Source organism: Lathyrus oleraceus, chromosome 7 (assembly GCF_024323335.1).
Source record: "Lathyrus oleraceus cultivar Zhongwan6 chromosome 7, CAAS_Psat_ZW6_1.0, whole genome shotgun sequence".
NCBI lineage: Eukaryota > Viridiplantae > Streptophyta > Magnoliopsida > Fabales > Fabaceae > Lathyrus > Lathyrus oleraceus.
In genome coordinates, this window is record NC_066585.1 from 312,051,480 (window position 1) to 312,123,568 (window position 72,089).

At 37.1% G+C, this 72,089-nt stretch overlaps 2 protein-coding genes across 2 annotated transcripts; one reads left to right on the forward strand and one right to left on the reverse strand.

Annotated features, from left to right (window-relative positions):
- The first annotated feature begins 24,025 nt into the window (after positions 1–24,025).
- Positions 24,026–25,870, forward strand: LOC127106399 (uncharacterized). Its single transcript, XM_051043694.1, has 4 exons — positions 24,026–24,230; positions 24,305–24,413; positions 24,512–24,576; positions 25,581–25,870. The coding sequence occupies exons 1-4, from the start codon at positions 24,102–24,104 to the stop codon at positions 25,692–25,694; spliced, it is 417 nt and encodes a 138-aa protein (XP_050899651.1). The 5' UTR covers positions 24,026–24,101; the 3' UTR covers positions 25,695–25,870.
- Positions 25,871–44,256: 18,386 nt separating this feature from the next.
- LOC127105631 (uncharacterized) lies at positions 44,257–48,977 on the reverse strand. Its single transcript, XM_051042821.1, has 4 exons — positions 48,620–48,977; positions 46,609–47,589; positions 45,436–45,483; positions 44,257–45,132 (listed from the first exon to the last, which is right to left on the reverse strand). The coding sequence occupies exons 1-4, from the start codon at positions 48,803–48,805 to the stop codon at positions 44,713–44,715; spliced, it is 1,635 nt and encodes a 544-aa protein (XP_050898778.1). The 5' UTR covers positions 48,806–48,977; the 3' UTR covers positions 44,257–44,712.
- Positions 48,978–72,089: the final 23,112 nt, after the last annotated feature.

Here is a 72,089-nt window from a genome sequence, read left to right on the forward strand (position 1 = left end):
ATCGGTATCTTGACACCGGGAACAAGGCACAACTCGGCAGCAGACTTGCCGAATAAATCTTTCCCTCTGAGGGTCTTCAATTCCTTCCTCAGCTCAAGGAATTGGTCATTCATAGCGTCCATCTTCTCATTAACATCCGGGCCCTCAGACGGCTCGGAATGATAGATGGTGTCGTCTACCCTCGGCACGGTATGCACGACAGGAGGAGCAGCAACAGGGATCAGGCTAGATGCCGGCATGTGAGCAAAGGTTGGAGCAGGAAGATCAGGCATGAAACCTGGAGGAATTCCCCAAGGGAACCCGGCTGGCATAGCATTGGGCACATAATGAGCACTGACTGGCACTGTCGAAGCTACAATCTCTGAGACAATTGTCCTCTGGACAGGAGTTGCAGGCGGTTGAGCAGGTTGATTCTGAGCGGCAAGAAGTTGCTCCATCAAAGCGCCAAGTCTGGCGACCTCTTCCTTCAGTTCACGGTTCTCTTGTTCTAGCTGATCCATAACTCTTGCAGAATTGGCTCGAGTATAGTACCGGTGAGTCAGCTTGTCTTCAAAATAAATGAAGAACACAGAGTCAGAACAAGAAGACCAGAATCAAGGTACCTGCTTATGCAAAATGATGCATGAAATGCTCGTGCATATGCTTTGTTTTATTTTCAAGGAACCCTTAGGGTATTTACTTGCAATTTTGAATTTTTAAAGCATTTATTATCATTATGGAAAATATCTCATTCAATATAATCGAGACAAAGAAGTACAGCATTTTTGATCATATTACAAAGAGAAAAGGAAAACAACATCCTATGGATCCCTAATAGCTCGGGATGCTGGAAGACGAGAAACACACAGCTTCTTGATCTCTCTCTCATAGGCTGCTTCCATATCTGCTTTCTCCTTCGCAAGTCGATCATACTTCCTCTTCCAGAATTTGGAAGACTGAGGAAGCAAGGAAGTCCACGTGTCGTTGGGATCATCGATCACCCGATGCTCGAGAAATTCAATCAGAGCGTCCTTCTCCTTAAGCTGTTGCAGCAATTCTTCTCTTTCACGGATCCAAGCACGTGAAAGGTCTTCTTCTCTCAACTCCTCTACACGTTGGGTAGGGAGGGTTGAAGGCCCAGCCACATCCAACGGTGTAGGTCTCGGATGATCATATGGCATAAGGTATACAGAAGCTCTCTGTCTAACCCAAGAGGTATAGGGCTCCAAAGCAATGCAATTCTTCAGACCCAATTCATTCCTACTCTTCTTGCAGATCTTGCGCCAAGCGCGGACAAATCTGGCTTTCAGGCCTTGGGGATCTTTACCCTCCTGAAAGAATACACCTTCTAACAGAATGTTATGAGGTTTATCCTTTAGGGGGAACCCAAGCTGACGACGTGCTAGAATAGGATTGTAGCTTATCCCACCACATGTACCAAGAAGAGGCACATTAGGGAATTCACCATAATAGTCAATGATCTGCACAGTATCATACACACGATCATACCAAGAGATATCATCATTAGTGAGAGACATGAGTCTCTGAGACCACCGTAGACATCCCTTGTTCTCCTTGAAGGCAAGAGTCTGCGGCAAGTGCGAAATAAACCACTTGTACAGCAAAGGCAGACAGCAGACGATAACTCCTCCACCCTTTTCATTCCTCAGATGCAAAGAGAAATAGGCATCACCCAACAAAGTCGGAACGAGGTTAAGGACTGAGAAGATCCTAATGGCGTTCATGTCCACGAATTTGTCGAAGTTGGGAAACAACACCAATCCATAGATGAGTAGCACAAATAAAGCCTCAAAGGCATCCTCACTCATGGCCTTCCCATAAACAGTAGCTTGAGCGATGAGGAACTCGGACGAAAGACCCTAAATTCCACCTTTGGTAGTCAGGTTAGCTTTAATCAAAGCTTCATCTATGTGCAACAAGTCCGCAATCTCTCGAGCGGTCGGAATACTCTCTAGGCCACTGAACGGCACCTGATCCAGAATCGGGATCCCAATAAGGTGGGAATACTCCTCCAAAGTAGGTAGCAACTGGAAGTCCGGAAATGAGAAGCAGTGATACAGAGGATCGTAAAACTGAGCTAGAGTACTCATCAGTCCCTCATCAACCTGAGTAGTCAACAGAGGCAGAAGCTTCCCATAGCGAGCTTTGAAACCCAAGGGATCTAGTACATAAGATGCCAGATTCCTTAACTCTTTTACATCAGGCTGTCTAAAGTTGTATTTCTTTGTATGCCTTTTTGGTCTTTCCATGTCTGAAAATTTTGCAAATAAACCCTTTAAGTTCCTTGAAAATTTTCTCATTTTTCTGATGACATGAAATGCAGATGAATGCATGAATGCATGAATGCAACAATCACACTCAAGGATCAAGCAAAGCACACCAAACAAAGGTCATGGGAAAGCTCATTGTATCCCTAATATCAATCATCCATTTTGGTGGATTTAGGTTTTCACCTTATCGACACCCAAGTTCCATTGATATTAACGGTACATGAACCGACTCTAACATCCTTAATATCAATCATCCATTTTGGCGGATTATGGTTTACACCTTATCGACGCCCAAGTTCCATTGATATTAACGATGTCTGAACGACTCAACCACGAATCACGGGTTTGTTGAGAGTCACGAGCATGGAGTCCTGGTTAAGAACCACCCAAAGGAAATGTACTAGGGTTTAAACCTGCCAGACATGTTCTACCAGAGGTTCCCATAATCATCGTCCCATCTCTCGGATATTATCGGAGAAACGAATACTCGTATTCCAAAAATATTCTCAAGAGAGATGTAGTATCGCGTAACAATCGCATCAGAACTTACATCTGAATGACTTCCGCACTACGTCCTAAAAAATAGGCCAAGATGGGCTTGGTAAACTACGGTTCTTGGCTTCTAAGGCACATGATTGAAAGAATAATGCCTAACCACAAATAACTTGTGTGACATTATTAATCCAACATGACCTCCACCAAGTGAATGGACTCGCAAGTCAACTGGCTAAGGAATACTCCACACCAGTCAACAAGACTACGTCATTCTTCTATCCTAGAGTGCACTCGAGTTCGGGTATAGAACTCATCTCACAGAGATCACCAAAGCAAACAGCAATTGTATATCAAGCAATTCAAACATTACAATCAATACAGTTATCCCAAATTGTACAAAAATATGTCAAATAACACATAAACAAGTATCATACAACAAGGGTGAAAAGTAGGCAATACCACCAGGGTTGCTTTCCATTTTCCCCAGCAGAGTCGCCACTTTTCTGTAGCGGTGTATTCGTCGCTATATGATTTATTGATTAAACCATAAGCAAAGCATACAATGAATCGAGTCGCCACCGCACTTTTATTTATCCAAAGGATTGGTTAAAAAGCGAACAAAAACCTAAGAAGTTTTACACGTAGAAAACTAATGAAAAGATCAGAGAATCTGGGTAAGGGGTAAATTACGCAATGGGAAGGTGTTAGGCACCCATCACGTCCTAGGTACTCCTAGGGAGCCCTTTTCACACTTGTTGTATAAAAAATGTTTATTTGTTTATGACACATTGTGCAAACATGAATGAGAAGATGAGAAAAGAATGTACAAGTTAGTTATTTTTGTGTTTGAACGGATGAACCCGTTGCCTACGTACCTTCCATCAAAGGTAAGGATCAAAACGCCGTAGTTCGGCTAAAAGATTTCCAAAAATTAGTGAGTTCATTTTAAAACACAAGCATTAAGGCTTTTCATTACCAATGGGAGAAAACTCAACCTGAATCAACAATCCACCATGCGAGGACGACTTCAACATACTAGTGAGGGGTTAACCCTATAATAAGTATGGAAGACTTACAATCAACTCACTAAGGATAAGGTAAGATTTACATCAACCACCATGGTAATTAAAACCTAAGGCTAATGCATGAAAACATGTTAACAATGGGCAAAGCCACAAAACATTTGAATGGGTGAAGTTAATTGATTATGAGTATTCACAAAATATGGTCAAGGTATGATTAGGATTGATTCAAAGAAGTGTTATGAAATGTGAAGTTTGAAAAGTCAAGGACTTAAGGTCCAGGTTTCTAATTTGAAATGAGATGAGAATGTTTGCACAACAGGTATTTACAAGTTTTTAAAAGTCAACAAGTGAAAAGGGATTTTGAAACAAAAAGGGTTGGATGGAGGAGTGTAAAACTTCCTAGAAGTTCACCTCTTGAAATCATATAGAAGATGATTCAAGTGTGTCCTTTGGAATAAGGCAACAAAACAAGCAAGCAAAATAAAAGCTAGGTGATACCGGATGCCATCAATGGACTTATACCAATCTCACAAACAAAAGAGGATATCGGATACCAATAAATGGATTTACACCAATCTCCTAAAACACAACAATGATACCGGAAGCCAATAAATGGTCTTACTCCAATCTCACAAAAGCAAAACAAAACACGGATGTCAGATGCCAATAACTGGTCTTACTCTAATCTCCCAAAAGAAAACAAAACATGGGTGTCAGGTGCCAATCTATCTGGACTTATACCAACCTCCAAAAGATGATCATAGGAAGTACAAGTGCCAACAACATGGACTTATAATTGTATCCTCACATAGCAAACACAAATGAAAAGATGGATATCAGATGCCAATCTATCTGGGCTTACTCTGATCTCCAACAGATGATCATGGGAGTACAAATGCCAACAACATGGTCTTACAATTGCATCCTCACATACAACAAACAAACAAGCACTAGGCAATGGACACGAGTAGCCAAATGAAATGGTCTTACACTCCATCCCTTCCAAATCATAGGAACAATGGCCAATGAATGGACTTACAGTTGTCCTCAATGGGCAAACTCAAACAAGTCACAAAGATATGAAATGATGATCATGCAATAATGAACAATCAATGATGATAAATGCACAAAGGTATGCAAGCAAACATGTACATATGAAGCAATCAATCAAACAAACATTTAGCACCCACTATAACCAAACAATTAGGCTCAATCAAAGGGTTAGACTTAAAAGTCAACTGGAATAGGGTAAAGGGTGCTCTTAACCTTGACATTGAGAGCCAAGGTGAAGCAGATGAAAGGATATGAGGGGTGTGCCTCATCACTCTTATCCCTGGTCAGGGAGAGCATTGAATATCAGAAGGTGTGGGAGTTCAGAAAGCTGGAACTCTCTCCACAAGTTAATGACTCGATAGATCTTGGGCTTTTACTCACTATGCATCAACACATGTGGTGTGAGCAAGGTGAGTGACTCACAGAATAATAGGAGATAGGCTACATATCTCTTTTGTCTACCAATTGCCTTATTAAAAGGACTTCACCTGCTTGGGGACAAAAATAAACAATCACAAACATTGCCTCTTAAGGAGGACTTCAGACAGGTGCCTGGCTAAATAACAAGCCATGTCTTCCAGACTACATGGAGACAAGAGATTCTACCTCAATTCTAATGCTATCAAGCAAAGCAATAGCAAGTTCACAAAGGAACTAAAGCAACTATGGTACCTGAAATCGATCAAATATAATCAGTATCCAAGTCACAAAGTCAAAACAGACAAGATAAGAACCAATAGTCAACACAATCAATCACATGTGCAAAGCACAAACTCAAATCAAATGAGTTAGCATCCTACAAAACAAACCAAGTTAGTTCATCACAATCAAGTAAACCAAACTCAATCAACTTGAATTAACCTCCTTAAAGCATTTGCTTCTTTAACCTGAAAACAAACTCAAAGGTGAGAAGTAAACCCTTAGGCCAAAGCCTAGGGTCAAAGGAGGAGAAAAAACTTAAAACAGAACATTAAAGTTAATCAAAATCAATATTAATCAAATAAGAACAAATTCCAGTTGGTCCCATATCAAAACTATACACCAATTCCATTTCATAAGCGAAACATGTCAAACTAGGCAAGTTGGGAACTCAATGATGTAAACAGAATGAACACAAGCATATCAATACCAAAATGGCTCAATAAATTCCATGAAAAATCATGCTTAAACAGAACACATTCAATGAGCAGCATACCAAATTTCATGGCATTTGGATAAAGGGAAGTAAGTCAATTAAAATCAACAAATCAAAGCATGTTCAAGCAAGCTCATACAAGACCACAAATCAAGCATCAACTTCATGCAATCATAAAACAGTGACCAAACATGATAAATGAATGAGATCAAAGCCATGGCAAACTTCAAGATGTATATAATGCACATGCCAAATTTCAAATCCATCCAATAATGCATGAGAATTTCACAAAACATATAAAATCATGACTCACAAAATGTCAACAATTGGTCAAACAGAGGGAAAATTCTCAAACAAATAGAAAATGCATTCAAAAATTTCAGGAAAAATCACAAGCAAACTAGACATCCATAAGTATCCACATACAAAAATCCAAGTCAATTCAAGTTCAATAAGCATAGAAAATAAAATCGAGAACATGAACAAGACATGGTGTGACATACATTATCACACCTCCAAAGATTACATCATATCGCACAATCCAGGAACTCAAAAATCACAAACCATATACCAAAATAATCAGGAATGAGTCTAGATCATGCATGTAAAATTTCAAGAATTTCTAATGAGGCATCATCATTCCATGAAAGAAATAGTAAGCAAGGTGCAAAAAATGGTACATGAAAGTAAACCCTAGGCATTTATTTTTTCTACCCGTGCACAAAAATATTAAAAATCACCAAAAAAACAAGGACATGATGATGAACATTCCACAAAAAATTTCACATGATTTGGATTAATAATGAGTGAGTTATGATTTTTTTGGTGTGGAAGAAAATAAGAAAAAGCATGAATAACCATGGATAAACATGTGAGCAATTGGAAGAAAATAATGCAAGGCAAATGGACTTTTGCTGGAACGGGGAATCGATCCCCAGCGCAATTCAAATTGAGCGCGTTTTGTACCAAACGCCTCGTTTCATTAAAAGGCGTGGCGCCTTCTGATTGGTTCATGGCGCGGGAAACACAAATTCAAAAGCAAAGGCAAGGCAACTGGATCTATGAGCATTCTGGAAACGAATTTAAGACATTCATCATCACATTCATCACGTTCATACTGGTCAAGAACATTTGGTCACAGAAATGGACAAGATGCATATCACTCGAATCCTCATTCAACCTAGATCATGAATCTAACATTGATTTCCATTAATTTTAACCATAGCAAAATATTCGATAGAAATAAGTTTCACAATCAAACATTCAGATCGACATATCTAGCTCAAAACCTAATGGATTTGCACGATTCAACTTGCAGTAAGCTCAGCAACGAACGATCTATCAGAGCCATGCTTTGATGAATTTCAAGCCCCTTTCTCTTGAGATCTTGATTCCAAGTGATGTCACAACTCATATGAACTTCTGATGAATGATCATGGTGCCCAAATTCTTCAAGAATGGCCACCATCCATTGCTCAATGACTGATTTTGACTGTTTTGACCTAATTTGCTTCAGCTGCAAGTAACAAGGTTAGATGACAATATTTTTGTACTTTTGGGTTAATAAACAAATGAAAAGCAATGATATACAAATGCTAAACATGCTTGGTGATCAAGAACCACACTCACAAGATACCCACTCACTAGGAGGGAAGCAAAGGTGCACAAAGATCCTTGAGGCAATGATATGATATGATATGATGCCATGAGGGATCTTAGGGACAAAATTGGGGTCTTACAACGGGGAATGTTGGAAATGGTATTGGCGGAAGGTACAATGTGAATCAAGGAATTCGGATTAACGGGCGCCCCGTTACTTAGGATTATCAGTATGATCAATTCTCTTTGCACGACGAAGCCCACGAGACCACTCGCCGTATGGATGAGCTTGCTGAGAAGCTCAAATCTTTGGAGTCTCAAAATTCCTTAGGTTTTGATGTCACAAATCTTGGTCTGGTTCAGGGAGTAAGGATTCCTCACAAGTTCAAACCCCCTACTTTTGAGAAATACAATGGGGCTTCTTGCCCACGCACTCATCTCCAATCTTATCTGGGAAGGTTGGAAGCTCACACGGAAGATGAAAAGCTATGGATGTACTATTTTGAAGACAGTCTGACTGGAGTGTCTCGTGAATGGTATTCTCATTTGTCTCGTACTACCATCAAGAGCTGGAAAGACTTGGCAGAGGCTTTCGCCAAGCAATATCAATACAACTTGGACATGGCTCCAAATTGGACCTTGTTGCAAGGAATGTCTCAGACTGCCAAGGAAACCTTTAGAGAATATGCTGAGCGTTGGAGACAGATTGCTGCGTCCGTCCAACCCCATATGTCTGAAAGGGAGATGGCGGACATGTTCATGAACACTCTTCAAGGCAATTATATTGAGAGGTTGGCTGCTTGCCCGTCAATCAGCTTTGCAGAGATAGTAATTGCGGGAGAAAGAATCGAGAGCCTGTTGAACATGGGCCGAATTCAAGACAATAATGCTTCTAGCTCATCAGGTCCCAAGAAACCGTTTGCTGGTAACGGTCAGCGAAGAAGAGAAGGCGAGACAAGCGTTGTGTATCCCGGTAGAGGCAGGGGCAGAGGACGCCCTAATTATTATCAAGATCAAGTGGCCGCAGTCACTATTCCAACACCTGCTCCTCAACAGCAACAACAACCGCAATATCATCCGCAACAGCAACCCAGGTACAACAATCAACAACAAGGAGGTAATCCGGGTCAGCAGAGACACTATCAACAACGTCTAAGGCAGACGGACCGGGTCATTGAGCCAATCCCAATGCCTTATTCCGTATTACTTCCCAGGATGATTGACCTGAATTTGGTTACGTTAAGAACTCTGGTCCCGCCAATCGATCCCAATAATTTACCTAGAGGTTATGATATCAACGCCAGATGTGCTTTTCACTCCAAGGCACCTGGCCATACTACAGATAATTGCAAGGCTCTCCAGCTAAAGGTACAAGATTTGAGAGATGCCCAGGCTATCAATTTTTCTCCGGTGCCTAATGTTATCCAAAACCCGATGCCAACCCACGACAGGCAGAGGATTAATGCTGTTGATAGTGGGGAAACTTTGAATTTGGTTTCTGATGTGACTAAAGTGAAGACTTCGCTATCGGTGGTCAAAAACCGACTCTTGAAAGGACAGATTTTCCCGGGCTGTGGGGAAGAGTGCAGAAATTGTCGAGCTGCCGAGAACGAATGTGACAGTTTGAGAAGGGGTATTCAGCAACTGATAGATGAAGGTTGTCTTCAGTTCGATCAGACCCGTCCAGTGAAGAATGATGTGTCGATAGTGACGATTTATTTCACTCCTGAAGAAATATATGTTCCCGAGAGACCCGCTCCGACAACAATATATTTCCCAGAAAGTCCAGCACCAGTTACAATTTACTCTGACAGCCCTCAACCAACTTTGTTTAGTCCGGTCACCATCACGGTGCTAGGACCTGTTCCGTACGAGAAAGACAGTACTATCCCGTGGCACTATGGGGCTGATATCTACTTCCAGGGGCGGAAAGTTAACGATGAAGACATTGACATTGGTAGCCCCGCTGTAGACAATGTTGGAGGAGTTGGTGGCTTCACTCGTAGTAGACGCCTATTTGCACCATCAACATTGTGCACGAATACTGAACCTGAGGCAGCCGCCAAGGCTAAAGGAAAACAGGTAGCCACCGAAGAGGTTACTACTGAGGAAGCTCCTCCTAAGACCGCATTCGAGAAGGAAGTAGATGAGTTTATGAGGATTATCAAGAAAAGTGACTACAAGGTAGTCGACCAGCTAAATCAGACACCCTCAAAGATCTCCATTCTCTCATTGTTGATGTGCTCTGAGGCGCACAGAGAAGCCTTGTTGAAAGTACTGAATATGGTCTATGTTCCACCAGAGATAACTGTTAACCAGCTGGAGTCGGTAGTTTCAAATGTAAACGCTAGCCATGGGTTAGGTTTCACCGACTATGACCTGACATCTGAGGGCAGGAATCACAACAAGGCTTTACATATCACAATAGAATGCAAAGGGGTGGTGCTTTCCCATGTTTTGGTTGATACAGGCTCTTCTCTGAATGTTCTTCCAAAGAAAGCCTTAATGAAGTTGGATTGCGATGACATCGTCCTGAGACCAAGTAATTTAGTTATGAGGGCTTTTAATGGCTCTAAGAGATCTGTCTTTGGCGAAGTTGAGTTGCCAGTTAAGATTGGACCGCAGGTGTTCAAGAGCACCTTTTATGTGATGGATATCCAGCCTGCCTATAGTTGTCTACTAGGTCGGCCCTGGATTCATGTTGTCGGTGATGTTACTTCTACTCTCCACCAGAAGCTCAAATATGAACTAGAAGGTCAGGTCGTCACTGTCTGTGGTGAAGAGGATATTTTTGTTAGCCACTTGTCTACATTTAAGTATGTGGAGATGGATGGCGAGATGCATGAGATGCTGTGTCAGGGCTTCAAAGCCATAAACATCAGTGAGGTCGCGCCCGAAGCTATCTTTTCACCTAAGTCTGGGAAGGTCAGGACTTCTATCTCTTCATACAAGCAAGCTGTTGAAGTGGTTAAAGCCGGTAATGCCCAAGGCTGGGGCAAATTTGTGGAGCCAATCATCAAAGAAGACAAGTTTGGATTGGGGTATACTCTGGGGTCTCAGAAGAATGAAGTCGGTACTTTCTCCAGCGGGGGTTTGGTTTCTCCCCACATCGTCAATGCTGCAGATGAAGACAAGGCTGACAGCGACTGTGACTTAGATAGCTGGATTCGCCCGTGTGTCTCAGGAGAAAAGCTCGACAATTGGTCGTCTCAAAAAGTCGTCCGGGTTACTCTACTGAAAGAGTAATTTTTATTTTTTTCCTTTTATTACATGCATAATAAAGTCTTACACTTTGCCCAAGGTGTAGTGACTCATCTGTAGGGCCATCCATTTAGTTACATTTCGCAATTATTTTCATCATCAATAAAGGACAGTTTTTGCAAACAATTTTGTGTTCTCTTTCTTTCAATTATTTTTTACTTCTACACAAAAACAATAAAAAATGGCAATGTTTCTTTTTCGTTTTTTTTCTTTCCAAAAAAAAAATCTCGTTCTAAGGTAAAGCATGATCCTCCATCATGCAGAGCTGATCACCCGGATCTCACTGCTAACGACACTGCTATGGCCAAGTATGACTTCGACAATCCTATCTATCAAGCCGAAGAAGGGGTTGAGGAAGATTGTGAATTGCCTGAAGAGTTAGCCAGGTTGTTAAAACAGGAGGACCGAACTATTACACCTTATCAGGAGGTGATTGAGACCGTCAACATTGGTACCGAAGACGGCAAGAAAGAGATCAAGATCGGGGCCGGTTTACAGGCCGAGGTGAAAGAACAGTTGATCAGTTTGCTTCGTGAGTACGTCGACATCTTTGCTTGGTCCTATCAAGATATGCCAGGTTTGGATACAGGCATAGTTGTGCACAGGTTACCGTTGAATGAAGATATGCCGCCGGTGAAGCAGAAGTTACGTCGAACTCATCCCGACATGGCAATGAAAATCAAAGAAGAAGTTCAGAAACAGTGGGACGCAGGGTTTCTCGTTGTGGCCAGTTACCCACCATGGGTTGCCAATATCGTACCGGTACCCAAGAAGGATGGCAAAATACGCATGTGCATCGATTACAGAGATCTGAATAAAGCTAGTCTGAAAGACGACTTTCCATTACCTCACATCGATGTTTTGGTTGATAACACAGCTCAGTTCTCCGTATATTCTTTCATGGATGGTTTCTCCGGTTATAATCAGATCAGGATGGCGCCGGAAGACATGGAGAAAACGACATTCATCACACCGTGGGGTACCTTCTGTTACAAGGTCATGCCTTTTGGGTTGAAGAACACAGGGGCAACGTACCAACGGGCTATGGTAACACTTTTTCATGATATGATTCACAAAGAGATCGAATGCTATGTGGATGATATGATTGCCAAGTCCCGAACAGAAGAAGAACATCTGGACAATCTGCAGAAGTTGTTTGAACGTCTGAGAAAGTTCAAGTTAAGGCTGAATCCGAACAAGTGCACTTTTGGAGTGTGAACTGGTAAGCTGTTAGGTTTCATTGTAAGTGAAAGAGGGATAGAGGTAGATCCTGCGAAAGTAGAAGCTATTCAAGAAATGCCTGCACCTAAAACAGAAAGAGAGGTTCGTGGCTTCCTGGGAAGAATGAACTACATTTCAAGGTTCATATCTAATCTTACAGCCACATGCGAGCCATTGTTCAAAATGCTGAGAAAAGAGCAAGAGGTCAGGTGGAATGATGATTGTCAGAAAGCCTTTGAAAGAATAAAAGAGTATTTGTAGGAGCCCCCGATTCTAATGCCTCCATTAGAGGGAAAACCGTTGATCATGTGCTTGACGGTGTTAGAAAGGTCAATGGGTTGTGTGCTCGGTCAGCATGACGAGTCAGGTCGAAAAGAGCATGCAATATACTACCTTAGCAAAAAGTTTACCGACTATGAACAAAGATACTCACTGCTCGAGAAAACCTGCTGCGCTTTGGCATGGGCTGCTCGCCGACTAAGACAGTATATGTTGACTCACACGACTCTATTGATATCAAAGATGGATCTAGTCAAGTATATTTTTGAAAAGCCAACGCTTACCGGAAGGGTTGCTAGGTGGCAAATGATACTGACAGAGTATGACATCCAATACACTTCACAAAAAGCCATCAAGGGAAGTGTCTTGTCAGACTATCTTGCAGAGCAACCGATTGATGATTACCAACCTATGAGGTTCGACTTTCCTGATGAGGACATCGTGTTTCTCAAATTGAAAGATTGCGAGGAACCACTCCCGGAGGAGGGGCCTGACCCTGAATCCAAATGGATTATGATGTTTGATGGGGCGGTCAACGTCAATGGTCGCAGAGTTGGTGCAGTGTTGATCACGCCGGAGGGGGTTCATATGCCATTTTGTGCCAGAATAACTTTTCCCTGCACCAACAATGAAGCCGAATACGAAGCTTGTATCCTAGGACTTGAGGAAGCCATCAACCTACGAATTAAAACCCTGGATGTATATGGGGATTCAGCTTTGGTCATCAATCAAACCAACGGGAAATGGTATACACATCAGCCTCATTTGGTTCCTTACAGAGACTATACGAGAAGATTGTTGACTTTCTTTACGACGGTGAAGCTGCATTACATTCCTCGTGAAGAAAACCAATTTGCTGATGCTTTGGCTACCTTGTCTTCGATGATTAAGGTGCTATGTTGGAACTACGTACCCAGAATTGATGTATCTCGACTTGATATACCCGCCTATGTGTTTGCTGCCGATGCAGTATCTGATGATACACCGTGGTATCATGACATCAAGTGTTTCCTGAAGAGTCAAGAGTACCCAGCTGGGGCGTCTTCGAATGATAAGAAGACGTTGAGGAGGTTAGCCGGTAGCTTCTTTCTGAACTCAGATGATACTCTATACAAGCGAAATTTCGACATGGTCTTGCTCAGATGTGTGGACAAGCAGGAAGCGGATATGTTAATGCAAGAAGTACATAAGGGATCTTTCGGTACCCATGCCGGAGGACCTGCAATGGCTAAGAAGTTGTTAAGATCCGGGTATTATTGGTTAGCAATGGAGGAAGACTGTTGCACATACGCCCGAAAGTGCACAAGTGCCAGATTTACGCGGATAAAGTGCATATCCCTCCAAGCCCATTGAATGTCATGTCGTCACCTTGGCCTTTTGCAATGTGAGGCATTGATATGATTGGCAAGATCGAACCGACTGCTTCCAACGACCATAGATTCATCTTGGTCGCTATTGATTACTTCACTAAGTGGGTGGAAGCAGCATCCTATGCGAATGTTACGAAGCAGGTGGTAGCCAGATTTCTGAAAAGAGATATCATCTGCAGATACGGAGTTCCTGAGCGGATCATTACTGATAATGGTTCGAATCTCAATAACAAAATGATGGCAGAGCTCTGTCGGGACTTCAAAATCAAGCATCACAATTCTTCCTCTTACAGGCCAAAGATGAATGGCGCTGTTGAGGCAGCTAACAAGAATATTAAGAAGATTGTGCAAAAGATGGTGGTAACGTACAAGGACTGGCATGAGATGTTACCATTCACATTACATGGGTATCGAACTTCAATTAGAACGTCCACCGGGGCAACACCTTATCAGCTTGTATATGGCATGGAAGCAGTTCTTCCGATTGAAGTCGAAATTCCTTCTTTACGGGTCCTGATGGATGTTAAGCTGGACGAAGCGGAATGGGTCCGTTCTCGATACAACCAGCTGAGCCTAGTTGAGGAAAAGAGACTAGCAGCTATATGCCATGGCCAACTATATCAGAGACGAATGAAGAGAGCATTTGATCAGAAAGTGCGCCCTCGGGAGTATCAAGTCGGGGAATTGGTACTCAAAAGAATTCTTCCTCCCAACACAGATCATAGGGGCAAATGGACATCGAACTATGAGGGTCCATACGTGGTTAAAAAAGTTTTCTCTGGCGGAGCTTTGATGCTAACAACCATGGATGGCAAAGATTTTCCATCCCCTGTCAACTCAGACGCAGTCAAAAAATACTTCGCATAAACTGACCCGCTGGACAAAAAAAAAAGAGTCCAGGCAAAAAAGGGCATCCCGACGAACCAAAAACAGAATAAAGAGGTTCGGGCAAAAATTAGGGATATAAAAATAAAAAAATATACACCCGGTGAGTCGAAAACCCGAAAGGGCGGCTCAGGCGAAAAGGGGTATCCCGGTGGATTGAAAACCCAAAAGGGCGGTCCACGCAAAAGAGGGAATAAGCGAATGACTGCAATCTAAGTTCATCTGTGTTATATCACCGTTTCATTCAATCCGGCATTCTCCGAAGGTTAAAGATCGACTGATCATCCACTTCAGAAAGCAAGATGAGCAGAACGTCTTGAGGTCATACGAGCCATAGCAGAGTCGAAACTCAGTGGGACCCCGTATCCACATTGCCATTAGGATAGTTTCTTTTGTTCAATTTATAGCGATCACCTCTTTTCAGGGATCAGCTTCCTGATGTACTCGCCTATTCCTGGCACAAATTTTTCAACCAATAAAAGTCGAACAATTCAGTTAAAAAGCCCCTTTATTTTTTCATTTATCAGTTTGTTTGCAAAAGATGTCTGAATTCTTGATTAAACATATTGCATCTGAACATAATGGTGGCTTTTGCAGATGATTTGCACAGGAAAACATTTAAAATTGCTTTGAATGTGCTTAATCCCGAACGGTGAATTCAAACCGAGTAATTCCCCCGGGACATACGTGTGTGATTGCAGGTCACAGGAGCCGGATGCCAAGTCATGAATCCTCGTCCCCAAGCAGTTGACAAAGTCTCTCCTCAGCAGAGAATGTCCCCCAGTAGAGTTGCACCTTGTATCCCCGGCAACAGCGGAGTAGTTGCATACCCAACAGACAAGAGGGTGGTGTTCCCAGTGCTCATCACATTCCCCAGCAGATTATTTTTAACAGAATTTGTTTTGATCCTCAGCCTGAGGACGTTTAGCAAGTTCATATCCCCCAGCAAAGGTCGATTCCTACGATATTTCCTCAGGAAGTGCTTTCCCCGCAGACTCTCCTCACAGAGCCTCGCCAAACAAAGTACCCATAGTTGATGCTTCCCCAGCAAGGTCAACTTTCCAAAAAAAAAAGAGCCGATTTATTTTCGGTGGCTCCCCGGTCCTGGCAGACGGATCATTCCCCACAGAGCATTCAAGGATTGATACAGCGATCCGTTCCCTACCGGAATTTGCTTCCCCGAGCAGATTTCTTTTTGCACCATGCATAACATTTGCATTTGCATGCATGCACATCAAACATACACATAAACAGGTTTCTTCAAAGCAGACTGAAGAATTACTTTGCAACCAAGGTCATGAGATCCAGCCAGAGGATCAAGTATGAGGGTCATTTCGAAGATTCAGCCTGAGAATCATTTTCCAATGAGCCAGCCTAAGGTTCAACTTGAAGATTCATCCAGAGAGTCGCCTACAAGCGTCATTTCCCCAGCAAGCCAGCTGGAGGAGTAGATTGACAGTTCAACAGAAAATCAACCTACAAGAGGATCCAGCCCGCGGATCGCAAAAAAAAAAGTCTAATTGAAGAGTCGTTACAACATGTTCTAGCCTGAAGAATATGTACGAAGCCCAAAAAGTGGAATATGCTCGAAGTTGCAGATCTAACATGAAGATTGGGTGTAGATTTCGAAAGAGGGTCAACCAGCGCATGTCTCAGATGCGAGATCCTGATGATTGGATTTTATCATCAAAACAATCCAGATCTAGCCAGAAGATCGAAGTCAGGTCTAGCCCGAAGACCGAAAATAGATTCAGCCAGAGAATCAAAGAGAATAGATTTAGCCAGAGAATCGAAACAAAGAAGATCTAGCCAGAAGATCGAAGTAGATCTAGCCAGAAGATTAAAGTCAGGTCTAGCCCGAAGACCGAAAATTAGATTCAGCCAGAGAATCAAAGAGAATAGATTCAGCCAGAGAATCGAAACAAGAAGATCTAGCCAGAAGATCGAAGTAGATCTAGCCAGAAGATTGAAGTCGTATCCAGCCCGAGGATCAAAATTGTATCCAGCCCGAGGATCAAAATTAATATCCAACCAGAGGACTGAATTGAGTATAGATTCAGCCAGAGGATCGAAACTCCAGATTAAGTCAGAAGACTGATTCAGATTCAGCCAGAGGATCGGAAGAAAAACAACGTGGGGTATTTCATCCTTTTTATGGTATTCTCAGAGCGCAAATTTTCGGTATGTCTTTAGTATTCAATCACAGCTCACCCTGTTTGTCTGATAAGCTGTTCGCTTTCATCCTGCTCGGGTTAACTGATGATTAAATAGGGGCAGCTGTAACACCCCAAAATTTGCCCTCCTCATTCATGCATTCATTTTTAGGTCATTTAACATTCCATATTGCATTTCATCATGTCAATCAGGATCAGATCCAAGAAGCTTGAGCATCATCCAAGACACTTTGTAGGTTCTATCCGGGTGATCAGTCAACACAAGGGAAAGACTTGAGTTACTTCCAACAGGTTCGAATGGGGTCTATTCATCATTCAAAATGCTAATCTTGAAGGAGCAAAAATCTGTCTCTGAGCTGTCATGCTCACTAGGCGAGCAGAATGGTTCGCCTAGCGAATCTGAACTGTCGTGCTCGCTAGGCGAGCAGATCCTTGGCTAGGCGAAGCGCACGCGTTTTCAGAATATAACAGAAAGTCATGGGCTTGAGTTGCCCTCATTTGAGCCCACCAAGCCACGGAAGTCAGGTTATAAATACTAGAGTCACAGTAGAACAAAACCCTAGAGAGAAGTAGGGAGAAAGAGGAAGAGAAGGAGAGATACGAACTAATCTGCAGCAGCCTCCAGACAACTCTGAAAAGTTCACTCTGACTCACACACTTTTTCACTCCCCATTTCACGCAAACCCTAACATTGCTTTGCAAACCCAGCTGTGCCATCCGATTTTATTCGATCTCTCCAATCAGGTTTGCCCTATTCCCATTACTCTATGTTGTCGATTTGAATGATCTGAATGTATGAGGTATTATCGTTAGGTTTCACATGCGGGTTTAGATGTGCATGAATGTGTAAACAATACCTTGAATGTTTGGTCACTTGATTTCTGAAATGGAGACCACAGGGTTTGGGTTTCTGAGATTGCACTGTTATCCATGAAGAACCCAAAACCCGCAGGCGTTCGCTAATACCATCGCTAGGCGAGCCTGTAGCGAAGCTTCGCTAAGCCCTCGCTAGGCGAAGCAACAGCGATCGCGACAACAGTTGCTTTTTATGTTTGCTCTAATCTGTTTTGTGTTTTGCATGGCATTGTTTTCTCCTGATTTCATCCTGTTACTCTAACCTGTTTGTTGAGTTTTTGTGAGGGCTCACATACTCTTGCAGGGATAGCTTGCTTGGTATTCCACTTTATTTGTGGGATACCACCTGGAGGTTTATTCCGATTGCCTGTACTGACTCGCTTTCTTTGATGGTGTTTAGCTTGGAAGAGTCTCTGGGTTTTCTTATTTCTTTAGTTGCTGTTACTTCGGATCTTTATCCGTGCGGTAGATCTCTTGATCCCTTTATTTTTCCCACTTTTTACCGCTTTCTTAGCTGGAAGACCTCAATAGGAGGCAATGTTTTCTTTTGTTTGTTTACTTTTGTGCCTAAAGACCTCCAAGAAGAGGCACCGGTGCTAAAGACCTCCATGAAGAGGCAATTGACGGATAAAAGGGATTAGTAGTCAATCCCCCGTTATTCAGTGCGTCGTTTTTTAAGATCACACTACGTGTCGATGCTTCAGAACAAAAGCCCAAGATCTTTTGTCCGGTCGGTCAGTGGAGAGGGTTCCCCCTTTCTCTACCCCCACGCCTTGTCATGAGCTCGCCCTGTCCAAGGTTAAGAGCTATGAGGTCTTATCCTCATTACCCTTTTGATCTGCTCACCCTGACGGTCAATGTCAGTGGTTAAGAGCCCATTTGATTACCCTCCCATGGCTTGTTTGTCGAGGTTGATATGACCCCTCTTGACTAAAGCCCTACCCATGTATGTTTGAGCCCCCTTGTTGGCGTGTTTACTTTATGCATGTTTGTTTTGTGATCGTCTCCCCATAGGATTGCTAGGTTTCGTATAGTCTCCCGTTTGCATGTCAATTAAGGTAGCGCGGTTCCTTCGTCTAGGACTGCCTTTTTGCATGAGCATTCCTAAAACACCAACAACTCATTGATTTTTCTTCCCCTAAGAACACGTTAACTCCTTCTACTACAGGCGAGTAAGTCTCCAAAGGTCGAGCATCCGGTAGATTGCGTAGTAACGTCGTTCGTCCAAACCAACCCCGTAGTTAGCCGAACTACATTTTGCTCTGATTCTCATTCCAGATGAGATACGTAGACATAAGACGCGATGTCTTACCGAGCACACTTCCCCTTAACCCATAGGTAGCCGAGATACGAAGACTCTGATTCTCATATTCAGATGAGATACGTATACAGTGGATGCGACATCCGTGCGAGTCATTTTCTTTAAATCCCTTTTTTAGTAAATAGTACATTAGATAAACCTACACCCTTTAGACAAGAACAACAAAAGTGGATCCCGTAGAGTACTACGGATGTGTAGGGGTGCTAATACCTTCCCTTCGCATAATCGGCTCCCGAACCCAAGATTTGGTTGCGAGACCTTGTCTTTTCCTTTCCTTTCTCCCAGGTTTACTTCGAGCGTTTCCTTTCCCTCCTTTGGGATAAATAACGCACGGTAGCGACTCTCCTGTCATTTCTCTTTTTTCGCCGGTTGTCTCTTTTTCGCATTTAGGTTGCGACAGATATCAGAAAAAGAAAAAATATAGAAAAAGAAAATAGAAAAGAAAAAAAAAGGAATGAAAAAAATAGAAGGATAAGAGAAAGAAAAAAAAGAATTATGTTTGTAATATTTCAATACATGTCAATACATACTCCTTCGAAAAAATGAATAAAAAGAGGAAGGAGAAGAGAAAACAATTGTTATAAAGTTGTTCAAGTGAATAAAACATTTTATAAATTCAACTCCCGCAATTTCTTTCAAGTCTCTTTTATCTCTTTGAACTTTAGCCTAGTACCCCTTAGGATTTGTCTCACCCTTACCTTGGCCACGTTACAACCAAATAAAAGTCCTTTTGATCTTTGTGTGCATGTATTTGAATTGTGGATGTTATAGTCTTTTCAAGTTTATGGTAGTATTAATTTTCATGTTGTGCTTTGAGTGTAAACAGTTAATCTAAACACTTGAGAGTTGAGTGAATTATATCCTGTGAGGATCTTACTGTTGTTGATGTACTTTTTGGTAATCTGTTTTTCTATCTTCTTTGAATGTCACAAAAAGTTGCTTACTAACACCATGTTCTTGAAGCTTAGACTTAGAATTATGCTTATACCTTGTATCTTGAAAACTTTTGGAAGTGCATGCTCTGTTTTCTTTCTTTTTGTTTTGAAATTATAATTTTGCTCGGAGTGCAAAAGTTCAAGTGTGGGGGAATTTGATCAGTACATTTTGATGCACATTCTTCTATAATTGTACTTGGGCATTTATCTAATTTATTTTGCTTATTTTACTATTTTATTATGTTTTTATATTTAAGTTCATGGTTGCCTTTAATCTATTTTCGTTTGCTATTTTCAGTTTTAGCGGTTATTTGATATTTGTCCACTGTTCGGATCATAACTTGAGCTACGGAATGTTGTTTTGCAAGTTCTGACATGCGTTGGAAAGCTAAAAGAAAGAGCTACAACTTTTATGTTGAAGACAAAAGCTGATTCGGAGTGAAAATGTCTCAAATAATTCGTTGAAGTTTTGTACTTTATGAAATATTTTCTTATGGGCCATTTGTTGGGCCGAATTTAGGTTTTCCGACCCAGTTTGAATTATTAGTGAAACCCTTATTCTATTTAAAATGGCAAACGCGGTACTGTAGCAATCACACATTATTCACGATAACTTTTTGCTTTTGTGCGATCATGAAGAGGAACTAATCTCCTAGAGTCAATCTGCTGTAACCAAATTTCCAAGGCTTTGAGGTTTTTATTCTATCAATTTAATTTCGTTCTCTTTCAATTCTATTCTATGAAATTTCATTTGCTTAATCTGTATTTTGTGGAATGGTTTTGATTAAATTCGTATGATTGCATTCCTAACTATTAATCGCCGTTTTCCTCGCTTTGTCGTTAAATTGCGTTTGTAAATCGTGTTTGCTTAATTCACGATTGTATTTATCCGTTTGCTTAATTCGGAATATAGGAATATAAATCTGTCATATATCTATTGCGCTTGTCAATCGAATTTGAATTGAATAGAGATCGAAGCTGCTTAGGGAATTGGTAGGTAAAAACCAATGATTAGCCGGAAACCGAAAACAGTAGATTGGCTTATTTTATAATCGCTTATTTTAGTCATTTTTTTTGCTTTGTTTTCTAAATCGACCACTAAAACATAAACCCCCCTTAAATCGATTTCATTAGGTTAAGAATAATACAAGAATCCTTGCGATACGATACTCGAGGTGCATGCATGTGTAGGCCATGTGAGGGCGTCACATGCAATGACATATGCATAATGGTTCTATGTGTGCGTTAATGCATGTGGATACTGCTCCACCACTCATCTATTATAAATACAGAATCTCCCTCCCATAAATTTTCACATAACTTTTTACCCTCTCCTTCCATTTTTCTTCAATCTCCATCAATTTTCTTTAAAATGTATGCATATTCATACTTGTGTCCTTATATTCACAAGAGAAATGCCGATTTAATCTTTTCAGTAGTGCAACCTCCGATGAAGATCCGACTTTGGAATGTAGATACGTTCGAATATCTTAATAGGACACCGTTGGTTAGATGGAGACATTGCAGATGGTGAAAGGATCAAAAGAATTCAATGGCTTGATACAAAGTTTAACCAAAATGGAGAAGTTCATTTCTGGATGAATATTAAAACTGATAGAGACGTTCACAGGATGATGTATACTTCTCACAAAATTGTTTTGATGGTTGTAATCGCATAGTTATGTTGTTTATGTGTTGTATTTGTTTGTGATGGTATTTTATTTGTTGTTGTTTCTTGTGTTGTTATTTAATTATTGTATTTAGTCTACTTATCATATGAAATGAATGTTGTTTTTAATATAAAACAAAAGAGTTACAATTAAAATTATCTTGTTGTGCTTGTTCCAACAATGTGATAATTAGTACGATAATGATCGGACTGGCGACATGAACTACATAATCTAACCATTTTGTTTTCCATATCAATTTCGATTCAAATACGGGTGCTGTTTGGGCGATCCTTTTTCTTTCTTCGCATTATTTCATTGTGCCAAAGAATGTCCCCTTGATATGCAGGTCAGTAATCCTCTTTTGCTACCACTGAAAAACTAATTTTGTAAACATTGCAAAGATTTATGACTTTGTAAACGTCGGATAGTAAGTTTGAAGGATCCCATCGAACCTTTGAACATACCGCTATGACATGGGAGCATGTCATACGAAAGGCTTGGAACTTTTCACAGTCGCACCAACCTCTATCTAGTTCCACTCGATAATGTCCCCTCGACATGCCTTCATTGTGATCCATTGACTCAGCAACTGTACAAGCATGGGTTGGTCAAGACTGTCGTCACTCGCCCCGGTCAACGAGAAGTCATTCACATTCCCCTATGCAACAAAGTAAGTTTATATTAAATCGTCTAATTTATTAGACTTTAAACTACAACTAACTGTAACTAATATATTATCAATCTTTTCGATCTAGGTGGTAAGTTAAGGGGATGAACTACAACAGGTGTCTCAAACACGTTGTAGTAGTCTATCGCAATCTTTTAGATCACATTTGACCAGACAATGTATTACTACTAAACAACTCTACTTTTAATTTTAAAAAATTAACCAATTACACATCCTCTAATCATGTCAAATTGTTATACAGTTTATCTGGAGGCCGTATCTGGGTCTTGATCACCAGGTTAACCATGATAATGTTGCAGTTTGGACAGCAAAAACACCAATCATTTGGTTCACTGCTGTAAAGATGCACCAGAGTGACCATGTAAAGGTATAGTTCTCCATGCAACAACAAATTCCAGAACCTCCGACGTGTTTGGGAGATTGGCATCAACAAAGCGTCGATGGTCAATGGGATTATTCTGATTGGAGAGACTTCGCAAAAGAGATGTGTCGTCATTGGAGGAATTGACGGTAACACATCTTAAACGAACCAATCATACATGGTGTTAGACAAACTCAACATTATATAGCATGGTTTAGGTTGGTTACGACACCACAGTTTGTGTATGAGCCAAGGTATTTGATTGATCCACGCCGACGAGCTTCGTCATCAAACGCCTAACAACAAATTCCCGCCCAAGAATAATGTCAGTCCATCCAAACCCAACGACCAACCTCACACAGTCACCCTACCATATACACTCAACCATCAAACACCCAACCACGCAACCAATTCATGTCACACACCCAAACTCAAAACCAGGAACCAAACCCTAACCACCAACAACCATATGCAACCACCACATTTGTCTATAGCTCGGATGATCCATACGATTCAATATCATCCCATCATAGCCCCTACTTATGAACATCCAAACATCCCAACGCCCCAACACCCAACCATTGTTTGACTTTATTACACCACATGAATCATTGTTTCGTTTCCAAAATGATACAATGTCCCAATTCGTGAAACCATACCGTCTACAAACCATCCAATCACAACGATCCAACTACAAAAACATGGGCACCGAACTCAATTACGGAAGCGTCGTTGACGGTAACACCCTCAACTATTGGGGAGAAATGATGACAAATATATCAAATACCGTTGGACCTTCCGCCAGACCTTCACACCAGCCACCATTGCATCATGTCAGCACTCAGAGACCCCAAACACCTCAGGAAAATCGTTGGAGACCTCGAAGGCAGGCTAACGCACCTGGATGTGAAATAGGGAGATGTTTCAATCGGGCAAGTCATTGATTTTCTTGTCAATTTTTATGTATTTTAACTTTATATTATAATATTAATAGTTATTTACGTATTTAATTTAATTATTTATAAATATAAAATTAAAAATCAAAAAAAAAATTAACATAGAGCATGTGCCACATGCATGCATTGGCGCATACACATGATGTAGTGTATGCATACGTCAATGCAATTGGTTTCATTGTATGCATTCGCTTAGGTTATTGACGTCTTTGTTCAATGGGAAAATAGACACGTCAGTCCAACTAACCCATGCTTCATGAAATGTGGTTATTTTCGTAAATATTTTAAAAAATATATTATTTTAGAATTTTAATTAAAAAATGTAATTATTATATATATATATATATATATATATATATATATATATATATATATATATATATATATATATATATATATATATATATATATATATATATATATATATATATATATATATATATATATATATATATATTGTAATTAGAATATTTAAACTTTTTAAAAGAGATGACTTTTTTTAAAATGTTTAAATTAGGAGAGTGTTGAGCAGAAAGAGATTGGGTGCGATGGATTACAGTTTGGCAGCGTTGAAGCTTCTATGCTCACAGCTTAAAGAAGCTCGAGAAGTTTCCTCTGGGTCACTTCAAAATAGTTTCACCCTCGGACCCATCCTCTTCCAACGCGCTTGGTTACAGGTTTCATTCTTTTTTTCTTCTCTTTCTCTCTCTCCACCGTCGTTTTTGCTTTTTCTTAAATGCCTTAACCGTAGGGCGTTCTGGTGTCCTCCGACGGCGGCGGACCTTTTCTTCTTGACGATGGTACCGGCGTCATCGAACTCTCACTCTCTGGCGAGTTCCGTCAACGTCAATTGAAAGTTGGTAAATTATGTTTCTTTACACTTTCTTCAATTATGCGATTCAATTCAATGTGGAATTTCCTTTGATTTTGATTATTTAATACTTTTATTTTTTGGTAGGAATGTATGTGATGGTTGTTGGAGGGTACTTCTTACGTGCGGCGGGAGAACCTTCCGTCATCAAGGTAAACTATGTTCATTTCTTTGTCTTTTGAGTTTGAATCAGTCCTAAAATGAATTAATATTTACAAAACTAACCCTGGATGCGATCACATGTGTTGTGTCGTGTCTGTGTCGAGCACCAGACACTATTTTGATCAAAGGTGACGGTGCTATGCAGCTTGCTGTTGCCTTTGTTATTTATTTATCTCAATGAGAATGTTCAATGTTGTAATGTGATGAAAGACGGGAGAGCCGCCTTCTCAGATAAGGCTCACTTTCTATATGTCTAATCTTAACAGCAGAAGTATGTGTTAAAAGTCTCACGTTTGATTTAGTTAGATAGAACCTAAATTCTTGGAGTTAAAATTGTAATGTAGGAAGTCTAATATCAATTGGAACTTCGCCAAGTAGAACAAAAACGGTTGACTATGGAGTTTGGCCGATTTTGCCTACATCTCCTAAAGTAGAGTCTTGCACTACTATGTTCGCTCTACTATGCTTGTTACGCTTGCTAAGCTCTATGGTCTATCTACTTATAGTTGAATAGGAGTTATACTCAGCAATGCCTTAAAGATCAAAAGCAGCATTTAACACCAGACCGTGATATTATAAGCAGAATTTGTTTGTTTAACATAAAATCTCCATGACCAACACCATATACTTTTGTTCATGAATCAGAACTGTTTTACTTTTTAGACAGAAATTGTGAGGGGAAATTCAAAGCTGGTTTCTGTAAATAACGAACGAGTACATGTTATTTGGTCGTGTAGTTCTTAAAGGGTTTCTGTCAATCATAGTGTTGAAAAGTGAGTGTGAGAGTGTTGTTAGAATTCATCTTCATGGAGATTCCTGTTCTTATTTACTCTTGTTTCTTTAACTTGTGAGGTTATCTTTAACAACTTATGTCTGCATAGAATTGAAGTCGCCTAAAACTTATTGTATTAACCATTATACAATTGATCTCGCTAGACGAAATAATGAAAGCTGAGAGAATATAATTTTGATTTGTATTGACATATTGTGACAGGTTCACAAGATTGTTGATCTTTCATCATCCCCGAACCGAGAAGCAATGTGGTATCTCGAAGTTATAGAGGCATACAAATTGTTCTATCAACCTCTTATGGATGAATTTATGTAATGGGGTACACTATTAGACAGAATGTGTATTTAAGATTGACATCCCCTACTTTGGGTCACTCAAACACAGAATTGTATTCACATGTCCATTTCTTTATTCTGTGGGAAATTCACTAACAAAGTGCATTGTAAAGTCATCACAATTCATAAAAGTATTTACTGGTCGAAAATTATTCATCCCAATTTCTTTCGAGAGATCTAGGATGTATTTTTGTTGTGCCCTTATAATTCACTTATTCGATTTTGCAACCTTCATACCCAAAAAGTATTTCAAGGACCATAGATTCTTAATTTCAAAGTCATCTGTCAGTTTTTCTTTTGCTTTTGACATTTCAACTATATCATCTCTGATAAGCACAATATAATTAATATAGAGAGAGATTTTTTCATCGTTACATAACTTTGTGAACTGTGTGTGGTTGCCTATGGATTTGATGAATTTTTCAAACCAAATTCTGAGAGATTTTTTTAATCCATACAATGACTAAGTTGCCGACATTTTAGCCAAATATTACTTCAAATTTATGAGGAACATTCAAATACACCTCTTCATCTAGATCGCCATTGTGAATGTATTTTAACTGTAAAGTCCAATCTAGGTTTGCAACAAAAGATAGTTGTATTTTGATAGTACTGTTCAATTTTGCAACAAAAACAAATGTGTATAAATAGTCGGTGTCATAGGTTTGAATGAAACTATTAGCAACCAATTAAGCTTTATATCTTTCAATTGACCCGTCTGAATTATATTTTATAGTAAACACTTATTTTTTTCTCACAATTCTTTTATCATCTGGAAGAGTTATGGTACTCCAAATTTTGTTCTTTTAAAGAGTTTTTATCTCTTTAAGTATAACTTCCCTTCATTTCTAAATTTCTAGAGTATTATGTATATTTTTTCGAATTTATACACTATACAATTGTGAAGTGAAAATGAAAAATATGTTGGTGTAGAAGGTGATAAAGATGAATAATGGGAATAAGAGAGAGAAGAGAGAATAATAACAAACTTACACTACTCTAAAACGGTTATAGCAAACACGCACACACGCTGCTCTGCTACACTACACAGACTGCAAAAAAGGAATAATAATTGTTCACACCACTCACTTGCTTAACTATAAGTGGGACTTAAGTAGAAATACTATAATACCCTCTAACAAACTTTGTCTACAAGTTACTGAAAATGAATTAATTCTAACATCATCCATTAATTCATATTCAGCTTAACCAAAACTAACAACACCAATTTCATCCCTCGAGCGGAGAAATTGATCAGTTTTGATCGTCTTCGTTAGAACATCTGTCAGTTGCTTCTGATTTCTACAGTGCACAACTTCTAGCACTCCATTTTGAATCTGATTTCTTAGAAAGTGATACGTAGTCTCAATATGCTTGCTTCTCCTATGCAGCACTGGGTTCTTGGAAAGATTGATTGCAGACTTGTTATCAATCATCAATTTCAAAGGCTTGTTTACTTTGATCTTCAGATCCTGCAGTAAATTCAGAAGCCACACAGTTTGACATGTAGTCACACCTGCAATAGATTTTGCTTCACAAGTTGACAAAGCAACAACTAGTTGCTTCTTGGAACACCAAAAAATAGGACTTCCCAAAAACTTAAACAAGTACCCATAAATATTTCTTCTGTCAACTTTGTCTCCACACCAATCAGAATTTGAGTAATACAGAAGTTCTGAGTCAGTTTCAACACCGGAAGGGAATAAAATTACATACTTCAGAGTTTCCATCATATACCTCAGAATTCTGATAGCAACTTGGTAATGAGTTCGGTTTACTCATAAACCTACTCATCATTCCAACTGCATAGAAAATATCATGTATGGTATACATAAATACCTCAGAGAATCTACCAACTGCTTGAACGTTGTCGCATTTATATCATCACCATCAGAATCAGAATCCAATTTCTTATTTGTATCAGCAGGTGTGACATCAACTTTATAATTCAGCAGCTCAAATCTCTTTAGAAGCTCAAGTTCATATTTCAACTGATGTAAAATCATGTCTTTCTCAGAGTACGTACGCTCCATCCCTACAAAATAAACCATATTTCCTATATCAGTCATCTCAAACTCATTCATCAGCTCCTTCTTGAACTTAGTCATCTCATGTTCACAACTTTCTATTAGCAATATGTCATCAACATACAGACACACCAGAATCATATTGCATTCATAAGTATGCTGAACATAGTCACCATACTCCATCTCACATTTATGAAATCCCTGCTTCTTGAAAAATGAATCAATTTTCACATTCCAAGCTCTATGGGCTTTCTTCAGTCCATACAAAGCTTTGTGTAATCTATACACCATCCCTTCCTGATTCTTTTTCTCAAATCCAGGAGGTTGTGACACATAAACCTCTTTTTCTAATGGACCGTTCAAAAATGCAGATTTCACGTCTAAATGCATCAGAGATCAATTCCTGTTAGCAATTATCGCAATCACCAACCCGATTGTTTCATGTCTTGCTACAGGTGCAAACACTTCAAAGTAATCTAATTCATTCTTCTGCAGAAAACCTCTCACAACTAACCTTGCTTTGTGTTTGCCAATTGATCCATCTGACTTTAGCTTCACCTTATAAACCTATCTCACGTTGATGGCTTTCTTGTTCTTTGGAAGTTCTTTCAGCTTTCAAGTCTTATTTCTCTCTATGGCATCAAGTTCTTCTTTCATGGCCTTCAGCCAGAATTTCTATTTGAGAGCTTCTTCCGTACTCACAAGTTCAGAGTCTACTAACATGGCACACTGAATAACTTCCCATTCATATCTACTTTAGTATCTTGCAGCATGTCAAACTCTACAAACCTTCTCGGAATGTTTCTGATTCTTTGTGGCTTCAGAACTTGTTCAGAACCTTCTGATTTTGGAACAGTATCAGATGTTGCAAACCTTCTTAGAGTGTTTCTGATTCTCTAAACTGGTTCAAAATCTTCTGATTCTGGAATATTATCAGATGCTGGAACTCTATAAGTTTCGACTTCAGAAGCATGACCACCTTCAGAATCTGGAATATTCCTAGAATTTGGACTGCCACCAGAATCTGAATCTGAATCACCATCAGAATCTAGATCACCAGAATCTAAATCACCATCAGAATCTGGATCAGAATCGGATTCTTCCTCATAATCAATCTCGCCTTATGATTCTGACTCACTCACATAATCATTTGCAGGCTCTAACTCATCTTCAAAATCAGAATCAATATCTTCAGAAGTTAACTCTGCTACGAAGTTGGATTGAGACTTGCTACAATCCCATACTTCTGACTCTTTCACAACAACATATCTACTAACTTCAACCTTATTAGTGAATGGATAATAAAGCTTATAAGCACTTGTATTGTGATACCCCACCAGTAACATCACCTTGCTTCTATCATCCAGCTTCTTTCTAGTAGCATCTGAAACATGTTTATAACAGACATAACCAAATACTCTAAAATGACTCACATTTTGCTTATCTCCAGTCCACCTCTCAAAAGGAACAATTTCCTTCAGCTTCTTGGTTGGACACCTGTTGAGAACATATGTTGCAGTGGCAACAGCTTCTCCTCACAAAGTGTTAGGAAGCTTCTTCTCCTTTAGCATGCTCCTTGCCATATCAGTCAAAGTTCGTCTTCTCCTTTCAGCAAGACCATTGTATTGAGGAGTATATGGAGTAGTCACTTCATGCTCAATTCAATTCTCCTCACATAACTTCTTGAACTCTGTAGAGTTATACTCACATCCACCATCAGTTCTAAGAATCTTCAGAATTTGACCACTATATTTCTCAACCTTGATTATGAGTTTCTTAAATTCAGCCTTGATTCCGAGTTTCTTAAATTCAGCAAACACCTCGTGTTTGAACTTTATAAGGGATACTCATGTCATCCTTGTGAACTCATCCACAAATGACACAAAGTATGTATTCCCTCCTAGTGAAGGTTTTGGAAATGGTCTACACACATCATAATGCACTACTTCCAAAGCATGTTTGGCTCTTGGAGCTACTTCTGATGCAAATGGTAGTATTGGTTGCTTCCCTCTCATGCACATATTGCATGACTTTTCTGGTTTCTTAACTGTAGGAATTCGACAAACCAGTTTCTTTGACTTAAGAAGCCCTAAGCTTCTGAATTTCAAATGACCAAATCTTTTGTGCCACAACTCACTTTCCTTCATAACACTTATTATGCTAAGGCATTCAGAGTCTGCAGTTTTAACATTCACCTTGAATATTCTATTCATTCCCTGTTCTGGCTCCATAATCAGCTTCTGATTACAATCATACACCTTCAAAAGATTGTCCTTCATGGTAATTGGGAATCCCTTTTCAATTAATTGACCTACACTTATCCTATTGCTCTCCATGCCAGGAAGATACCAAATGTTCTTAAATAACGCAGACTTTCCATTATTCAAAATCACTCTAACATTCCTCATTCCTTCAGCATTCAGATACTTATCATCAGCACATATGATATTGGTCCTCTTCCCAGAGTCAAAATCAACCAGATATTTCTTATTTCCAGTAAGATGGTTTTAACAACCAGTGTCCATATACCACCATTCTTCTAGAGACGCATTATCGGAATCATAAGACATTAATATCACATGTTCATCATCAGAACTTATGGCTATATTCGCTTCTTCTGATTTCTTCTCCTTGTTTGACCAACAATCTGCAACGAAGTGGCCAAACTTCTTACAACAGTAACATTGAACTTTTCTCTTGTCATACTTCTCCTTTCCTTTTTGACTCCCAGAAGTTGAGGTTTCTGACTTCTGAGACCTACCATGTATTTTCTTGGCTTCTAACCAAGTCTGCTTCTGGTATTTCTTTACAAAAGAAGCTTTCAGAGTCTGCTCTACCTCTCTCTCAGAGCTTCTTTCAGTCAGATGCAACTCTTGCGCCTCTAGACTACTTTGCAGCTCTTCTATTCTCATGGTGCTCAGATCCTTAAAAAGTTCAATGGCTACAATGATGTAATCAAACTAAGGAGTAAGAGATCTAAGTGCCTTCTTAATGAACTTTCTTCAGAGATAGTTTCTCCACACTACTTCATCTCATTTGTGATCAAAATCACTCTAAAAATCTAGTCAGGTACCTTTTTCTTGTTCTTCATACTAAGATTTTCATACTGCTTACGTAGAGACTTAAGCTTCACCTTCTTCACTGATGTATCACCATCATAGCACTGCACCAGTGTGTCTCACACAACTTTCACCATCGTCGAATCAGCGATTTTCTCAACCACGTTTACATCCACACACTGATGGATGTAATCTTCTGATCCTTCTTCCTCAGATCATGCTGAGCATTTCTCTACGCATCTGTTGCATTTTTTGGAAGTGCATCGTAATCGTTGTTGACGAGATCAAGAACATCTTGAGCTCTAAATAACACATGCATCTGAATCACCCAACGATTCCATTTCTTGACATTGAACACTAGAAGCTTGATACTCAGATTACCGTTTCAGTTCATCTTCAAGCTTGTGTAATACACTCAGATCTCACCTAAACACCATGTTTCTCAATCCCATAGAATCAATATATGTTATTCTATTACGATTTTGAATAGAAACTCAACATGAATTCTTCGAATAGGAATCAATCACACAACGCCTCACTGCTTCACTCGTGTTTCCTATGGTGTTTCCCTGTGGATCTAAATCGGAGCTCTAGATACCAATTGTTGGTGTACAAGGTGATAAAGATGAACAATGTAAATAAGAGAGAGAAAAGAGAATAATAACAAACTTTCATTACTCTAAAACGGTTACAGCAAACGCACACACACTGCTGTGCTACACTACACAAAATGCAAAAAAGGAATAATGCTTGTTCACACCACTCACTTGCTTAAATACAAGTGAGACTTAAGTAGAAATACTAAAATACCATCTAAGAAACTTTGTCTACAAGTTACTGAAAATGAATTAATTCTAACAAAATGATGGAGCCAAGTTTAAGTATGAAACAAAATTAGATATATTATGTAGAATGCAAGACTCGACAGGTTTTATAACAACTATAAGGTCACCAAAATCACAAAATACATTATGACTATCAGACACAAATAGATTTACCTTCTATTTTAGGAGGTTGATCATCTCTCAAATCGGATTAAAATCAGATTCATGACAGAATTATGATGTGGACTTGTCACCTTTTTTTTATGATTCTTTCCCACAATTATTTTTTCTTTCCAAATATTATTTTCAACTTTGAGTCTATCTTCTTCAGATGACTCATCATTAAGTGACATTTCAATTAGTTCATTATTATTTTCCTAACAATATGTAGGCTCAATTTTAGTGAATTATGGTCATTTTCTATTGGTGTCAAGGTATCATTTTTAGGAGTTTGTGACATAGGCAAAGGTGATGTTTGTTTTTAAAGAATATCACATTCATCGTTATAATTTTTTTATTTTGTTTTTTGAATCAAAATATGTATACCTTTATGAGTTGGAGAGTATTAAAAAAAACATGTTTTATTGCATGGGATTTAAGTTTTCCAACATTTTTGTGTTTGTCAACAAAATTTGTGCAATCGATTTTTTTAAAAGTTAAATTAGTGGAAATACGGTCATTTGAGAAGCACTCTTTGAAAGTATAAATTGGATTTTGAAATTTTAGAAGTTTGGGAAGGAATGATGTTAATTAAATATGAAGCAGCTAAGATTGAACCACACCACAAATAGTTGGATATCTGTTTGAGAAAAGTAAATAATTAAAAATGAAGCAGTGTACAATTTTTTTTTTATCGGAAAAATCACTTAAATTAGTGTTAGAATATTCTTTGATATTATCACTTCTAAAAATTTGAATGTATCACTTCTAAAAACTTGAATGGTAGTCTGAAATTAATTTCTCATAATTTTGAAATGCATCATATATATTACTTATACATCACGTGAAAATAGGGGTGTTCGCGGTGCGGTTTGGGCGATTTTGACGCTAAAAATCATCCGAACCGCAAGAGAAAAAAGCATGCCGTTCGGTTTGGTTCAGTTGACTTTTAGAAATAAAACCAAACCAAACCAATGTGGTTTAGATTGGTTCTATTTTTTATAAGATTTTTATTGAACGATACATACACCTATAGAGAACAACATAGTTTTATGTTTAGTCATTCAGACTTTACCAAATAACAACAACACTCATCATATTTAGACAAAAACTTCTCATTTAATATACAAAAATAAGATTAGACAAAAGTGGAATAAAAAACACAAAATAGTAGCATAAAATAATATAAAAATATTATAATTAAAAAGAAAAAATGGAGAAGATGAGAGATTAGAGAAAATGAAAAAGAAAGAATATAAGAGATGAGATTAGAGAAGAAAAATGCGATAAAAACGTAATTGGAAGAGAAACAATAACATAAAATTAAGAAAATGAAAAATAAAGAACATAAGAGAGGAGAGATTATAGTAGAAGAGATGAGATGTACATGGCAAAGAAGATGAGAACAATGCGTAATACTACTATGAGAGATTTGAAAAAGTTGAAACTAAAATCCTAAGTGCGAGTAAGAGAATATTGTAAGGTTAAAGCATAATAGGTTTGGATTTTGGGTTGGATGTGGGGTAAGTGAAGTTTAGGTTGTAACATAATGCGGTTTGATTTGGTTTAGTTCGGTTTGCAAAATACAAATCGCAAATCAAACCGAACCATGTGGTTTTGTTATAAAATGACTCAAACGCATCTGAACCAAGTGCGGTTTTTTGCGGTTTCAGTTTGGTTTGCGGTTTTCTATTGGACTGGTTTGGTTTTGAACACCCCTTCGTGAAAATATTAAAATGCTCCTAGATTTTGGAGATGCATCTCCGAACGTGCTCAATACACACATAACCTAGATCATTTTTAATGACGCCCTATTGATTGGTTTTTTAACTCGAAGATGTATCTCTGAAATTTATTCGTAGATGCATCTCCGAAATATATCTGCAACAAAATCAGAAGCAGAAACTAGAAAGTCGTATTTTGATAAAATATAATTATCATCCATAACATAACATAAGCATTACATAGGTGAATTCAACATAAAATGAAACATTATATTTCAATATCTAGGTGGGCGCTTCATCATTTTCACAATATCTTCGACCGATCTTGAAATCGTCGCTTCTAACTCGAGCGGGACTTTTGTTTCAAAACGGAAAAATGTATTACACATAGCCCTTACATCTGCATCTTTCTTGAGTCCAAAGTTATTGAACTCAATATTTCCTTCATTGCCAATCAACGGTGAGCAGTACTAGAGCTTGACAATTTTTCGATTGTCTCTGTAAGGTAGGAGATTATGCACTTCATACTTCATATTTGTTGGTGTAAGCCCTAGAGACCAATACTTTTGGTACTTTTATCGAATTATTTAAAGGCTTTTTCTTTATTACGTTTGTTTAATAAAGTCCCTAGAATAGCTAGTCCGTTTAATGTATCAAGTGTGACTTGATCATGAGATCACATTAAACATAAGGACATTATTCGTAAAGTATCCGTAGTCAAGCTTTATTGTGAAGTGGGATAACATTAAAGCATTAAGACTATTATGTATATAGATTGATGATCACATCTCATGGATCATTGATAAGGAGTTATCAAGTCTTAAACATAGGTATGAATATTAAGAGTAATATTTATACCGGATTGACCCGCTATGAGAATACTATATAGAAAGTTATGCAAAGTGTCATAAGTTATTCTCATGGTGATAATGGTGTATACCACTCTTCGACCTGAAACCACTATGGACCCTAGATGTAGAGTCAAGTGCTTTATTGTTGATCCAACGTTGTCCGTAACTGGATAACCATAAAGACAGTTGATGGGTACTCCATGAAGCATGCTGAGGGACATGAGTGACCTAGATGCAATTTGCCCATCCTGCATAACAGGATAAATGTCTATGGGCCCAATATTGAACTGGACAAGGATGACACGGTCTATGCCTTGTGTTCAATATAGACATAAGGGCAAAAGGGTAATTATGCACATAAGTATTATCACATAAGGATTTGTCAGATCACATGACATTTTCGTGTCTTGGGTAGCAGTGATGTGTTGCTAGATACCGCTCACTGTTTATTAAATTAAATACATGATTTAATATAATTGTCAATGCCGCGAAAACCTACAGGGTCACACACAAAGGACGGATTGATAAGAGATAAAGCAACTAAGGAACATCGTAAGGTACGGTGCACTTAAGTGAATTATAGAACATCGTAAGGTACGGTGTACTTAAGTAGAATACGAAATATGGTAAGGTATCATGTGCTTAAGTGACTTTGGGCATATTATAAGATATGGGCCAAAATACACTTAAGTGGTCTTTTTAGCTTGAAGCCCACACAAGTGGTTCTATAAATAGAACCCTTGTGCAGAAGCATTCATTGCGGTTGCATTATTTTCGTTTTCTTTCTCTCTCTCTCTCTCTTACTCAAAGCCTTCATTCGTACCAGCTAACACTGAGATTGAAGGAATCCGTTCGTGTGGACTGAGTAGAGACGTTGTCATCGTTCAACGTTCGTGATCGCTCCATAGATCTGCATCAAAGGTTTTGATCGTCACAAGAGATCTGCACCAAAGGTTTCAATCGTCGCAAGAGGTAAATATTCTATCACTGAACATGACCATTCGTAAGGATCTCTAAAGGAGAAAATTTTAATTTCCGCTGCGTTTTGGACCGCAATTCTTCTTCAATATCTATAAAAGAGGTGTGCTCATTGAGCTTAAACTTTCACCTGAGTGTCGCACGGGAGAAGGAGGCATTTGCGACATACCAGATGATGTTTATTTGTGACATTTGAGACATTTTCTGTTTGTGTAAAATAAGCAAACAAGAACCCCTTGGTTTATAGCAGTTGTGCATAAATGTGAACCTCAAAAATTCTATCATGTGTAACAATGATGGTTTTGGAGATATATCTCCGATACGACATCCTATTTTCTTGTTCTATAGATACATCTTTGGAACCTACCCCGCACCAGACATAATGAAGCAGACATAAAACAAAACCTGATTTATGACTTTGTTTGAAAAATGAACAAATGTTTTGGCACAAATAAAAAATGTATCAAAATATTTAGAAATTATATATATTACACTTCATTAATATTAAGACACACTTACATACACTTATTAGTTCGGCTAAACAGAAAACTAAAACGAATCAAAAGATTTGTCGATAGCTAAATCTATAAGTATGAGTAGTACTCCCTTTGACTTTTGTGCATTTGATCCTCTTTTAATGTTGCTCAATTTCTCAAACTCATGTACCCTTTCTAAAAATTGATTCGGCCAATTCTCGATTTTTTTATTGAATGAGTTGCCCACTTCGGTGATGTAAGTGGTATAGGGCATTCTGGTTTCAAGTAAACTTGAACAAAGTGTCGTGATTTTGAAAGTCACCAAATACACATAATAAGATCATTTGGAATTTGAGGTAGGGAGGTGCGCATTGGGTAAAATATTTCCAAAAAAATCGTATTATGTAAGATCAATACATACTCTATCATACGCAAATGTTATGAGGTGACCCATTTCAGAGAAGCACATTCATTTTTCCTCCGGTGTCAGTCCACTAAAGCAAGGAACAAGAGACTCATATATTGCATCAAATTTTTCTTTCTTTTCGCAAAGTCGTGTGTATGATTATTTATGATTCCTTAACTCATGGATAAGTTGATGGCAGACAAGTGTATAATTATCTTCTCCTTTACTGAGTAAAGCTGAAACAACTCGATAATCGTAATTACTGTTACCCTCAACATTGACGATCCTCTCGATATATTTGTGCATAAAAATTGGCATCTCGTCAATAAATGAATCTTTGGTGGAGGAGGCGAAGGAGGTGGTTTGCTAATGCGAGCTCCTTTGAAAAACACCTTTTTGAGATTTTCGAGTTGGTGATTCCGGAAAAACTTTGTTAACATATTCAAAATACGAAGGAGATTGAACCGTTGAATTGTCACTCGGTGTAGGCTTGAGCTTCTTCGGAGCACCTTTTGTTTTTACAGGTTGAGATGGTGGTTTCAATTCGGTGGTTTCCGGATAAGTAATATTCTTCAATTGTTCTTTGATGTGGAGTTCGATATTGTCATCAGCTTTCAAAAATATCTCTTGTATCACTTCTCATTCGATCAAGATAGAGATATTCGATTTATCGTCTTTCATGACATCGTCATCATAAAACCTAAGCCTCTTCCAGTGAGTGCAAACTTCATATATTCTTATCGGGCTACCAAGTTTCACCTTCTTTGAAATAATACAAGCATTTGGGTGTTCATATGTTTTCACAATTGTGCATCCACATTTTACGTTATCGGAGCCTACATTATCGGCTTGTTTAGCTTTGTGAAAAATATAATTCAAACCTGCTCGAGATATGTTGTCGACCAACTGAGAATAAAGATTTTTGTCTTTAAATTTGTGTTCCAAAACTGTAATGCTCCGACCAAATGATGTATGTATCTCATTATGTTATTTCTGGATCATTTGTTTCATATAGTCTCAATCTCTACATAAATTGCCATTATTATTTCCGAACCAATTCTTCAATGTGTCATAGGAAGACTCAACTCGATTAGTTGTTATATTTCCAAGGTGTCCAACCCGATCGCTCCATGCACATAAAATTTTCTCCTTCACTTGGTTAAGAATTGTGCTTTCAACATATTTCAACAAATCCGGATATTTCTCGCACACTTTCCTGAAATGTATAACTGAATTGGGATATAACTCTTTAGTTGAAGAATTTACTATACCATTTCATGCATCCATTATTTTTTCCACAACCACACCCGCCTTCACCATTTTTCCAACTTCATACTTTATTTGTTTCGTCCCTACTCGGGGTTTAACACGACTTCTCAAACTCTTTGTCATGTGATACCTGCAAAGTAATGCCTAAGAAGTATGAGATACCTTTGCAATCAAATTCATCAATGCGGTATCGCAGTCGATAACAATCACTTTAGGCATCTCTTCTTAGTCCTTCTATATTACCCTACATACCTCTAAGGCCTAAGTAGCATTGTCCTCTTTTTCGATCTTTATAAATGCAAACCCAACATAGGTCTTCTCAATAAAGGTAACATCAATTATCTCCCATAATGGAAGTTTGTACATGTTGGCCTTGTATGTTGAATCAATAGGAAACATGTTGAACATCTTGATGGAATCAGGATGAGTCCAAAATATATCTCTAACGGTTACTCAATCTTCGCAAGTTCGGTATCTAAACACATAACTGTTATCATTCAACGGTTTCAAGAGTTGTTGCATTTCAATTTTACCCCCCCCCCCCCCCTTGGCGCCTTGTTAGTTTGGTACCGAATATTGTACACTTGTTTTATATTTGAGATATCTTCTAGTATTTTACGTTTCAAAGTTGGAAGTATATTTTTCGGTTGAACCAAATTTGATGTCATGTATGTAACACATGTTGGTGTAAGCCCTAGAGGTCAATACTTTTGGTACTTGTATCAAATTATTTATTAATAATAGAAGACTTTTTCTTTATTATGTTTATTTAATAAAGTCCCTAGAATAGCTAGTCCGTTTAATGTATCAAATGTGACTTAATCATGAGATCCCATTAAACATAAGGACATTATTCTTAAAGTATTCGTAGTCGAGCTTTGTTATGAAGTGGGATAACATTAAAGCATTAAGACTATTATGTATATAGACTGATGATCACATCTCATGGATCATGGATAAATAGTTATCAAGTCTTAAACATAGGTATGAATATTAGGAGTAATATTCATACTGGATTAACCCGCTATGAGAATACTATATAAAATGTTATGAAAAGTGTCATAAGTTATTCTCATGGTGATAGTGGTGTATACCACCCTTCGACCTGAAACCACTATGGACCCTAGATGTAAAGTCGAGTGCTTTATTGTTGATCAAACATTGTCCGTAACTGGATGACCATAAAGACAGTTGATGGATACTCAACGAAGCATGTTGAGGGACATGAGTGACCTAGATGGAATTTGTCCATCCTCCGTGACATGATGAATGTCTAAGGGCCCAATATTGAATTGGACAAGGATGACACGGTTTATGCCTTGTGTTCAATATAGACATAAGGGCAAAAGGGTAATTATACACATAAGTATTATCACAAAAGGATTTGTCAGATCACATGACATTTTCGTGTCTTGGGAGCAGTGATGTGTTTCTAGATACCGCTCACTATTTATTATGTTAAATACGTGATTTAATATAATTGCCAATGTCGCGAAAACCTACAGGGTCAGACAGAAAAGGACGGATTGATGAGAGATAAAGTAAATAAGGAACACCGTAAGGTACGGTGCACTTAAGTGAATTGTAGAACATTGTAAGGTATGATGCACTTAAGTAGAATACGAAATATGGTAAGGTACCACGCGCTTAGGTGATTTTGGTATATCATATGGGTCACATACACTTAAGTGGGCTTTTTATCTTACAGCCCACACAAATGGTTCTATAAACAGAACTCTTGTGCAGAAGCATTTGATTAGATGAAATTTCGTTTCTCTCTCTCTCTCTCTCTCTCACTCAAAGCCTTTATTTGTAGCAGCTAGCACTGAGACTGAAGGAATCTGTTCGTGTGGACTGAGTTGAGGCGTTGTCACCATTCAATGTTCGTGATCACTCCTTAAATTTGCATCAAAGGTTTCAATCGCCACAAGAGGTAACGGTTCTATCACTGGTCATGCTCATTCGTAAGGATCACTAAAGGAGAAAAAATTTAAATTTCGCTGCATTTCGGATCGCTATTCTCCTTCAGTGGTATCAGAGCCACTTACGAAACCATGCATCTGATAGATTTTTATTTTCTGTATTTTCTGTATTAATACAATTAAAAGACAGAATGAATCAAAGAATAAATGAGTAATTAAATTTGGCATCGTGTGTGTACGATTTGGATGATTGATGTTGACTATGCTTCGGAATCCGACGTTAGTATGGTGAAGCAATGATACATCGATCGTCCATAGGTTACACAATTAAGATCGATCAAGTTATATATATATATATATATATATATATATATATATATATATATATATATATATATATATAGGTAATTCTGATGCAAAATACGATATATATGATATATTGTTTCTCTTTTGTTTCATTCAAACACTTAATGGTTATTTTCCTTTGAGAGATCAATGGTCATTTGCTTCGGAATCCGCCGAAAGTATGGCGAAGCAATGACGTGTTGATCAATCATACTGAATTAACAATCGAGGTGTGTTTAACGATATGAAATTGGTGCATTAGGATTCATGACTGTACAAGGGTTGTGCTGTCAAAGAGTTATGCGATTAGGGTTGTGACTGCGCAAGAGTTGTGCTTTAAAGTATCAAGTGTTGATGCGAAAATCGACGCTGATTTCAAATGAATTGTTCATTAAAATTTTGCATCGAGGCGCTACCCCTTTGACCCCCGTCCGTTGAACGGTCAGCGGAACCACCATCCGTTGACCGGGAAGCGGAACCCCCGGCTAACTCTGCGTATTGTGATCAGTCGCCAAAATTTAATTTGGTTTATTTAATTAACAGAATTTAAATTAATAATAATAACGTGTTTATTATTATTGTCTTGTGGTGATCGGTTGTGACCTTAGTTTTCCTTTATTTTGTTTTGGGATTTCAAAATACGACATGCGTGTCGTGCCACTCTTTTAATCTCTTAATGTAACTTCTTTTCTCATCTCACTCCCTCGTATGTAAAACGAGTTTATTTTATGTAATGTAATGTTATGAAGAAAGAGAAGAATACAATATCAAAGGAGGACAACCTTGAAGATCTTGCTTGGAGAAGCTTAGATCGTTATTAAGTTAGCTTAGGTTCTCTCATTTGATTGGGAGAACAATTGCGCTAGGGACCATAACTGTTTCATTTTGTATGTATATTGATGCATGTGAATGTATGTTGGTGCATGTGAGAGACGATTTATATGATAAATAAGCCGGTGAGATCAGAATAATTGCAAATTCCCTCAAATTAAATATTAAGTTTATGCTTTCCAAGTTTTAGCACTCATCAAGACTAGTATCGAATAATGTAGGTTTCGCCTACGCGAGGTGCATGTTCTATATTAGTAAGGTGCGATGGGATAATTATAATATCCAATTGCTAAAACAATGGGTCAAACTTAACTAAACAAATTATAATAAGATTATATACGTTTAGAAGCAAGAGTTGGAAATGATCCATGTGATGGATTGGAATAAGGAGTTATTCACCCAACTAAAATATTCGAAAGTTGTATTAGATAAAATTGGAAGGAGTTCCTACCTAAATAACCTAGTTTTGCGTAATCCTCCTACGCAGACTTAAAACAAAGTGAAATGTGGATCTCGACCCACTAGAAAATCTTCCAACGAGATTTTCCAAATCAAATGATAAGAGTCATTTGTTTTGAGTAAAATAGTGGGAGCATATTTAATTAAAGGCCTAACTAAATATGTTATTTTAGTGATACTTATATTTTCATTATTTTTCATGTAGATTACCATGACAACAAACACCTCTAACAATATTTTACGATCAATCCTTGATAAGGAAAAATTGTCTGGGACAAATTTTATGGATTGTCACCGAAATCTGATGATTGTCCTCAAACATGATAGAAAGTTGTATGTCTTGGAGAAACCTGTTCCTGAAGAGGAACCTCCTAGTTCTGCACCTAAGGAAAAAAGAGATGCTTATAAGAAGCACGTCGATGATGCCAATGAAATTGCTTGTCTCATGCTAGCTACCATGAACTCAGAGTTGTTATGCAAAGTGTCATAAGTTATTCTCATGGTGATAGTGGTGTATACCACCCTTCGGCCTGAAACCACTATGGACTCTAGATGTAGAGTCAAGTGTTTTATTGTTGATCAAACATTTTCTGTAACTGGATGATCATAAAGACAATTGATGGGTACTCAATGAAGCATGCTGAGGAACATGAGTGATCTAGATGGAATTTGCTCATCCTGCGTAACAGGATGAATGTCTAAGGGTCCAATATTGAACTGGACAAGGATGACACGGTTCATGCCTTGTGTTCAATATAGACATAAGGCAAAAGGGTTGTTATACACATAAGTATTATCACAAAAGGATTTGTCAGATCGCATGACATTTTCGTGTCTTGGGTAGCAGTGATGTGTTGCTAGATACCGCTCACTGTTTATTATGTTAAATATGTGATTTAATATAATTGTCAATGCCGCGAAAACCTATAGGGTCACACACAAAAGGACGGATTGATGAAAGATAGAGTAAATAAGGAACACCGTAAGGTACGGTGCACTTAAGTGAATTGTAGAACATCGTAAGGTATGGTGCACTTAAGTAGAATATGAAATATGGTAAGGTACCACGCGCTTAAGTGATTTTGGTATATCATAAGATATGGGTCACATACACTTAAGTGGATTTTTAACTTACAGCCCACACAAGTGGTTCTATAAATATAACCTTTATGCATAAGCATTTGATTAGATGAAATTTAGTTTCTCTCTCTCTCTCTCACACACTCAAAGCCTTCATTCGTAGCAGCTAGCACTGAAACTAAAGAAATCTGTTCGTGTTGACTAAGTAGAGGCGTTATCACCATTCAACGTTCGTGATCTCTCCTTAGATCTGCATCAAAGGTTTCAATCTCTACAAGAGGTAACGATTTTAATCACTTATCATGCTTATTCGTAAGGATCACTAAAGGAGAAGGAGGAAAAATTTAAATTCCGCTGCGCTTTGGATCGTTATTCTCCTTCAACACATTCCTTCTCTTTCTACATGAGACGACATGCAATTGGATGGTCGACTAAATTTTCACACAAGTCATGATTATGTAAATCACATATGACATTAAATTTCAATTTCTTGTTTGTCAATATATAACCACGCAACTTAAAGGGACACACACATTTTATTGAGTCGGTGTCATTTCGTTTAAAATTCTGAATAGGAGGTATATATTTTCCACTTCTTTCGCACGTCATTGTCACAAATGCACATCTTTTATCCGAACAATTATTGGACATTCCGATTACCACATCAAATCTCAGTTTTGAGACCTGTACGAATCCATTGAAGCATGTGATAATGAAATTCAAACTCTTGCTTATCTTTAAATTGGTTGCCAACATCTACCGCCTTGACAATAACACCTTCTTCATCGGGAGATACAATATGTTTGGCGAAAACATCGGGGTGCACCATACCTAATGAAAACAATTACAACAAAATACTCAATAAATGCATATTTTGTAAACAGAGCTGAAAAAATGAACACAAATAGATACTGAAAATGCATTTCTAGATGAGTTGATACTCGTTCCGGAAATGTATCTACAGAATAAACGTACGTTTCTCATATTGAAAACAAGATTAGTGTTAGCAATGAGGCTTGAAATAAATGATCTTTACTTGAAATTTCAACTTTTTTTTGCTCCCTTTGATGTGATGAAAAACAAGATTGAAGATTTGGAGTGAAAATGTGGATTGAGAATGTAAGGGATTTTGGTAAGGTTTGGAGTGGAAAACAAGTATGGTTGTGTGATCATGCAGTTCAGTGTTTTATCAAATTATGAAAAAATCAGGCATGCAAAAGGTGACATACATTTCAAAATACCATCTCAATCCTCTGAAGATGCATTTCTGGAATATGCACTGAGCATATCAGCTGACAATATATTTGTTGAAAACACTCGGAGATGCATCTCCGAAATATTTTGTAGTATTAATCTAGGGTGACACTCATTTTGTGTGCCATAACGTTGGTGCATGATGTGTCCGGAGATGTATCTCCAAAATTTAGAAGGCAATTTTAATTTTTCATAGGATGTTTTTTCACCCTATAGGATGCCATAAGAAATTTTTTGACTTCCTTATTAACAAGTAATCCAATATATTCTTGAATGATCATCTATAAAAATGATAAACTATTTTTTTACGAGAATATCTTATACGGTTAGAACACCAAACATTACTATGAATAACAGATAAAGGTTTTGTTTTATTGAATAATGTTTTACAATTTCACCTGCTTCACATTTAAACAAGGATAAATATTTATTATAAAATAACTTAGTAAACAAGTTTTTTAAATCACTAAAGCTAGGATGACCTAATCTTATATTGCATAGGATAACATTGTCACTATTATTCAAGGGAAAAAAACTCAAAATGAGAAATTATTTGTTTAGTAGGTAGTTGTGATTCAGAACCACGATCAAAAAGATTAATTAATTACACTAGTTAATTTTTAAAAAAAATCACAAATAATCATCTTAATATCATCATCTGTGCTTCAAATTTGTTGGGTGTTCATATTTCTCACTTATCTTTCTAAACTGGTCAGCATATGCAACACTACATTTGATTATACTTGCATCTAAACGAAATAGAAAGTATTTGCAGCAATGAGGTTAATCCACAAATGAGACATGAAAACAAACACTGAATATTGTTTTGACATAACCAAACTGTAAATTTCATTTTTTTTTTATTTGCAACTTTGACAAACAGGAATTCAAATCCATGAAAATATATGAAAGTTTACATATACACAGAACAGTAACTACCATAAACTCAAACCAACAAAGAACAAGTCCACAACTACAAAGTCAGATGCAACAAATCGACTCATTCAAAATATACAAATCAAACCCCCAAAGTATACTATTCTGGGAAGACACAAATGTAATCTAGAAATAGCTGCAAAAACTCCCAAAAGTTGAGTTTGATTTAGCACTGATATATTAGATTTGAAAACACAACCTTTTTAACGGCACGCTTAATCTTCTATTGGTTGAAATTCATATAGGCCCACATGAGTTGGTAGAATCCATATGAATTTCAATCAATGGAAGAGTGTGTTGCTAGCACTACTCAAGTTCCAAGAACCCAATGCAAAAACAAAAACAGATCACATATTCTTCACTATAATGGCTTTAGGTTGACAACAAGCCAATTGCATTTATATTGATGACATTACAGGTTCAGAGTCTTTGATTGACTCAGAAGTTTGATTAATGGCTATATTCTTCACCCCAATTTCCACCAACTCCTGCTCAGCCTTTTCCTTTTCCCTTTTTCTCTTTTCAAACAATTCCTCGCTGGTTGCATCAGGTTGCGTACTAGTCACTGAGGGCTCAATGGTGCGAGGAACTGCACTGAACCATGGATGACTAAGGCACTGAGCAGCTGTTGGTCTCTTTTCAGGGTCAAAATCAAGTATTGGAAGAAGGAAGTCAGCCATGCCTTTTGCATCTGGTTCACTGAAATTATACTTTTCCATCAGAATCTTATTAAGTGGCCAGAATCGCAAGTCGCGAATGTGCCTCAGGTCACCGTGTCTATTGAAAAAATCTCGCGAATATCGGCCACCAAGTGCAATCTGTAGGAAATATATGATCAAATTTTGCTGTTAAACACATATCAAACATTGATATTATCCAATTTTCAGAATGAAATGCAGTAAGTTATACCCTATTGTTTTTGTTTGTTATGAAGCAAAACTCATTAAGAGACAAAATTGAGTACACTCCACGAGGATCTGGAAATTGATCTTCATTTTGGAAGTCAAATTTTGAAAGATTATTTAATAATGAAAAAACGAAGTGTTTATTGAACATGAAAACATAAAATTGATGGCGGATACAAACTTTACAATGTTAACCAGAGAAGATAACTTCCCTACCTTGCTGGGCATCTTTCCGAGAAGTTCCATCATCAATGCCAGATGATCCTGTAAAACAAATAAACATCAGTTAGCCATCCACTGATTAAGCAAAACTCATGTAGCCAGGGCATTACTTTCAAACTTTAAAAGCATTTTCTATGAGAACGGGAAGCTTTGACCTATATCTAATATCTTTTTAATTTATGTTGAGCCAAATCTACTAGGTTCACCATTAAAATAGATGTCAACAAGAGCACAAAAATATACTAGTTTACATGATAGCTTCAAGTCATAGTGAAGATTGCAATATCTTATTTAAACAACATACAATGATTTAGCCAATTTATGCCTTCCAGTTCCAGTTTCAAATGCTAAGCACAAAAGAACGTTTCTTGGAATATAAGTCTTACTGGTGATCCAGTGACATGACATTTACACTTTACAAATTGGGAACTAAATTCTCTATTTCATCCATCACAAAACAAATAAAATGATCAATAATTTAATATCCTTAGTAGGATAGAAATCACATTTAAGCTGTGTGAAGTATTCCCATGAAAGTTGTCAATCTTGTCAATATTTTTGTTTTTCAAAAACAAATTAAATTATAGTGCCCGAATACCGGTATACATGAGAATCAAGAGACAAAATGATGATATTATTAGTCTAGGAAGCTTAACAGATGATAGTATGTTTGGGAGGAAAATATGATTTTAAACTATCCTAACTAGGCAAATTATCTGTATGATTTCGTTAGGCCTTAGAGGCCCGTAATAGTACTTTCCATTGTGAAACTAGTAATCACAATTCTATAGCTTAAGCAAGGTTTACAGCATCAGAATTTAAAGTTTTATATAGATAGAAGAACTACATTTCACCCAGACGCCTTCTCATGGCATCTGATTATTTCCAAAATATAGCATTTACATTTGTTTTCTCTCAAAGTATATGTTTTTCTGTATTCAGTAGCATACAATTGTAAGAGCGTGAAAATGTACAAGGATGAATTGAATAATAACCTAACCAAAAGTTATGGATAATTGAAGTTCCATTCTGTTCAGAAAACACTCGGTAGGGAAACAGTTTTCAAAGCCAAATAAAGAATTTCGCAATTGAATTGCCAACATCAAATAATGATAGAACAAAATAATGCAAACCAGGAATTTCTTAGAATAAAACAGAGGAAATTACCTCATCCCTATCATAGCTGTCACCACTGTGAGGATCAAAAAGAACATCACCAGTGGCAAACTCAAAGCAAATGCAAGCAAAGGACCACATATCTGCTGGGGTTGAGTATTTAGATCCAAGAAGAACCTCAGGGCACCTATATTGCCTTGTCTGAATATCATTTGTGAACTGTTTATAAGTCCAACAAGCATTACCAAAATCAACCAGCTTGCACTTGAGATCAACAGCTGCCAGCAGCTTCTTTTTCATGGAACGGATACTTTTGCTATGACCATGATTTCCTTGTGTAACATCCTTTTCAGAAGTCTTTGTTGATTCTCCTTCATTGAAAGAACTATTGGATTTGTTCTCAACAGATTCTACACTTGATTTCACACCATGATTACAACTTTCCTGCTCCGGTTCTTTACAGTCGTCTCTAGCTTCATCCGAACTTTCCTTCTCAATACAGCCTTGAGCCACCCTCTTAGCCTTTCCCTGCATTTTCTTCTTTTGGTTCTTCGTTCGATCTGCATTCCCAATTTTACTGTTTTGGATAATGCCATTATTAGACACAGCCTTATCCTTGGTGTTTGGAAGGATGAGCGGAGCCCCTGATTTCCTAGGATCCTTACACGGATCTATCAGCGAAAGAAGCAGCACATTCTCTGGCTTCAAATCAGTGTGTATGACAGAAAGCTCGCGGTGCAAGTAATCCAACCCCACCAAAATATGAAAACATATTTCTTTAACCATAGAGAGAGGAACCCCGCGATAGTCACTATACTTGATAAGGGTGAGAAGATTATCACCAAGAAATTCAAAAACCATACACACATGCAGGCCATTAGGCCCTGAATGATTGAAGTGATCCAAAAGCTTCACCACACATTTCTTGTCATCAGGGTCTCCCTCTTCAATTTGTTTGAGAATCTTTATTTCATCCATTGCAGCTTCAGTGTAGTGCTGTGCGCTCTTTTGAATTTTAAGGGCCACATAACGCTACAAACAGAAAACTTTCTAAATCATTAACGAAGTTAAGAATTCCAAAAACATCATGTAAAGATATGTAGTTTGTTATCAAATGTGCATCAAATACAAGATAGAAAGCTTGTTCTGTGAGTAAATCAGCATTTTAGACCTTCAAGCAAGGATTGGAAATTTTAGTCCCGCAAATTTATAGATTAACAATTTAAGACAGAGTGTTAGATCGTAAGAAAGATTGTTTTCGTCGGTCAATGTGGTCAAGATCGAGCTTTTTGAAGCAAGATCGTAAAAAAACGTGTTGGGACTTTTTTTGTGTCTGTATTATAATTTTCGTGTTTTTGTCTATGTGTGTGTATATATGTAGGAAATTACCATTTTTCCCTTCGGTAAGATCGTGTCGTGCTAATGATCTGTTTTACGACCTTTCACAAGCCAACCGATCCTACTTAAGATCCTGTGCTTGGCTACATTGCCTCTTAGAATATAGGTGAGGGATTGAGAAATTATCTTTTTTCCTAACTCGCCATAATTAAGATCTTTGATTCCTAGTACGCACCCTAAGGTATCCATACGACTTAAGCCTGCTATGGGATGAATCCTTGAGTCAGAACCTAGACATCTGCCTCCCAAATGAGCTGCTCCAAGAACCAAATCTGGGTTATTTTGCTGCAGGCACTAAATTGTTCAACGTTTACAACTTCAAGGACCGAAATGACGACTCATCTATATTTTCATTCATAATAATACTAATGTGATAATGATATAACTATCAAGTGTGCATCAATAGAAAAACTGCAACTGCTTATTATATGTAGTTTGTTATATATTTTCACTAATAGTTACAAAACTATCGCATTTTAAACACATTATTCCCTATTCTCAAGGTTATTACTATTTCCTAGACTATTATTACTATTTCTATATATCAAAATCAAAGTGGTGATTTTTTCATTATTAGGAAACTCCAACTATACGCAATATCAATGATGAACATATAACACAGCAAATTATGAAATGCAACAAGAAAGATAACATAAAAAAGCACCGATTTGAGCGTATCCCAAGCGAGCCAAACAGTTGAAAAATGACCCCAACCGAGTTTATCCTGCACAACATAGCATCCATTGTTGAAAGTATCACCAACTCGAACAGCATGGTACCCTCCACGCCTATAATGCTGAGTTCCTTCGTCCTCAGAACTGTAACCATTGTTGGTTCCTTTTCTCTCCATTCACTTCAAGCGACGAGTGTTTGATCCAGTTGTTGGAGTGAGTGAAAATGAATCTGGATTCAGAAAACGCTTTGTGAAAGGGAAATTTGGGATTAGGGTTTTGTAGTGTTGCCGGGAAAATGATAATATGAATGAGAGAGAAAGTGACAGTTCTGAGGACAGTTTAGGAAAACATTTAATGTCTTTTATTGTTTGAATCATCTACCGCCATTGCACGGTTTGATTGAGTTTGCAACCGTTGGATCTAAATATATGTTAACTTTTGATTTGGATTCATTGGTTTTGCATCTCATTGTAACTTAAACTCGTTTGGTTATAGAGTCCATTTAGTTTTCTCTAATAGATAGCTGTTAAAAACAAATCAAATAGCTAAAATAAAGTGAATCAAAAAAGAAAAATAACATGTTTTTATCCATTTACTCCATTTTAGGGGTGTTTAATACTCCACAGATCTAATAGAAAATCATTAATTAAAATGAATTAAACTAAAAATTATTAAAAAAATTGTATTTGAGTTATTTTTTTACAAAGCTGTGTGATAGCGTTCAGTTTATAGTTTCTATTTTGTAAATCGAATCAAAATAAATTAAATGGTATTATTTTACAACTCAAATTCCATTTAACTTACATCTAACACAAACTCAATTCCATTATGCATTAACCTTACGGTTACAAAGATTTTCTCTTCCTCGCATTTAGGATTTCAATTTCATCATTCTCAAATCTCTTATAACAATATTGTATTTTCTTCTCATCTTCTTTGTCATGTACAGTTCGCCTCTTCTTCTCTAATATTTCCTCTTTTATATTCTTTCTTTTCATCTTTTTATTTTTTGTTCAATGTTCTCTCTTACAATTTTGTTTTTATCGCTCATATTTTTCTCTAATCTCCCCTCTCTTCTCATTTCCCGTATTTTTCTATTTTATCTAAATATTTTTTTATGTTATTATTTTATGTTTTACTTCACTTTTGTCTAATATGATTTTTGTATATTAAATGGGAAACTATTTTTTAAATATGATGAGTTTTGTTCTTATTTGATAATATATGAATGACTAAATACAAAATTATATTGTCATTTATATGTGTATGTATGGTTCAATAAAAGTCTTGTAAAAATCGAATCAACTCAAACCACATTGGTTTGATTTGATTTGTTTCGATTTTATTTCTAAAAGCCAACTGAACTATGCAATTTTTTCTCTTACGGATCTGATGACTTTCAACAACGAACTCGTTCAAACCGTATTGTGAACACGAGTACTTCATTCTAATATATAGATATGTCATATGTTAAAAACAAATCAAATGGTTAAAATGAAGTGAATTATAAAAAAAAAACTAACACGATTTCATCCCATAAGTCCACCCTTGCATACACCATCCTATTATTAGTATCTCGTTATTCCTCTCATCGCAGGCATTGTTGGCCACCCGTCTCCAAATTTCAATTTTCTCCACACATTATATCTAGGGACGGAGGCATTCATTGAAGTATGTGGGCATATGCCCCCACTATTATCCTACACATATATGCATTACTAATATGATTAATATTAATATTAATATATAAATTAATATTATCCAGTATTATAATTGATTTAATTTTTTAATATGTAATTCAATATTGAAATAAGTGCTAATTACAATTGAAATCAATAATTACGTACTAGTATTTGGTGTCATGAAATTGATATTAAATTTTGTATTAAATATTTATATTGAATTTTTATTTAAAATTTATTAGATAATATGAATCACCTATTACTATGACATATAATTAAGGCAGGTTCTTGATACCTTTAGTTTTTGTTGGATTCATGTATTCTTAGTGTTATTTAATTTAAAATTTTAATTTCTTTAATATTAAAATAATATTAAAAAATAATATGGCATTGTATATTTTAAGTTGAAGGAAGGAAGATATCAATATCTTTAGTATTATTTGATCTAAAATTTTAATTTTTTAAAATTAAAATAATATTAAAAAATGATGTGATATTGTATATTTTTATTATAGAGTTAATTAATGACTCTTAAATCCAAATTAAACTTTAGATCTTTACTTGTGTATTTTTTATAATTATTATCATTACACTTAGAGGCTAAAAATCTATTATATTAATAATAATATTTATTTTTAAAAATAATACATACTTTACATTTAAAATTAATATATTTTATTTTAAATTTAATTTAATTAGTATATATTATTAAATAATATAAAAAATTTATAATTAAATTAAATGTCTCACAAATATAAATATCATGCAAATATTTTATAACTATTATTAAAAAGTAGCATAATAAAAAAATAGTAATATAATACATATAACTTATATATATATATATTATATATATATATATATATATATATATATATATATATATATATATATATATATATATATATATATATATATATATATATATATATATATATTATTTATTTTTATTTATTTTTTGCCCTCATATACAAATTTTTCTGGCTTCATCCCTGATTATATCATTATATTCTTATAATGTCGTTCGTACTAGTTAATACTCTTTTATTTCACATGCAGTAAAAATTTCATAATTTTTATTTACCGCATATGTGTTAACTTAAATGTAGTGAAAACTCCTAATAATTTAAATGGTTATTTAGGCATGAAAATAAATTATGATATCAATTGAATCCGAGAAAATAATTTAACTAAAGAGAGGCGGGAGAAACCCTCATTTTAAAACAAAGCTGAGGGTAGGGGTGTTGATACATACTCCACATTCATTCAATCTACTCAAAGTTACTAAATTACTCTTATATTTATCATTTTTTACACATTTATCCATATTAAAAATAGTATGATGTTTTGAAGATTTAATATTTAGAGGTTCGAATTTTAAAAATATAAGTTGTATGATTAGTTTATGTTAAATTTTGTTATTTAGTTTACTTGTTGTTTTTTATAAGTGAATGATGAACGCTCGATGAGAACGAGACATAAGTCTCGGGATCAAATAATCGAGGTTCCACCAGAATGCTAGACCTCAATGGTCCTTTTTCATTCAAAGTATTTAAGAAATTTTGTTTAATGGACAAACGAACGCTTAATAAGAACAAGATGCATGTATTGGAATCAATTGTTCAAGGGTTCCACTGGAATATTAGACTCAAATAGTCCTTTTTAGTCCAAGTCTATTAAGTGTTTTAGGAGTGAAAGAAAGAATGGATGACTAACCCAAAACGTGTGCTCTCCACCGGTCCTCTTCTTTCGCATTTGTTTAAGAAAAAGGATTTGATATTACGTTTAATTTAGGAAAAGTCACTTGATGTTGATCGAGTTTTGATTCGTATGGATGTGACATGATTTGAGAATTGTGAGATTTTAAAAACTAACTTGATGTAGATCAAGTGTTTGTTCTTGTTTAAAAGGTTGATTTTATATTTTGTTTTTGTCTATTGTCTAATTAATTATTTTATCTAGCTAAGAAAAATAAAAACGATAAAGATAATTAAACAATTACAATAAAAGATGGAGGATACATTTGACAATTGGAGAATATGATAAAATGTAATAAAGCTAATAAAATAAAATAAAATAAAGTAAATAACATAAAAAAATAAAACAAAATAAGAGAAATAAAACAGCAAACATAAAGATAAAATGTTATTTTATATTTCCTTGTTATTATTGTTTTATTATTATTATATTTATATTTTCTATTTAAACAAACTAATTTATTTTGATGCAAAATAATAAAATTAAAGAAACAAGAAACTAAACAACTAAGACACAAAAAATCTATAAAAAAACTAATTATTATTATGCTTTTTGCTTTTTTTAGAGAAAAAAATAAGTTTTTGTTTAAAACTAATACTATTTTATTATTAGTATTCTAAATAGAAAACAAGTAACAGATAAACACAAGAGTAAATAAAAGAAAAAAAGGAACATGCCCTTAGGGGGTGAAGAGAATGGAATGGGGTTTGGCCCATGGTAGCTTGAGTAAGGTTCTGTATTTGTGGGCCAAAGCCTAACTGCCTAAAGGGAAAACCCTAATTTAAATGAGAAGAGGGAACAAAGGGGGACACGTTGATGCCCCACTTGGTCAAGTTGGATGCCAAAATGGGCATTCAACCCTTAACACGTGGCGTCTTACTTAATATTTTTTCCAAATAAAACTAAAAAAATGGGGAATTGTAAACAAAAGAGAGAGAATAAAATTTATTCTACCTCGTTTTTTATCAGGCACGAGCAGAACAAGAAATCCAAAAACATACCAACGATAAAATCAAAAGTATTCCCAACAAGCGACTGACGGTCTTATATCTAAAACAATCATCAATCCAACAAACAAATGCAGGGAAATCAACATGAAGATACTAAATCAGTGCCCCTTTTCAACAACACCGTCGGCGTAAACAAATCAGAAACAAAAAATAAGAGAAGATACCTCAAATCAACATCAACAATAGATTAAAGTACACCCATTTTCTTCTTCCCCAAACGATGGCAGCGGTCCCGACGTTGGATTACACTATGCTTTTTTTTGTTTGTAGTTTAATCTTCTTCTTCATCTGAATCCTATTTCCTTTTTTGTTGCACGATTGTTGTGTTTTGTTGGTCTTGGGAGTGCGTTGAGGTTGAGTTCAACGATTACTATTTGGATGTGGGTGAATTCGGTGGAGGTAATTCGGTTGCTACAGGGAAAGAGATTAGCAATGACGATCTTAAAGTTGGTCGATATGTTTTTTCAATATGTATCCTTAGTTTTTGTGTGTGTTGAAAGTTGCAAGTTTTTTTCATGAATTTTTAGGATATGGTTTGTGGTATTTAGTGGTATGCATATTAGGTTTTTCAGTGTGTTGCGTTCTTTGTTTACTCAAAAATCTTAAGGTTTTGTGGCTAGGGTTCTACTAAGTCTCTTCCTTTTTAATGTTGTTTTTATACTGAAATTTTTTGGGGATAAGATCAAAGATTGGTACATGAATGAACTGTAAATTATAGTCGAATTGGGAGTGGAGCAGAGGAATGCCAATTTTGTTGTGTATTAGTTCCTGCAAAATAAAATTATTGTTTTTTTTCCTCTTTGGTGAAATTACATGTACTTTGTTACTGCAATAGTTTTGTTCTCTTTTTTTTATTCTATTATTTTACTGCATTCAAAGGGGAGTGAGTTATCCCTTTACTTTGATTACATGGATCCATGTTTTGGTATGCTTGCTGCAAATTTTGAACATGGATTAGGGGTTGGCCTTAACTGAAATTTTCTTTTTTGTGTTTTAGGTTCTTGAATGAAAAAGTTGCATGGAGATGAAGAAAGATCATGGCTTGAAGGAATTGATATGGTGGTGGTTTTGGCAAGCTTGGGATTGAAGCTAAAAATATCCATGGAGCCATTGGGAATTTTGAAGTGAATTAGGCTTTTAGAATTTAGGTTTATGTTGATGTAATTGAAAGATTGTATGAAGTTTGTAATTTATGACTTAAGAAAATTGGCCATGAAGTTTGTAAAAGCGAGAACATGAAATTTGTAAATTGTGACTAACAAAAATAAAGAGAAATAAACTCTTATTTTCAAAATTCACATTCTTTACTAATAGGCTTGAAATCATGTACCCAACAATTAGTGACTTTGCCTCAATTCTAAATTCAAAAACCAAATAAAAACCTCATTTGACCTTGTGCATAACTTAATGAACTTGGCACGCTTACTTAATTTTATGGATCAAAACAAATGAGACTAACTTCAAATCACCTTAAGTGTGCTAATTCAACTTGATATAATAGATCTAACACTGCCTCACAAAATGATGCATGTGACAATGGACTTTTATTCAAAACACCTTTCTAATTCCAAGTCTTAAATTCCATAACCAGTCCTCTCAACCTTAAAATCAAAAGACTTACTAAAATTCAAAGTAGAAATAAAAGATGAAAATGAAAATTGAACCATTCTAAATGCCACATAATTGTCTTTAAAATTAATTGCAAAGATCTTAAATGATAATGAAAACCTAAGCATGAAGAAAATAAAATGCGGATGGACATGAATGATAAATGTATGAGAGAAATAATGGTCAAATGAAGTGGTCATGATATGCTAATGGTAATGTTACATAGTAGCCTAATGTGATCTTTGTCACCACAATAGTGGCACACCACTTTAGTAGAAATACTTTTTCTACTTCTTCTAGTGTCCTAGGCATTTTTAAATGTTTTCAAAGGTTCCTCATTTGAAATGATAAAGTTAGTACTAGTAGATTTAGTGACATATGTTAATTGCCCTTTCAATTTTGAGTTTTAAACTTGGACAAGTACTATATTCCGCTATAATAACTTTTTCTTCTAAAGTGCCAGAAATGCACAAATTCCCATTTACTAGAGATACATATTCCTCTTTCAAGAACACTAAAGCGCTATTAAGACATGTTCCATGTCAGCCAAAGGCCTAGGGACCCACTGCTTTGTGTCGGCCAAAGGCCCAATAACACGGGGCCCACTTGTTCCACCTGCTTTGTCAAGCCCAAGGTATAAATACCCTCATAAAGGGTTTTCGGATACACAATCTCTAATATACACTGTCATTGCGGTTATCTCTAACCCTAAACCTGCTTGGGCATTGGAATGTTAATCATGTAGGTACCCCTCTGAACCATTGTATCGTAGATTACCAACAGCAGTCATGATCGACATTGATCAATAATGTTGATTCAAGAAGCATTGTGATCTCAACCTTAGATCCACAGTACCACATCAATAAAATCACAAGGGAAACTTCACTCCACCGTAACTTCCGTTATTCCCTCTATTTCTGGTTTCGCAATAGAATGTATGTACCGTCTATGGGAAACGACTTCTGATTCAAACGATCTCTATGATTTCCGATCCAATTTTCAATTCCAAACTCGTGATATCTCTGTAAGGTCAAATCTAAATTGCACTCAACCTTCCGACCCGAATGACCTCTTTTAATATACACATGTCATTTGATTTCTTTGTTTGCGCCTCTCTAGATATTGAAAACAACGAGTGTGGAGGTAAGCATAGAGGTTCATCGGGGCCTACCAGGGCTCAATTACACCGTTCATATCTATGATCTCCTCGAAACCCCTACAGATAAATGGGGATGATAATCTTAGATCCAGATCTAAGATTGCGCTAGCCTCCAAAGGCAATGTCCGAGAACACCAAGCATAAACCTTACCAACCTCCAACCAAATGATTATGCCATCGTTTTCCACCACGGTTAGGATGGCCTCTAGGGGTAACATTATACATGTGTCTCAATTTTATAGTTAATGGTTCCCATGTGTCGTAATATAATAATTAATTTAGGGTGTTAAATAAACACTAGGGTGCATCCCATAAATCTCGTAGATTTCCACTAGATGCGACATGGCTTCTACCGAATGGACAGTGAAGCAGGGATCCACTGAAGATGCCTAGTGAAAGATGTCATGAGCCCTGGTTACTAGAAGACCTGTCAGTATCCACTTCCGAGAGGAGATCCCGAGTTCTGTCTGTGAAGGGAATGAACTGGTTGGAATACATCACCCTTAGCCTCCCGAGTGAACTGAGCATCCTGAATGCATCGAAGAAGATTCGAGTCCAAAAATGATGGTTCAATCTGACCCCAAGAAACAGATCCAAATGTATCCATCAAAGACTAGACGTCTTTCGAGTCGAGGACCCAGTCCTCTAGATCACTCGGCCATCAAGCCACCCGTACAACACATCAAAGGGTGAGCGTTCGGTATACACTTGTGGTCAGTCAGAGATGCTTTGTACGTCTGACTACAGCAAACAATTTCTCAAGGGTGCTATCAGAGACACTTTTCATGTCTAAAAAAAGGATACAAAGACCCCCTATCAAAGAATTACATGCAATTTGGTATAGTTGTGAAGAAGGGGCATTTGTGTATATTCTAAGTCGTGGAATCAAGGGTGATTGAGGTTGTTTTGAAGAAAATGGAAGTTATTTTAAAGTTATGTTGGATTGTAATGTTTGTGGATTTGGGAGTAGTAAATTTGGTTGAAAATGTTAACAACATTTGACATAATGTTTTGATGTTGGTTGGTTTAATATATTTTGATGGTATATGATGTGCAAGCAAAGTTTTAGCAATATTATGTAATGAAGTTGCAGTAAGTTTTAGGTTGTTTTTAAGTTATGATAATGTAATAGGTGTAAGGTATGGTATGGCTGAACTATATGATGTAATGAACCAATGGTGATGTTTAAGTATGGTGTAGTAATTTAAATTTTGAAGTTATTGGTAAATGTTCATTTTGTTTTGTTTGTGTTTAGTTTGGTAACTGGTATAGTATGAGAAATTAGTTAGTTTGAGATTATAATGATAAGGATTAATATGGTACAATTTAGGGAATGGATCATTTGAAATGGTAGGGTGATGGAATTGAGAACATAGATGGTAAGATTGATGCTGAAAAACGAAAATGCAGGAACACAAGGTTATGTAAAAACCATGGCATGTATTGTCGTGTCATTTGAATTTTATGTAGTATGAACACTATGTTATGAAGTTCCATGTAATTTGAATATTGTGTATTATTAATATTAAGCAATGGTGGCATAAAACCGTTTTGTTTAACTATTGTGAATGGGAAGTTGTAGTATGAACACTAGGTTATGAAGTTGCATGTAATATGAATGTTTGTTTAACTATTGTCCAAAATCTATGTTGAATAGAATACAAAAAACAAGAATTGATATTCAAAAGTTTAGGGTATTCAACCAAAGTAAAAAGGTAGCAAATATAACATGTTTAATATGTAATCAATTAACCTATATAGTTAAGAGTTACAATCTAACAACAAAGTGTAGATAACAAAAATGTTATAATCAACCTTACTGAAATGTATATTGCATGCTTGGAATTTTGGTTAAATCTGAAGCCCACGATAATAATAATTTTAGTAGTAACCTGGACAAAGAAATTTCTTATCAAATATGGAAATTAAAACATCTTCATAAACAGCTAGGAATAAAAGTGTAGCATATGGAACTAATAGAATAATAAAGGTTGCATTAAAATATATGGTTAGAGGAAATAGGCACATGCAAGAATAAGCAATAGTGAAAGCAGAGACTCAAGTATGGATGGTGTTTGTTAAGAATTGAAGGAGTGGTGGAGTTGTATCTTACCATTCAAAGTGAAATTCTAGTTATCAGACTTTGGATGTCACACTGGTTGTTATGACATCCAATTCTGCACAGACAGGGATTATGCAGAACTTAATTATAAGTGCAGTAAATAACACAAGTAATTGTTCACCCAGTTCAGTCCAACATGACCTACATCTGGGGGCTACCAAGCCAGGGAGGAAATCCACTATTAGTAGTATCAATTCAAAGCTAAACTCACCCGTTTACAACTTATCACTTAATCCCTACCCAATGCAATTTCAATCTTAATCTAAGATCAGAGTTCCTACTCACTCCCCCTCAATCACCTCAGTGATATTAAAAACACTTTGAAGTCACACTTCAAAAACAACTCTTGGTTATGCTTCACAGCTTAAACCAAGATACACAGCACTCACGCTTAAAAGCTTTGAGTGACACAACACTTACAACTCAATGAACACCCTATGCCAAAGCAATCATCTATTTGATAATGACTTGGCTTACAAGATACGTCTAATTCTAGACTCACAAAAATACAGCAGTGAAGTAAGATGGACACACTAAATCTTCACGCCTCAAAATCCCTGAAACTGAATGGAGGAATGCCTTCCTTTTTATATTGCAGCACCTGGGCTTTTGCACCTGTATTTTCCTGAATTTTAGGTCACATACGTTCCCTCAAATTCAATATTTAGGTTGCTAACAAATAGGCTATTTGTTAGGTTCATTGAATGTAGCTTGGTTGTTGATTTCCTGAATTTTCTCTAAGCTGTTGACTTCCTAAAGAATAGCCTGAGAAAGCTGTAACAGAAAACTGAACAACCTACAATTTAGCATATGCTGTCAGGCATGAATGTCACGACATTCAGCTTGACATCAAGGTCCATATGCTGAGTCTGTTTTCCCAGAAAACAGACTGTACAAATCTGCTGACCTGTACATGATCAATATGACCATACTACAGTACCAGCTTACATTAGTAAATGTCAAAGTGTCCAACTTAACATTTACACAATTGGCCTTAAGTTAGTTCTGCTATTCTCTTGAATAACAAACTAAGTAAAGTGCTGAAGTATAGCAGAACACCACTCTGCCCAATCTTCAGTAGCTGCTGTCAATGATGAATGTCACAACATCCAGTTTGACATTCAATCAGTAGGCCTTATGCCAGGTCTGGTTCTTCCTTGATAACCAGACTGCAAGTGAATACTAAGTTCTAACAGAGCTTCTGTTCCTTAGTATCTGTTGACAGGTATGAATGTCACAGCATTCAATAATCCTGTGTTAGCTAGTCCTGCAGTAACTACAATGTAGTTACATATACATGTCATGACATCAGTCAAGACATTTGTGTTTTACCATACAATGCAGCCAATTAAACACCTACACAAAGGTTGTTGAAAATTTCTTTATAAACAATGTTTGTCGTTGTAGACTTTGCATTGATGTTGTCATCAAGATTTTGATCCCCTTTATGGTTGTGACTCTTGAAAGTGCAACATAAATTTGACCATGAGTGAAAACATCTCTTGGTATATAAAGTCCTACCCAATCCAAAGATTGTCCTTGGGATTTGTTAATCGTCATTTCATATGATACAATAATTGGAAATTGACGCCTGTTTAATTTGAATGGCCAAGGGGATTGGGACGAGGACATATCCATTTGGGGAATGTAAATTAACTTTCCACTATATTTTCCAGTCATGATTGTTGTTGCAATAACATGATTGGCCATATTTGTTACGATAATCCTTGTGCCATTACACAAACGTTTAGATTGATTGATGTTCCTCATAAGCATGATTGTTGTTCAGGACTTTAACTTAGTGTGATGCTTAGGCAACCCAAATGTTTTCAATGAACTGGGCAACTCGAGGCTTAAGACATCAAAGAAGTTATTGTCATGTATTTTCGATTGATCCACAATGTTTTAGCTATAGTAATCCCGTAATTATCCTATACATGAAAGGGATAATTATGAGGGAAAAGAAATAAAATTTTAAATGTAAAATTGAAATAAAAAATTAATAACTTTACTTGATGATAACGCGAAAACGTATCGTATATTTGGCTCCATATGCATTGTTTTTTACTTGATTAACACTTATTATTACGCATTATTTTATGTTTATTTCAGGTATTTATCGAATAAGAGATGTATAAGCAAGCAAAGTAGAAAATAGCGAAAAGGAAAGAAAAAGAGAAGAAAATGGAGAAAAATAGAGAGCATGGGCCCCACCACACCAAATGGACATGTGGCGCCCATCACTTGGATGTGTGGTGCCCGCCACATGACCTAAATGGAGTGGTGGCGCCCGCCACAAAGCAAGGAAGTGGTGGCGCCTATCCCTCAAAAGGTGGCGCTCGCCATAGAGACTATACTAGGGTTGTGGCAACCGCCATCAACCCGGTCTCCCCTATTTTCTCTCTATCTTTTTAGCCATGAACTCCATAATTTTAGCCATTACTTCCACTTACTGTAAGACCCCAATTTTGACCCTAAGATCCCTCATGCATTTCCCTCATAAGCATCAGCATTGGGATCATACCTTGACATCCTCCTTACCCCTTTCTTCTTTGGGTTTATTTTGGGAGAGATCACCAAGCATCATGTGATTATATCATACTTGTATATTATCATTTCACTAACCAAAATACCAAAAATATGTCTTTGTATCTATCTAACTCTTTTTGTAGGTAGGGCACGATCTCATTGATTCATTGATCACATCTAGAGTTTGAGACCCTCATGAACAAAGAGCACAACCAAGAATTGATTCAATAAGGGTTATGAACATCATATATGAGTCCCAATAGCTTCTACATGTTATATTGATCAAGTTTTCTTCAAGAGTTTGAAGGTGATTTGCCTTGGAAACCCCAGTTTGACTAGGTATCTTGAGTAACTTCTTCTACAAGCTATCTTACCAATTGATTAAAATTCTCAAGGGAAACTTCAAATTTCATAATCTTATTCATATATGATCTACCATGATCCAAGAAAGTCAAGAGAATTGAAGATTAGCAAGTTGGTTGATGGTGGTTGGCCAGATGGTTTCATCTGATCAAAACTGGGTCTCCCTAGACCTTATCTCCTACAATTTTCATCATATGAAAATCATTCCAAGATAAAACTTACTCTAAATGACATTCCAAACAACATTCATGTTGATACCTAGAGCTAGTTTTGCATGGAAAATCATTTCCTATGTTGAAACATTATAGGTCATTTTGTCTAAACCCTAATTTGAAAGTCAACTTCCCAAGGCCATAACTTGCTCATTTTTTATGAGATGAAATATTTCCAAGTTGAACAATCAAATTCAATGTGTCTAATTCAACTTTTATGTTTGGGGTGGGAGCTGATTCAACTTCTTTGAACATGTGATATGAGGCTACATTATAGGTCACTTTTGACATATACCATTGATCAAGTGATTTTTCTAAACTTAAAAAATGCATAACTCTATCATTTCAAATCCAAATGACATGAAATTGGTGACCATTTTGTAGGTATTTGAGATAGCTACAACTTTGATGAATACATTTTTCTCATTTGAAGCTCCCATAAAAAGTTAAGCAAGGTGGAATATTGAGACATATGGCTTGACACTTAGAAAATTTTTGATATGTCAAGTTTTTCCAAACATCCACCTCAAATATCTCTAAGTTCCAAGCTCCAAATGGAAAAGTGTTCAACACCAAACTTGTTCCTCTTGATCTCACCTTTCCAAAGACCTCAAACTCATGCATTTTGGATGAGAAATGCATAGGCTGCGCATGGCTTAAACAGGCTGACATCATTTGGCATGGATCAATCTTCAAGTGACAATGCACATGTACCTTGCAATCCAATCCATCTCCAAAGCATATGAACTTCATTTTGGACTTTCAAACAATCATTCCATGGGCCTATGCGCGCCCATGCACCATGCTTTCATCATTTGCCAATTTTGGAAAGTGAAAGTGAGTGTGCAAATATCATCCAATTTCTCTATATATTGAGGCCCTTATGCTCAGAATTAACACACACACTGCGCCAGCTTTGAATCTCCATTGAAAACCCTTCACATTAAGAGGATAACCCTGATAAATTCATTTGAATTTGAGCTTAAATCTCCACTGTTTTGGAATTCAATTCTCTAGGAGTCCATTGATTCTAAGCCTTTCCATTCCTCTTCTGCAAGCAATTGAAGTGAAGCAAAGCACGATTCAGATCAAGATCTAGCAAGCTCAGACCTCCATTGAAGGTAATTTGCAGAAAATTTAAACTCTTCGATTCTCCTTGATTCTTGCTCAATTCCATTGATTATTGTGTTGGCTGAAGTCCTACAAACGTAGGCAAGGTGTTTGAGTTGCTTTGAGGCCAAATCGAAGCAACTCAGATAATGAACCTCGTTTTTCAATTCCACATATCTCTCAATATACTTGGAATTTGAAGAAATGGAGGTGATATTCGTGCTCAGTGATGTTTTCTCTTTAAAATCATGTCCCTGTTTGAAATTTTGGTGAGGGTTCATGTTGACCAGTCCGGTGAAGCTCGCCGAAGAAGACAACCAGAGCTCTTGCTCCGGTGATGATGTGTCTTTGGTCTAAACCGTGTGATCCATGCTCCACGTTTTAATCATAGTCGTCCCTTGTAAATACCACGTCTGCAGCGCGTTTGACTAAGGCATTGATGGAACGCGTGTTTTGGATCATCAGATCTGTCACCTCAATTAATGAGGAAGATCTGATGGTCCACGTATTTTAGCATTTTCTGAATTTTCATTTAATTCCATTTTCTTCAATAATTCATAATAAATTTAATATTGATCCAAAAAATATGGGACTTTCACCAAAAAAATTCAAATATTTTATATTCCATATTCTGAATTAAAATTATTTTTTGGATCATTATTAATATTTTTCATGAATTAATTGATTTTTCATTTGTTTTTAATTATTTAAAAATATTTTGAAGTGTCCAAAAATTATGAAATTTTTTATCCAAGGTCCTTTGACCTTGTTTGACCTATGATAAATCACATGGCCATTTATTTGGTGTTTTGATGTGATTTTAGGATTTGGACAAAACATATTTGAATTTAATGCATTATTTTAATATTTTTAATTGAATAAATGTCATTTTAATTATGTTGATCATTTGTATTGACTTAATTGAGTTTCTTATTTGTTGTTGGGCCTTGGTCAAGGTTGATTTGACTTTGTCAAGTTAATATTATTGGATTTAGGGGATTGATAGAATGTACATTCCATCTCCCAAAATAAATGAATAATATTAATTTGGTAAAGTCCTCCTTTGACCAATTTGTGATCTCATCATCCCTTTCCCTCTTCATCTAATTCCCCTTCTTCATCCATTCATTTCAATTGGCCAATGACATCTCAAAGTCCTAATTCTAGTTGATTGAAAGATTAACATGAGTATGGATGAGATTAGGTCACACTCTTTGCATATATTTTGTCTGTGGTATGTTTAATGAGCATAGTTCTTAATACTATGTCTCCAACATGCATTAACACCAAAAGTTCATTGCCCAGCCTCAAATAGTTGTGACTTCTATATAAATCCAATTACGATTGCTTAACATAGCGCTAAATTTGTGACACAAAAGGCATAAGCATTCTAGTTAGTGAGATTGTAAGTCTCCCCTCTTCCATGGTATTGTGTGGAAACTTGGCCTTCTTTCCTTCCTTTGGAAGATGTTTTGGTTCAAGGATCCATGCTTGTGGCAAGTGGGTTGAGTGTTCTCCAAAGAATGTCTTGAAATCAAAAAGCAAAACAAAACTAACTACTAACTTACTAACCATTAACTTTTACTTTCAAGTTTTTACTTTTAATGCAATTTACTTTTAGTATTCTATTATCATTTGCCATTATACATATCATTCTAATTGTTTATGTTAATGAGTTTTTCCTTTGTCCACTTGGACCATATTATGTGATATTATTCTGCTTTGTGTATCTTGTTTGCTTGTTTGGTATTTGACCATGAATACACTTAATAATAACAAAAACCCTAAAAGACTTTTGAGTGGACTGTTGGTTTGATCTTGCCCAATTGGACTTAGAATTTAGGCAACATTCCTTTGCTAATGGACTTGGCCAATGCCAATTTGTTGAAGAACCAAGAACTTGCAAGTTTGAATTCATCTGATATATCATTCAAGATCTCTCCAGATTCATCTGTAACATTGATCATTGACTAAGATGTTATGTTGAACTTGTGACTTGTGGAATTCATCTGCTACATAGGCTATTTTGAAGAAGATCATTGAAGTGGATAAGCTTGGATGAGGCCATCTTTATTCGATGCCTTTTCTCTTCAAGATTGATATAATTATGCATTTGTGTGTTGCTTGATTCTAAAAAGTCCAAGGTAATTTTGGGTTTCTATTGACATGCTTGTCTATTGGATTGCTCCCATTTGGTCAGATCTTTCCAACTTTAAACTTTTAAGTTTTGTGCATATGGTAGTCTCTTCATCTTCTCTCCATTTCTTTAATTTCAAAATCTCTCCCTCCATTTTCAAAATCTTCTTTGTGTGAACTATTTTTGTTCTAAACTTTGACCACGTTTGCAAAAGGTAGAAACTTTGGCCTTATGCCATTGCATTTTCAAACTCATTTTCTTAAATCAAACATGTAAATAAACTTAACTATACTTGACTTAAACTTTCAAAAAGTCAAAAAGAACTAACTCATTCAAACCATTTTAGGCCTTTGTGCCTTTCAAACTTAAATTTTGTTAAAACCAACATACTCACTTTGAAATTTCTAGCACGAACTATGAGGTTTTGATCCCTCATTTTTATGTTAGTACGTAGGCACAAGACCGAAGGTCTTGTCAAACACAAAAATATAATTAATAAATTCTTTTCTCATCCCCCCATTCTATTTGTTTGTAAACATTACTTTGTACAAAATACATATGCACACAAAAAGGACTCCCTAGGAGTACCTAAGACACTTTGGGTGTTAATACATTCCCTCTGTGTAACCAACCCCCTTATCAATTATGACCGGTGTCAATGCACTGGAAACATATCTAGACGCGACAAAATGCCACTTAAAGGCATTTTGGAAGTAGAAGTCTTTGATGTTTGGGGAGTCGATTTTATGGGACCATTCCCATCTTCTTTTGGTAACAAGTACATCCTCGTTGCGGTCGATTACGTATCAAATGGATCGAGGTTATAGCCTTTCCAACAAATGACACATGAGTGGTAATTAGACTCTTTAAGCGTATAATCTTCCCTAGATTCGGCGTGCCGAGACTTGTCATCAGTGATGGTGGCTCCCATCTTATTTCAAAGATTTTTGAAAAGCTATTACTGAAATATGGAGTCCGACACTGCGTAGCAACACCCTATCACCCACAAATGAGTGGGAAAGTAAAGGTCTCGAACAGAGAAATCAAACAAATCTTAGAAAAGATAGTTGCCACCTCTAGGAAAGATTGGTCCTCAAAATTACACGAAACCCCGTGGGCATATACGACAGCTTATAAGACCCCAATAGGAATCACGCCTTTTAAGCTAGTTTATGGAAAATCATGTCATTTGCCGGTAGAATTAGAACATAAAGCATATTAGGCCATTAAGACCCTTAATCTCAATTATACTGCCGCAGGTGAAAAAAGAATATTAGATATCCATGAACTAGAAGAACTTAGGCTAGATGCGTATGAGAATGCTCGGATCTATAAAGACAGAACAAAGAAATGGCATGACAATCCCATATCGAGGAAATAGTTTAAGGAAGGTGACAAAGTACTTCTGTTTAAATCTCGCCTTAGACTCTTTCTAGGAAAATTTCGTTCTAGGTGGTCAGGTCCCTTCGAAATTACCAACATCTTTCCAAATGGAGCGATAGAGATAAAGGGAAAAGCGACCGAACCATTTACAGTAAACGTGCAGCGTTTGAAACATTACCACAACATTGACAACAGTGATTTCATCACAAATCTAAAGCTTGCAGAGCTGTCCACTCATTCACCAGACTAACATCTATCATATTTCTGTCGAGCTTACGACAATAAACAAAGCTCTTGGTGGGAGACAACCCACACTCTATTTTTAACTATTAATTCAATTATCTAAATTTCTGTTTATTACTATTGCTTATCTTTCTTTTTCTTTCTTATTTTGCGTAAAGTCAATCGGTATCTTTTTATATTATTGACCATTACTAACTTAATGTTGTTATCTACTTAAATTTATCTAGCTACTGGCCATCACAATGCAACAAGTAGATTACATGGATATAGTCTTCAGAGGGAGAGGTCAAATGAGACGTTTTGAGGCTCTAGCTTAGAGAGAAATGGCACTAACCTTATACCCAGATGGACGGACTATGACCAAATTAGGTATAAGAGACAGTGTTATGTTCCTAATTAACCAATTAGGGTGGGATACCTTTGCCATCAAAAGAAAATTTAGTTCCTACAGTAGGTTGACTTTAGAACTCCTAAGCTCCCTAGTTTACCTGTCAAACCATGGTATGGGATTTAACAAAGGCCTCATTACCTTTAGGTTGTTCGATATTGAGCACCGTTACACCCATAGAGAAATAGTTGAACTCCTAGGATGCCCTAATAGTCCTGATACCTTCACCATTACCCAGGAAGACAGGCTTGTAGACCATGAATTAGATTAGTTTTGGGGTAGCATCACAGGAAACAACCATCCCGAGCCGGATCTTATGCATTCCGAGAACATCCATAACCCTGTCATTCGTAACTTTCATAAGATCCTAGCTCACACCTCATTTGGAAAGGAACAGAACAGAACCTTTGTGTCCAAAGGCGAGCTCTTTACAATGTATTGTGCATCACAGGCCCGACCTATTAACTCCGCTACATTTATGATAGCTAATTTGGATCGTATAACACAGGATAACCATGGACCGATCTTAGTGGGAGGCTTAGTGACCATGATAGCAAATGCCATCGGACTGAGACAACCACTTATCAGGCTCAACCCTTTAGGTGGGATATGACCAATGAATATCGGATTCTGTTTCAACACTGGTATCATTAGGAACCTAGGCTCGGATGTGTTCGAATTTCTAATTAACTGCCAAGTAGTACACCAGTTTACCCTACCAGACCATAGGACAAGTGTACATGATAGGAATAACTAGCTCTATGATTTGGATGGACCACCATATGCACCACCTTCTCCTCTAGAGACACCCCAAATCTACGACCACTATGACACTTTTCTCTCTAATGCTGAATCACATGTCCCAACTATACCTGATACACCTCCTACCGATCATCTTGCTGCCATCGAATTATATATTCCTTTCCTTTTTATTCATTTCTTTTTATTCCAGTAGACGAATTATATCTTCCTTTCCCGTCTACCTCATTCTTTTATTTTTCAACTTTGTGTTTTAATATCATTCTACCATATCTTATTTCTCATTCCTACCTATATATTATGTTGGTTTTCTTCTACCTAAATATACAACCATTATTTAATGTTGGTCAATGTCATACGGTGAACTGACTTTAATGTGTTTTTAATCGCAATGTCGCGGTTAGCAAGAGTCGCCACCGACTTTTCTTTTATCCAATAAGGAAAGGTGGAAAAGAACAGGAAAGACCTTGAATTTAGATTCTTAGGTTCGGGAGGTACATTATACAAAGGGAAGGTATTAGCACCCTTTGTATCCATGGTTATCCATGGGCTCTTAATTGCTCAATCATTTATGTTTTTCTAGTTTGAAAAAGTGTTTGAGAAATGTGTAGGAAATGTTTTGAAAAGGAGAATTTAACTTTGTAATGATTCTTGAATGAATGTATACAAAGTGGTTATCTCGTTTAGTTTTGAAAATAGTTTAGAAAAATATAACTCGACAATGATTCTAGTGCGAATGTATGCCAAGTGGTGATTTTCTAATGGAGGTTTTGAAAGGTGTAAGGTGTGAAAAGCAGTTTTAAATTGTGAATAAGCAATTAAGAGTTATACCTATCCGAGGTCTTTCCGGGCATTTCCTATCCTTATGAGGGTAAAACTGTCCTTACTATTGAGAAGTAAGCAGTTTTATCCTTTGGATGTAGAAGGGTCATCGAAGGGTCGTCGGTTGGTCATTGAAGGCAACATTTGTAAGGATACCTTAGCATTCGAAGGGACGATCATCATTTAACCGTAGGCTGCACCGAAGGGTCATCGAGGGACAAAATCATATATTCGAAGGCAACATCCGAGGGACTATGATTTATTTTATGATGATTTAATCGAAGGGTCTTGGCTAAGTATATCCCCACATTCGCGGGACATGACCGTAATGCCGTAATCGTAGGGTAACAAAGAGAGGTCCAAGATTACTTATTTAAAGGCAATGTGTTGTAATTACTTAGATAGCCGTAATCAATTAGGTAATTAGGTCCATATTAAAATCACTACATTAAGATCAATTAAGCCATTAGGGTGAATCTTCACCATGAAATGAATACATTAAAATCAATTGGGTAATTCAGGGTGAATCTCCATAAGGATCTCCCACACATAAAGTCGGATACCTAGCCGGCCGTTTCCTCGGGAATATGTAAACCTTTGCAAAATTCAACACACGGGTTAGAGCATCAAAGTAAAGTACAATTGAAAATTGCACTACAACACAACAGTCATAATCTCAGGCCAAATGATGCAGAATTATAATAAGTCTTGGTTAGATAGACATAAGACAGAATAGAAAAGAAACAAAGCAGCCGCTGTCCCGTTCGCCTCTGCTTCGCCTAGCGACGGCTCAGCGAATGCTCGCTACAGGCTCGCTTAGCGATGTGCTAGCGAGCGGCCACGGGTTTGGAGTTTGACAGCAGCATGACCTCCGAAAACCTGAACTTTTATGGCATTTGATTACAGGAATAGCATGGACAAACATTCATGATATTCAAGCATATTTAAATTCGCATGTGAAATCAAATTACATATTCGAAACTTCAATCATGATGCTTTATGTATATAGAGATTACCGATTAAAAGCATAAAACAATAGTGATGCGCAAACCTACTTGCAACTAAGCTGCTATGTTGAAGAGACTGATCGCTTTTGGTATCGGATGGAGTTGGGCGGCGGTAGCTTCGGAGCGGAGGGGTGGCCTTCAGGGTTTCTTCACTCGGAACTCTCTAAAGTAGCCTCCAAGGTTTCTGTGCCAGGGTTTCCGTCCGTCTTCCTCTGTTTTTCTCCCTCCCCTCTTTCGTGACTGAAGCTTGGCTATTTATAATGCTCTTGTTGTGACCTAATGGGCTCAGAATGAAGCCCAGAAATTCTGACATTCGCAAGCTTCGCTAGGCGAAGGAGTTGCTCGCCTAGCGAGCAAGCTATTTTGGGCTTTTACTGGATCTGGTGCTTCGTTGGGGCGAGTGTCATGACGAGGGGTTCGCTAGGCGAAGGAATTGCTCGCCTAGCGAGCAAGCTAGTTTGGGCCTTTTCTTGGATTGGGCATGTCGTGAGCTGGGCCTTTGTTCCTTTAAGATCAGTGCCTTGCAGAATAAGTCGGAGTGCCTTGAAAAATGCCTTGTAATATCAACGGACAAATTTTGGGGTATGACAGCTGCCCCTGTTCAATATTCTTGAACCGAGAGAGTAGAATGGTATGTGCACCATTCGTGGTCTGGAGGTGGAAGATTATTGAACACTAGAATGCCCCAAAAATTTGCGCTTGTCAATCAGGATCTAGTCTTGATGGAGATGGGATTAAAGATGCCATCCAGGGAATTTGATGATGAGAACTTCAGAGTGCGTCGTTCATTAGACGATATCTGAGGACATGGATGTCGTACCGAGTCATACGATAGACCGGATAGTGAGTCATCCATTATGCTGTCGACTTCGCTGGGGAGTCAGAGTGTGTTATACGCTGCTGGGGATAAGGGCTCAGAATGGATCATACGCTAGGCCGCATCTGAATACCAGAGTGAGTTGTTCATTGGGCAGATGACTTTGCTGAGGATGAAAAATCAGAATGGATCGTACGCTAGATCATCTCTGAGTTGCAGAACGAAACCTCCATTAAGCGGGTGATTTCACTGGGGATAGAAGATCAGACCGGATCGTATGCTAGATCGTATCTGAGTTGAAGATCCAAATGGGTCTTATGCTAGACCGTATTGGAGTTGCAGGATGAGCCGTCCGTTAGGCTGTGTCTGATGATGAAAGGGGGTAGTCATATGCTAGACTACAATTCAGAAATATACCGTGCACTAGGTAGCATCTGAGCAGATGAAGGTCTAACTGGGTCGTACATTAAACCGTATCTGAGCAGAATGAGTCGTCCATTAGGCTGAATCTGCTTATAAAAGGGGGTAGTCATATGCTAGACTACACTTCAGAAACATACCGTACACTAGGTAGCATCTGAGCAGATGAAGGTCTAACTGGGTCGTACATGAAACCGTATCTGAGCAGAATGAGCTGTCCAGTAGGCTGAATCTGATTATAAAAGGGGGTAGTCATATGCTAAACTACACTTCAGAAATATACCGTACACTAGGTAGCATCTGAGCAGATGAAGGTCTAACTGGGTCGTACATTAAACCGTATCTGAGCAGAATGAGCCGTCCATTAGGCTGAATCTACTTATAAAAGGGGTAGTCGTACACTAGACTACAATTCAGAAATGTACCTGTCACTAGGTATCATCTGAGCAGATGAAGGTCTAACTGGGTCGTACATTAAACCGTATCTGAGCAGAATGAGTCGTCCATTAGGCTGAATCTGCTTATAAAAGGGGTAGTCGTACACTAGACTACAATTCAGAAATGTACCTGTCACTAGGTAGCATCTGAGCAGATGAAGGTCTAACTAGGTCGTACATTAAACCGTATTTGAGCAGCATCTGAGGACTTGAAGGTCTAACTTGGTCGTACATTAGACTGTATTTGAGCAGAATCTGAGGACTTGAAGGTCTAACTTGGTCGTACATTAGACTGTATTTGAGTGGTTGAAGGTCAGAATGGATCGTATGCTAGATCGTATCTGAGTTGAAGGAGTCATATGTTGAGCTGAATCAGAATGAACCGTACGCTAGGCTATATCTGCTAGTATTTGTATATGTTGTATTTGCAATGAATGTCTGGGATGTACTTATAGATGCCAACGTTAGGAAGATGTCAGAATGAATGTTGACACGGAGTATATCTGAAAGATGTATCTGAAGAAGAAAGTAGTCGTACGCTAGACTGCACCTCGGAATATACCGTACGCTAGGCAGTATCTGAGGGATATAGTTAAATCTTGAATGTAATAGATAAAGATGCCCGTCTGAATGGACCTTTGTTTTGACTGTGTCAGGAGGATAATTGACCTGAAAAATAAAGTTAGCTTCATGCCATGTCATGATGCATGGGATGCAAATGTTGTATGCATGCGTGTGCTATGAAATGATGTAATGAGTGAATTATGTGTCTGGAATAAATGAGAGCATTGTATACATGTATATGTTATGAAATGATGTAATGTATATGATGCGGAATGAAAATTGTATGTAGGTATGTGATGTGAAATGATGTAATGAATGCACTATGTGTCTGAAACGCTCTTCCAGGGGACTCTACTGGGGAAATAAATCTCAGTCTTCTGGTCGAAGATATTTGTATTGATGATCCTTCCTTAGCTAGGGGTATTTGACTTTTATTTGATGGCAGAGGTATTCAACAGAGCCTTGCTGGGGGTAGAAGAGATGACCAGTCTGTCTGGCGATGCCAACCTCTTCTGGGAAATAGCTGGTTTTTGTTGGGGAATGGATTTGTAACCGGACTTGTTGGAAAGCATGGTTAGACCTTATCCTCGATCCTGAAGTCTTTTAGTAACTGCCATTGCTATTTTATGCATGTATTTTGATAAACATTGATCATATTCAAATGCATATATCAATTCAAGTTAAATCAATGGACGTGTACGCAAACAAAACAGAGAAAGTGAAACAAAAGCATCTTTTTGGAAATGAAATTGTATTGATTTTGAAAGAGGGCCTGTAAACAAGCAATTTGTGTACAAGGAGACAGAAATCCTAGTAAGAGGAAATCGTCAAGAAAACAAAGAGAAAGCTATGCAGAAAAGGTCCTATTGATTTTAATTCCACTACTGTCATTATGTCTTCAAGCGTCTCATCTCCTGTTGTCGGATAGAA

Coding starts and splice junctions, on each gene's coding strand:
- LOC127106399 (XM_051043694.1), top strand. CDS start 24,102: ATGGATTACAGTTTGGCAGCGTTGAAGCTTCTATGCTCACAGCTTAAA. Junction 24,414..24,511: donor TCAACGTCAATTGAAAGTTG/GTAAATTATGTT, acceptor ATTTTTTGGTAG/GAATGTATGTGATGGTTGTT. Junction 24,577..25,580: donor GAGAACCTTCCGTCATCAAG/GTAAACTATGTT, acceptor ATATTGTGACAG/GTTCACAAGATTGTTGATCT.
- LOC127105631 (XM_051042821.1), bottom strand. CDS start 48,805: ATGGAGAGAAAAGGAACCAACAATGGTTACAGTTCTGAGGACGAAGGA. Junction 47,590..48,619: donor CTTGGGATACGCTCAAATCG/GTGCTTTTTTAT, acceptor TTCTGTTTGTAG/CGTTATGTGGCCCTTAAAAT. Junction 45,133..45,435: donor TCGGAAAGATGCCCAGCAAG/GTAGGGAAGTTA, acceptor TATTTCCTACAG/ATTGCACTTGGTGGCCGATA.